We start from the raw sequence: 72089 nt of genomic DNA, 5'->3' as shown, positions 1-72089 counted from the left end.
AAATATTTAATGCTTCAGCCAAAATAGCATCAACTTTAGACTTCTTAGCCTCAAATGCAGTAGATGCGACATTGGAGATACTTAACAAAAACGCGGATCTTTCTCGTCGAAAAATACGACTTGAATGCCCGAGACGAAAAACAGGATGCAAAGCAAAAAAATTTGCGTTCTTGTATAATTCAATTGCACAAAGTTTCCTAAGAGTTGGAGGAGTTCTGGACATAAGATTAAATTTATATATTTATATGCATACACACAAATATATATATATATATATATATAATATATATATATATATATATATATATATATATATATATATATATATATATATATATATATATATATATATATACACACACACATATTTATTGATTACCATATATATAGCATTGCAGTGGCTAAATATAGGGTATTCAGGTTGTGGTGCTTTGACTATAAAACAAGAAGTTTTACGAACTTTAGGAATTGTTTTTATTATAAATCAAGAACTTCTTAAAGAAGTTCTTTTAATAAAGCAAATCTAACAAAAAAATATCTGTTCATCCACTGTGCTGCTCAGCTAGAAATCAACCAAAACTATAAAAAAAATATTACCTGACAGACGCCATGGAATTCGTTTTTTCGTCTATAAGTTTATCAGCATACAACCTTCCCAAACTATTACATGCTGCAGCATCTATAAAACCATCGGCTGCACCAGAGAATTTATGTAAAATATATTTTCCCTCAGAGTCTCGCTGGCAGAAATTGCTTAATTCGGCGGTGTTGCATAATTTAATCTGATCTATTAAGGAATGATTGTTTGCTTTTAACGCTTGATACAGCTCCATTTCTTTCATTATAAAAGTTTATTAACCGTATATATAGTAATATTAATGCTAAAATGCAGTTTTTTCAGTAGTGCAACTTAAATAATGTTATTAGCCAAACTATTTTCTCCAGTTTCTTATCATTCTAACGGTCTATTAGCCGACTATTTTCTAGAGTTTCTTATCATTCTAACGGTCTAAAAAATAAGTACTAAAATAATTGATGTAAACGTTAATTTATGTTTGAAAGTGACCGAAAATAGCTTTAATTTATCATTAAAATTTTATCATTATTAAAACTTAATTTTCTCCCTAAGTACAAAACCTTTCATTTTAATTTTCATGATATACAAAAATATTAGATAATTTTATCTTAATTTAATAAAATATTTGAAATATGTATTTATCATCTTGTAAGAAATGCATTTAAAAATGCAATTTTAACAAGTTTAAACTGATTTTTATAGAGCTAGAACTTTTTACCTTAGACTTCCTTCACTAAGCTAGTTCTTTTTTTAAAGAGAGTTTGTATCATTCTATAAGAGACTATAGAAGTTAGCTGTCCCAACTTGCCCCATTTTGAAATGTGGTTTTAAAAAACTCATTTTATAAAAGAAAAAAGCGTCGTAAAAGCTAATATGACGTAAATAAGCTTTAATTTTTATGTTTTGAGAGTTTTTCCTGAACGAAACTTTTTAATGTGAACAAGGCCTTCGAGAGCGCCAATGATGCCCGGGTCAAAAATGAAGAACGATGCTCTTATTTCAAACCGAGAAATTACAAAATTTAAAATTTTGAGAACAGTGAATAGTGTTGAAAATCTGGAGCATAATGCAAGTGTACATTTCTGCTCGAAGATTTGATTGAGTAGCTGCAATAGATTTTTGAGCTTAAAAATTGTTTTGCAGACATTGCTAAAAAGGCAAACTTTTTTCACATCTCTTGGATAAAACCTTGCAACTTCGCAAGTTTTATTTTGAACGGAAAAACCAGTATTATCCAACCAGATGAATAAAAACATATTTCTAACCATCCTGTTTGCCTCAAATATTGATTCAACCTGCTGGATCAGACTAAATACATAATAAATTAAAACTAAAAATATTCACTTTAAATTCTTTCATTTGGCTGTCGTGGAAATGGGCTGTTTTTGATGCCTCACCGTGAAAGCGCTTCAATTTTCGCTTTCTTTTAGTAGCGAGTTCATTTTCGAATCTTAGCAATTCAGTCCTACAGCTATAGTCTCTTGAAAAATTTGCAACCAAAAGCCCTTAATCCGATCCCGAATTCAAAACCAGAGATGGGTTTAAAGTTATAGATCTCATCGATCTCATGCTTCTGAGGCATGCACAATACCAATATATAAAAAAATATATCAACCAACTTATCAAAACTTTAACTATGAACTATAAAACAAAGTATAACTTATTATTTATCAATCAATTTATTTAACTAAATACTTATTTAATCAACATTAACAATAACCCTAACCGTAAACTATAAGCTTCACATCAGCAGTTCTTCAAGCACTTCAAAAATGCATCGATTGACATTTCCACTGACAATTTTAGCAAAAAATTATTTTTTTATCTATTGGATTTAAAGTTAGCGTTCCGTCTAATTTAAAACCGATGCAAAAACTTAAATACTTAATCAATGGCCGGGTCCTGGTAGAGGCAAGGCGGCTTAATTGCCTAAAAAAACCAATTCTATGATTATCTCGTTTGTTTTAACAGTCAAACACTACTGAAAAAGTAGTGTTTTTTTTATCGTAAAATCGTCAACAAATGTTTCGTTTGCTTCAAGTTTTTCAACAACTGCGTTGCTCACCCATGGAACGCACTACTTAATAAACTTCTCAGTGCTATCAGAGTCAGCTGCTTCAAAGCAAAATTTAATCAGCTACTATTACGGAATACGCTCGGTTCCGTCTAATTCACCTGCAACTAAATCCAATTTTTTTCGTAAAATGGTTTATAATTAATTAAAATAATAGATTTTAACAGTTAAATTTTTTTTTATGTGAGTTTTTAGACTGAATACTAAAGTTTCAACCTCAAATATAAAAATTAAGCAGATTGTCAGTCATTGAAATGCTTTCTATTTATTGTAAAAAAAGTAAAAAAACTAAGATGTTGCCAGGCGCCCCTTTAAGCGTGGCATCTGGGTCAATTTGCCTCATTTGCTCCTCCCTCTTTAAGGCCCTGGATGTAAATTTATATATATATATATATATATATATATATATATATATATATATATATATATATATATATATATATATATATATATATATATATATATATGTGTGTATATATATATATATATATATATATATATATATATATATATATATATATGTGTGTATATATATATTTATATATATATGAAAGCAAAAGTTAATATAATTTTTCTTTCACTTTAGTATAAAATAAATGTAAAGTTTACTAAATATTAACTTTATCTAGTTATTGAGGACAGAATTTAGATTGATAGAAATGAATTACCTCAAAATTTACTTTTTGATTACATTTCTCCCTCCCTGACCCTTTTTTAAAGATTTATTGTCTTCCTTCCTTTTTTACCTTTTTTATATCATTGAGCGAATTTTCAGCAATTATGAATAAATATTTTCAAAAAAGTTAATTTTGGCCTAATTTTAAGTTATTCCTGATCACTATGCGCCACCTCGCTTTTTCGCTTTATGCGCTAGTGATATTATTTAAACCCGGCAAGTGGATATTTGAATTAGAATTTGCTTTATAAGAATCGCATCATGTTTTGATTATACAAATTAAATTTAAAATGGTAAGGGTACCTATAAAAAAATTATAAAAACCTTTTTTTTAAACTCCTTATATCAATATGCGAAACATTTAAACGGTCACGCTCATTATTTCATTTGCATTAAAATAAGTGAGATTACTTTGTAATGCACCTGCTTCGCTAAAATAATTTGATTTGGGTGAGATCTTTCATCAGTAAAATAGTGATTTGTTTGAATAAAAATAAATGACGTTAATTCAAAATCATTAACGAGAACGGTATATATTTTAGTAATAAAAGATTTCTAAAATTCTAAAAATGTTAGAAACAAAAGAATTCTTGTTCTAAAAAATGTTATCAACTTATTGTAAACAACTTTTGTTTGCTAAACCGAAAGAACTTCTGTTCGAAGTTCTTCCATAAACAACTTCTTTCTTACTTCCGTTGTTCTCTCGCTACAATCTTCATTTATATATATACGATCTGTCCAGAGTTTCAACTTCGAGTAATTTTCCATTATTAAATGTTTTAAACATTTAATAATGGAAAATTACTCGAAGTTGAAACTCTGGACAGATCGTATATAGGGTAACGAGGGGCAAAATGAGACACTTAAGCTCTAATTTATCTAATACGTAATATCTAAAAGACCGTCTAAGAGCTTTTAAAAAAAAAACTTGATATTTTTCAAATCTTATACCATCCTACTTTAACCTTACAAAATTACAAAAAATGAGTTGCAAACTTGCAGTGGTTTGTTCACCAGAGATCATTTACTGACAACATCTATCCTGGCTTATTTTGTCCCGCTATAGATGTTTTAATAAGTAATTTAAATAAATAATGAACAACAAAACAGATTTTTAAGAGGTTTAGCAAGATAAATATTTTATCCTACAATACAGCTAATAATAATATATAATAAATAATCAAACAAATATAATACTTAATCAAACTGTCACTAGTTAACCATATAATCAAACACACTGTCACTAGTCATATAAATCACAATGCTTCACCAGTTTTTACACTTAAACTTTTAACTCTTTCTTTACCCTTTCCTAATGTCTATTTATTTTCTTTTTTTTTTTCTTGTAACTTTTTTGATTTTTCATAGGATTTAAATATTAATTTTGTATAATGTGATGTTGTTATTATCTGTGATTCTTCTCCTTTGCTTGGTAATAAAGTGATCTTTGAAATAGCTAAAACATTAGAAAAGCAGGGCATTACTATATTAAAATCAATATTTTCAGAACATCCTGACAACAATGGTAATAAGGTGCTTGAATTAACTTGTAAATCAATTTTATCAGGTTTATGTAAGTTGGCATTAGAGCTTTTGTCATTATTAAACTTAATGTCTGGAATTATATCCCGCCACAAAAGATAAATTCCAAATGTACAAAAGCCAGAATAGGCAACTTCGACAGAGGCAGCTTTATAATATGCTTTAGAGAATATACCTCTAAGTTGATCATTTGTTATTTTTGTCCAGGATGCTCATCTAACCATGATCCACATTATATATTATAAAAAGTTTTAAGCGGTTTAAAACAACAGTTGTCGTTACACCTCGTTCACCACTAGTTACAGAAGAAACGCAATGTTTTTCTTTTATTGTTATAACTTTAACAGATTTATGAACAGTTGTAATGCCTGATTCATCACAGTTAAAAATTTGATGAGGTTGAAACTTGTACTATTTTTATAACAACTTCAATATCATTGAAATATATGTTCACAGAACTGCTTTTTAAACCATAAACACAATTCAAAGACAACCCTTACGGCTTTCTGATTGAAAGGTCTGCATGTATTTTTAAAAACCCACTTTCAATCTTTTAAAATCTCTTCCTGCAACACCATTATATTTATTAAATGGATGAACTATTTTGTACTTTTCAACATACTGGCAACTCGTTGAATGTCAATTATCGACAATCCATTTCTTTTATGTAGTTAACTAATTGACTTTCAGTATTATCTGACAATAGTTAAATTTTAGTATCATCTGGCAATATTTAAAGGAACCAAGTGATTTTATGCATAATAATAGTCTAAACTCTTTAATTTTCTTTAAATCGTTCTGTGTAAAGCATCTTTATTTACGATAAATGTCAAAGCTGCTATTCTCAATGAGATTTCTTTTCATTTTAACATAACATGCTCAGCTCAGAAAAATTGCCACATTTAGTTTTTCTCATATAGTTTCTAAACATATTTAACTTTCTAAATAAACATGGTTGATATCGGCGAAACAAAAAAAACAAATCGTTTCGTTTTGCCCCGCAACATGTTGGCATCGAAATTGTGTAATTTTTTCATAGAAATAAAATATCAATATATGGAAATGAAAGAACAATGCCTAAATATGATAATAAAATACCAACTTTGAATATAAAATTTTTTTCCACTCCGTAAAATAAAAAAACACTGAGAAAAATTAAAACAACAACGCATGGAAATTCGTAACTGTCATATAGCCAAGAGATGAAATGGTTGTCATTCTCTTCATCTTCTTTATTTCTAAGTGACTCAAGATATTTTTTGTAACAATAAACAATTTAAGAACACAACTAAACTTTCAAAAATCATTAAAACAATAAATTGCGAGGTTAGGACCATTATAAATGCGATCTGTCTCATTTTGCCCCGCTGTCTTATTTTGCCCCGTCTTACCCTACATAAATATTATATAATTACACAGGTCAACAAAAAAATTTTTTTTCTGGTGCCGAGCAAACAATTTGTTTTGTGTATAGCATTTCTCATTTTGATTTCAAATATGCAACTCTTTTTTTACCATCAGGTCAAGTTGTAAAGATATTTAGGTTCGAATCTTAAGTATTTAGGGTAAAGTCACTAATATTGTCGAAAAAAAAGTTATTCAAAAGTATGTCAACCTGGGTCTCAAAAGGAGCGTATTTTCATAGAGATTTTAAAAATGTTATTCATTTGTAATAAAAATAAGTATTTTGTGTATTTTTTGTGAATAACATTCTCTTGACTTTTTTTTAAGAGTCTTTAGCATTTTTTCACATAATTTTTTTGTCAATAAATTTTAAAGAAAAATATTTATGTTTTCTAAAATTTTTATGAAAATACGCTTCTTTTGAGACCCAGGTTGACATACTTTTGAATAACTTTTTTTTCGACAATATTAGGGACTTTACCCTAAATACTTAAGATTTGAACCTAAATATCTTTACAACTTGACCTGATGGTAAAAAAAGAGTTACATATTTGAAATCAAAATGAGAAATGCTATACTAAAAACAAATTGCTTGCTCGGCACCAGAAAATTTTTTTTTTTTGTTGACCTGTGTTATTAATTATCACATAATTATCACATAATTATCACATAATTATCACATAATTATCACACTATTATCACACTATTATCACACTATTATCACACAATTATCACATAATTATCAATAATCATAAAAACATACATAATTATCAAGATAATATCTTGATATTTTAAGAATTTCACTACTATAGTTCTGTTTTTATTTTTCATCATGTTCTTTTTTTCCAATTTGATGTGCTCTTTCGATAACAATACTCTTTTTAATATCAAGTTTTGAATTTTAACCAATCTTGCATTTTTATCTCGCTCTCTTGCCAAGTTTCATAATCACTTTCTTCGATACCACTAAACCTTAAATTACTTCGCCGACTATGATCTTCTAGTTCTGCTAGTTTTTCTTTAATCGCGGTATTGCTCTGCTCAAGGTCAATGCTAGAACTATTTAAAGTTGATGCTGATATATTTTAAATTCAATTGCTACTGATAATATGCTTCCGTATTTTTCTTTTATGAACTCCATAGATTTCTGTAGTTCGCCAATTTTACTTTTTAAGTTTGCGTTTTTCATTTGTACACTAACAAGTTTTTTTTTTCTTGTTTTCCATTTTATTAAACTTATGAGTTTTGATAAACTATTAAAAGATAACTCAACAAAACATGCAATAATCCAGTTTGTGCATGAAATCTCAAAATCTTTTGAAAAGTCACAGTACTTATCAAAAGCTTTCGACACAGTAGATCATTATATTTTCTACACAAACTAAAATATGTGTAATAAGTTCTTGTAATAGTTTCATTGACGCATCTCATCATATGTATAAGTATCCTAATATCATTACTATCCTAACTACTCGATTTATTCAAGGTGTTGGAACGTTTGTCATATCTTTGATTATTTCCTGTTTTTCTAAATACTATGACTTTTATTTACTAGATCTTGTTGAGCAAACAGAAATCATAGTTCCTTTTAAACAACCAGTTTAATATGATTTTCTATTTTGAGTTATACTATTTGGTTTTTTAAATTATCTGTTTTCTTTCTAAGTTGTTTTTAAAGCTACAGAGAATTTTTGTTAACCTTCGTTGAATATGTTAGTTTTTTTTTATTATTGACAGTGATTGACAGTGACTCGTTTGGATTTATTCGTTTCTTTCGAATTTAATGATGTCTTAATGCCTAATGCAAGTGTTGTTTTGCCTGCTGATAGATTTTTGTAGGTTGTTTTATCGACTAAAAGTTGACGTCAGTTCAGCTAACGTTTCAATTACTTTTAAAAACTCGCTGATTATCCTTTGATTAATGCCGTTAGGTGAAATTGGTTTGCACCGTTAGGTTAGCTAGATTTCGGATATGACTTTTTTACTGTTTTTGCTAAAGGTATCTATGCTTTTGAAATGTTATTAAGTCCGTAAAAGTGAATTTACCAACTTAAAAACACGGACACAAATACATTTACCGTTATTGCAGTATCTACTAATATTTTTAACTTATTTGGTATAATGCACACAAAAAAATTAACCCTTTTCTCTCTTACTTTCTGTTTACTTATTAGTTGTGGTAAAAAAGTGGTTAAAAAAAAATTCATAAACCACGAGTTTTTCTTAATATTTCCATGATATTTAACAACTGAAAACATATGCGATTATACCTTTTTGATAACCCACTTAACTTGTTTGTTTTTGGTTTTAATTTGTAGTAATTCATGAGATCTTACAATAAAACTGTACAATGTTATTTTCTTCTTGCTGGACATACATCTGAGCGAGAATTGTTTCTTGCCCCCTCCTCAACAGTTAAAACTTTTTTTAAACTAGTAGTTCGAACAAAAATTTTTACCTATATTGGGTTCTCTTCTGTTGCATATATAGTTAGTGGCTTCTTCTTTACTGTTGTATTTTGTAACTTTTACGAGCTTCAAACAACTTTACGATGCTTCGGTTTTAGAAGCATTAGGTTTAAAACTTTTTGATTATTGTAGATAGTTCTGCTTGTTGCTTGATGGCTAACCCAGTTACATTTACTTGCTTGTTCCAAAAGTCGAATAAAAAAGTGATGAGTTAGTTCCTTATTTAACTGTTTTCATTTTGTCGGAATATGAATGTCTTGTAATTTGTGTTCGGTTGTGCCGATGCGTTTGTCGGAAAAGTCTATAAATTCTTAAAGTGTTTTTTGGATTGTTTGATTAAGTAGGTAATAGTCTTAAGTAGGTAAAAGTCCCTAATATTTCATAGGTTTCGTTATGTGTCAATAACATTTTTATATATATTTCAACTGCATTGATAACTTTTATTGATAATCTGTACCTATTTCAAATCTTATTGAAGAAGAAACTATGATATTGTTAAGCATAAATAAATACTCTGCCAATGAGAAATAAAAAATGCGCGCCAATGCCAACACGATCAATTAGTGTCTGAGGTTTCACTGGAATAAAAAAAACGATTTCCGAATTTAATGCAATAATAGATTGAATTTTTACTGAGCTTGAAAAGCCAGTTTATGGTTTATTTCATTCTCGCTTCGGATTTTTCCTCTGTCTTCCTGAAATAAATTATACATAAATGATGCGGACAAATTATTTTTAAAAGAATGTCTTCATTTCAAGACCTTCTTTCCAATCCAATTGACATTGGTTTTGATGTAACCACATAAAAAATTATCAGGATTGGCTTTTGGTTATTCGATTATAGAAGCTTGAATCTACACTTTGTAATGTCAATGTTATTCTAAGGATGTTTCTTTCTGCTGCTGTTAAAAACTGTACAGCAGAAAAGCTAATTTTAACTTTAAAAAAGTTAAAGAATTGCTACAGGTCTATTAGTGGTTGTCAACTCTTCAAGTTAAAAATGTTTATAGAAAATAATTTAATAGGTATTTTAATATTTTATAGAAGCTGTTTATAGTTATTTTAATATTTAATAAAAGTTAAGTTAAATTAAGTTAATAAAAGTTAATAAATAGAAAATAAATAAATAAATAGCCGTTCTTTAAGTTAGAAATGCAAAAGAAATCAAAGCAAACATGATCGATCATTTCATTTTTTTGAAAGCCACTACAAGATATCAAAATAGTTTATCTAATCAATACTACTACAATGTCATCAAGATAAAAATAATGAATCTCTTAGAATTTAAAATTCAACATATTTTCAGCAGAAAAAATTATGTTGATCAAATAACCTTATGAATTAAACGTGTTTAAGTACGGATATATATATATATATATATATATATATATATATATATATATATATATATATATATATATATATATATATATATATATATATATATATATATATATATATATATATATATATATATATATACAGTATTAGACAAAACATTTGCGACCAACATCGAACAATGCTAAAAAGTGTTCCTAATTTTACATGTCTTAAAAACGAAACGAACTATACTACCACAGCAAACAGTTCAGGAGTCTGGAGTCATAGCATGCCATGACATAAGCAATTAGCTGACAGGTGACAGCCCACAGGCAGAACTTCGTTGACCATTTAGCAGCGGACAAAACAAGTGCAACTTTTTTGGTTTGTTTCATTTTCTTAAGTCTAGTCTGTGTCAATGTCACGGAAGTTTTTTAATAATTAAAGGATGTATCCAGAAGTTTCCAGAAGCATGAAGAGGCTTCCAGAAGTTTCCAGAAGAAGCATCTAGAAGCATCCAGTAGCGTCCAGAAATATCCAGAAACATTCAAAAGCATCCAGACGCATCCAGAAGCTTCCAGAAACATCGAAAAGAAGCATCTAGAATCTTCCAGAACAGGTTCACACAGGTTCATTTTACTATATAAGAGACATGTAAATCGACATGTAATTCAGTCAGTATATGGAAGTCAATCAGTCAGTATTATCAAGACAGTTTATCGAAGTGAGTTTTATCAAAGTGTTTTATCGAAGAAAATTAATACAAGAAGTGAAATACAACAAGTGTTTCATTACATCAATACAGTCCACATCATGATCGTCAGATCCGTCAAGAAGGATCCCTGGATATCATCAGTCGAGATACAAAAGCAATTAGAGCTGCCTGTATCGGACCGAACAATCAGACGACGTGCTGTTGAAGCCGGATTGTTTTCTAGACGCCCTGAAAGAAACCGCAGACTTCACTAAAAAACCAGAAGAAAAGACTCCTGTTTGCTACATCTCATATTGACTGGAATGTGCAGAAATGGCAAACTGTCCTGTTCCGTGATGAATCGAAGTTTAACATCATCGGGAGCGGTGGCATTTGCCGTGTACGTCGGTCGGCCAGAAAACGCCTCGATTCGCGTTACTGCCATAAGACCGTGAAGCATGGTGGAGGCAATGTAATGGTCTGGGGGTGTTTTTCTGCTAACGGTCTAGGTCCAATACATCGAAACGATGGAATAATGGACAATTTCATTTATAAAAATTTCCTGAAAGATGTTATGTTACCTCACGCTGAATGGAATATGCCAATAAAATGGGTTTTTCAGCAAGAAAACTATCCGAAACACACTGCAAAAGTATTCAAGCAGTGGTTTCAAGACAACCACCTATCGGTGATGGATTGGCCGCCTCAATCTCCGGATCTCAACCCTATCGAGAACCAGTGGGAGATCGTCAACCGCAGAATTAATCGTGAAGGTGTTCGTAATAAGGATCAACTGTTTGAACAAATCCAAAAGGCCTGGGCAGCGGTTCCACAAAGTTTCATTGATCACCTGATCGAATCTATGCCTCGAAGATGCAAGGCTGTGATCGACAACAAAGGATTTGCCACGAAATATTGATAGTGAAATACAGCTTGGTCAACATTTTGTCGAGTTGCACTTGTTTTGTCCAGAAGGAAATCAACTTTTTTTAATACTTTTGATTAATTTATTAATTTTCGTGTACAAATAAGGAGCTTTGTGATGAATAAAACTTGAAGAACGTTGTCTCTAAACAGTTACATAGTTATTTCTCTAAATTGAAAAAATGCAGCACTTTTATATAAAGAAACTAAATTAGCATTATTTGGTTGCACTCGTTTTGTCCGATACTGTATATATTCATTATTGTTATTATTACTATTATTATTATTTGAAGCAGTATTATTTTTAATTAATTTTTTTTTCTTTTTCTTTTATAGATGAGGAAGGAGGGGGGGGGGGAGGGAACTTGGCGGAGGTACAACTATGATATCGGTGAGTGACTAGGATGACGCAAAGATGGACCTGCTTATTTCACCAAACCCTTTTTCTGAATCCTAAATCCGCATTAGATTTGGTAATAAAGTTGCAACGTCATATTTAAATAAACCAACATCTAAAAAACAAAGTTACTAACCCGTATTCTTTCAAAACGCATATCAAATAGATTAAACTTAAACATCAAAAGTTATAACCTATTAACTAAGCGAAATAATTTATCATGTATTTATAATGCAATTATTTATAACAATTTGTAATGTAACTATAAATGTGTAATGATAACAGTAGTTTTAATTTCAAATTTTTTAGATTATTTGACACATTAAAATTACGCATAAAACCTTTAATTCTAAATCTTTTCAGTATCATAAAAATCAGTCATCAAACAGTGTACACATAAATGCGTTTAAACGTAAAGTTCTTGATAAAAAATTTTACATTGCAAAAGATTTTATTAAGAGCACTTATTGAGCGCTGTTTGACTGTTTTTTAAGGGCGCGCAAAAATTTCATTTTTAATGATGGTCTATATTAAAACCGTAATAAAAATTTTTAATTTAGTTTTAAGTTAACTTATTTCTTTTTTTAAGAATAAAACAAGTGCACGATATAAACAGAGTAAAAACATTGATATTTAGTACCTAATTTTTCTTAAAATCACTCTCTGATACAAGTGCCAAATAAATATCTTTAAATAGCTATGTACACAAATGCTCAAAAAAATCTTGTGTATGTACTTAAGTACTCAGGGATTAGCCGCAATCCTTACTAGTTTGCTATTTGTTTTCTAACTTACACAAATTTTAGAATAAACTAATTACATTTGTTTTTAAATCAGTGATCTAGAAACCTTTTTAGCAGCTTCTATCGTTTAGGGTCAGAGAAAAACTAGCTATGTATATTTATTTACTAGGATTATTATTTATTTTCAAAATATTTCTAATTATAAAGTAAATTCTTATCAGATAATAATGTAGTAGTTACTATTTATGTTAAAATTTAATCATATTTTCAACCAAAATAAAAAAAAATTATAATAAACTAAGAACAAAAACTAATAAGTTTATATTATTCAAAGTTTGACGTCATTTTTAAGCTTTAATCAAATTTATAATCATATATAACAGACTTTATTCATGAAAAGCTGTTTTATAGTTTTCGAATAATTTAGTGCATTAATACCCATCTTACGCGATCTCTTCCATCGATTAGAAATTGTAAATAAGCTTTCAGTACTTTTAGTTTAAATGTCTTGTGCCCTCAAAATAAGATATATTTTTCGAAACCTCGACATTTAAAATATTGCGTGATATAGAGTCGTGCCACATAATACTTTTTAATACCATATCAATTTTTTTATTTTTATCTAGGATATATATATATATATATATATAATATATATATATATATATATATATATATATATATATATATATATATATATATATATATATATATATATATATATATATATATTGTTTGAAATTGTAATAATGAGTTGTTTGAAATTTTTTTAAATTGTGTTTACACAACGCATTAGTTTAGAAACAGACATAAGCTTTCCTTTCTTTAAAAACTATATGAATATATGCATTCACACTTATCTTAAGTTAGTTCGATATTTAAAATATTGGTAATAAGTTGTTTTAGAAATAGAAATAAAATGATAATAATAACAAAAATAATAATAATAATAATATATAACAATTTTAAAAATAGGTGAAAAAATCCAAAATGTGTTCTGAGAATTGGTTATCTTCGTCTTACGTAAGTGGTTCGCAAAGCTATCCAGTTTTTAACTGTATTGATGATATTTGGCAGAACGAATTAACGAACAGATGGTGGGTTCTTTCTGCTTCAGCAATTCCAACTTTCGCTTTGTTTATCCTAATATTTTCGTTTATTATCTATAGTCATTATAAAAACGAAAAACTAATTGCTAAATACCGTACTTTGAAGGGAACAGATGCAAGGGCTCCAAACCTAATAAGCATCCGTGAATACAACTGTATTGTTGAAATAATGAAAAAAAGCCAAAAAAGAAATAAAAAACTTACAGATATCAAAATAAATAGTTTGCAGTCGGAAACGGAACCGTTTTATCTGAAAACTAACCAAAATAAAGTGGAGCCCAAACTCTCAAGTAAGATGAAGTTTTTCGTTTGATTTTACATAATAATACAAACCCAAACCCGATAAAAACGAATTTGATAAACATAAACCTGAAACTAAGAGTTTTATCAACATGTTTAAATATTGAAATTTTGTGTAGTTACGTTCACCGGAGTTTTTTTTTTGTTCAACTTATTTGTATTGACATGCATGTGAATACAAATAATTTATTTGTATTGACATGTCTTCTCATGGTATTTAAGAAAAAGCAAAAGTTATTACCTGGTATTCAGCAAGATTCAAATTAAGTATCTAGTATAAGTATCTAGTATAAGTATCTAGTATACGTATCTACATGCATTTTATTACACCGCATTTCTAACTCTCTCCTCAAAAGCTTAAAAAAAAGAAAAAAAATAATCGTGTAAAAATAATATTGATGTTAATAATAAAAATAACAATAAAACAATTTCAATAATAATTTTGTTTTAAATTTAATTATTGTTCGAGTTGAATCTATTATATATTAAAAATAGGTTTCTTACGGTATGATTTCTTTAACTTATTATTTCATTGTTTTATAACAATAGATATAAAACATAAGCTGGTATTAAGGTTTTTAAATTTATTTCTATTGAGAAATTTGAAAATTGGTATTTTTAGTTTTTAATTATGTCTCAATCAATGATTTTTTCTCGATATTTGTCTCAACATTTGTCTCGATATTTGTACATATAGTTTAAAACAAAAGTTTATCAAACACCATTATGGTCTGTTACGGGTTTGGGTTAGGGGTTGCTGAGGTAATTTTGATTATATATTTTAAGAAAACTTAATAAACTGAAACCTGAGATTAATACAGCTTATATACTATAAACTTTGTCATAAATTGAAATTAAGCAGATTTATTGTTGATCTGATCCTAAAATAGCATGGCCAATTTTCACAGTACAAATAACCTTATTTTTAATGCAAAATAACCAAAAAATATCAAACACAATTGTTATTCTCAGGTCTTAATATGCACAATTGATTTTTCCATAGCCCGCTTACATTTAGAAAGTTTTATTTTTGTGCCTGTTGCTTTTGTATACAATTTTAAGGTAATTTATACTTTTTAAATAGAATTTAAAATTACATTTTTTTTCTTAAAATTTTAGCTTATTATATATTTAAATTTTTCTGTCCCAAATGTTTTTCATAGTTTTGAATAACTTTAATATTTTTTCAAAACCCAAAATACTCAAAAACGTGTTTACCAAAAATAATGTAAACAACAACGAAATAAAAAAAAAAAGTTAAGAAAACATAAACAATGATTTATTGTTACTAGATAAAATAAAAAAAATGTGACAAACCTAATGAAACTTTGCACAAATAGTTTCATTTATGATATCTAGTTGTCTATTTTATTTACTAAAATAAAGCTTTAGGTAAAAGTTAATTCTAAAACACATTTTTACTACCTCTTGTATCAATTTACTCTTAACTAGGCTGTGAGCAATCACTATTTAGTTAAGAGTTACTAGAAAACAAAGAATTTTGTTTGAGAGCAAGGAAACAGCCTACAGAAGACTTACAAATTTTTTGGTTGTATGAGTCAGGAAAACATGAAGATGGGTGAAAGTTCCGAAGCATTGATATGCGAGGAAAACAACAAGATATAAACAAGTTTTTAGAGCATTAAAAGATAGATACAGTAAAAGGTTGCAACTTTGCTGAAAGACAATCAAGCGAAAATAATTTTTGGTTGAACAAACTAAGGATGACAGCTCATTTTAGCAGCGACCATGATAGTATTTTTAGAAAAAAAAGATATGCAATTGGTCACAACTATGAGACAGTGGCTCAAGCTTTGCGGATAAAACAATTCCAACTATATTTACAATGCGTTTTTGAACTTTGCCTAGATAAAAAAAGATATCATTAGGGAAACCAGCTTAAGCATAACAAAAATATTCTATACAGGAACGAATAAGCGATTTATAGAGGTAGAGAATAGAATAAATAGGGGGTTCAACGCCACCTCAGGGCAAGTTTTATAACGTCAACAGGGAAGGAGGCGTGAACTTCCATTCAAACGCTATTCTGAGGTGCTCTGTAATAAGATTGTAAGGACCTAAGGCCCCAGTAATTAACCCAAAGTTGTAACTGGGAGCTTCCTATGTGGCCTCAGCAATGCACGCTAAAGATCGATGCGCAACATTGCACTCTTAATACTCTAATACTTTACAGCTGTTGATGGAATCATTCTTTCTGAAAGCTACCATAGAGTTCAAGAAACATTACTACCAACCGGTCTCAAAACCATTAAAATGAGTTTAAAAAGTGCACCCTCATACATATACATTATGGAGATAACAGAAAGAAATGTCTAACCACTATCACTGAGACACAAACAAAAACCTATATGTAGAATCAAAAACCGTTAGGTTAGGGGAAGGTTTTGTATGAAAAATTTACGAACAATCAGTTACACAATAAAAATACAACATCTACAACTTCATTTAATTTAGTATCTAGATCTGAGTAATTACCGTGAGAGTAAAAAATTTCAAAACTAAATCCTAAACCGATCTAAGTTGCGCATAAAACTACAATTTAAGACATTTCAGAAACAAAAAAAAAACGGTTGAAAATCTTTCTGAAGCTATTTTTAAGCTTATGCTCGAGTGATTGGCAGTTAAGCAAACGAGGTAAAAAAATAAATTAAAGATAAGGTAGTTTGCTTTTGAGTTTTCATAGCCAGGATGTTGCTTTCTTTAGTACCAAATCTGAAACTTTTAACAATACACAATTTATCAGCATCAACACACCAACCTACTCCAATTGCAGTTATTAGACCATTATGTGAAGAATTTCTACGTTTTGCCTCCTACTAACAAGAAATATTGGAACTACTGGAATACTTGTGATGAGTTACTCGACAGCATTTTATTTAATTTCATTTGCAACAATATTTGTGTTGAGAGTTGCAACGTTGAAACTTACAAAGTTGAAAATTTCTACACAACTAGATCAAAACATATACAACATTTTAAATTTAAATCCTTTAAAACTGATTTTCCTTACTATTAATATAATCCAAACTCTGAATCCTTTTTCGTTTAACCGTTGACTAAAAGACTAAATAAAATCTCATTGTTAATCTACAAATTGGTAAAAGTTTAGGTTCCAACAATGTTCCAAGATTTAATTTCAAACATTTCATGTTTCTTACGCTGTACCCAAATTTTCTCTGTACAGTTGAGTATATATATATTTTTTAATTTCTCGCATTTCCATTAAAAAATATTTTTTCAAAAAAATCTAAAACAACAAAACAAACTTTATAACTTAAAATGTCAGTTGTTCTTCAAACGCAGACATTTGTAAATTCAAACACAGACATAAATGTAAATAAAAAATACATCAAGTATGAAAATATATTTACTAGTTTTTTTTTTATTAATTTCTATTTTTAGTTTAAATTTTAAAATTAGCCCAAATGATTACATATAAACAAATGTCACACGACCTTAAAAATATGTCCCGCTTGTGCGCGATAGTTTTTACTCTAAACATCCTGTGGAGCTTTTATCTGCTCAAAGAAATGTTTGATGTAAGGAAAAATTTTAAAGGCTAAACCTGGTCTGCCATCCACTGAAGTAGATCTTATTTTTTAGTAATCTGTGATTTTCTCTAGCATATTCATCTCTTTGATATGGTCATTATTGAATGTTGAAAGCCGCTGTTATATTGTGCATTTAATAAGTCATCTTTCATTGCTCGGAAATGATGAGGTGCGGCTCTACTGATGAAAGGAGTTCTAAAATCATTGGATTGGATTGTTCGGAAAAACCTCATTTTCAATGTTTTGGTCTTTTTAACATTACTTTCTTAAGCTTTGAATAATCAAAAAGGTTTCACAACGAACCTAATTGCTTTTGAGTTAATGTTGCACCATGCGAAAAGGTGCTTGGATAAGGTAAAGTCTACTAGAACTTTAACTAACTTCATGTTAAAAATAAATAAACAAAGGACAGACCACCAAGTTTAAATGATGTTGTAATATTTTTATGGTCGATTATCCAAAACAAGAGTCACAATTTGTTTCTTAACACTACTCACTTTGGCACCTCTTTGCGTAAACAATTGCTTGTTTAATGAGGATTAGACCATTAACAGTGCTCATATCAATAAATCTAAGACAAATTTAAATAAGCCACCACCGCTATCAATTTAAATTTTAACCAAGTCATCAGAAAATGCTTTCCGTTAAAGATAGCTTTAGCTTAGAACGGTATTTTTGTTTCTACCATTATCAGTGACACTATCAAGTGTGTAATAAAAAGGTGTGTGTGTAAAGAAATTTAACATTTGTTTTCAAAGGTTGCTAAATTTGAAAGAAGATTTTACTCAACAATTTGATTTCGCTATTTGGCTGGACTTTAACTTGGTCTTCAGGAACCAGAACGTTAATAAGGTCAGTTGACATTTTTGGTTTATTAAAAAGCTTACGGATTTAAATTTCTTGCATCCAAATATTGCCTAAATTTATTTAAATTTAACAAAGTATAATTTTTTTGCAAAATATTACTAAAATTATAATCCTTTAAAAAACATAAATACACCTGGTCTTACTCTTAGAAGTCCTCGTCCAACCTTTTATTGTAAAATTTTGATGAGTCTTTCTGGTGTTGCATTCTATTTTTCAATTATAGTTGATGCTATTTGCTCAGCTTCAAAAACATTTTGTGTGGCAGCTTGATTGTTTGTTGATCTTATAAGGTTAATTGTTTACATAGTGACAAGCGCTTGACAACAAGGGTTAGGCAGATAGTGCAGCTCTATAGTGTTCCTTTTTGTAAACTTTTAGTGGTCTACAACGTGCTCTAATCTACAACGTGCTTTTAATTAGGTTTAAGTACTTTGTTTGACAAATCAAGCAGCTGCAAAATTGATTACGTATTTCAGGTCGAATTTTGATGATTGAAAGATGAAAATGAAGAGTTGTTGTGAAATCAATTTTTTCATGCTTTCTACAAATTTTATTGACATGTCTCACAACTGCCTTAGGGAAATCTTTATCACAAACATCAATATTTATCTGATAGATTGGAACAATTCTTTTTGCTTGAATTACTGTAAAGGTGAGTTTTTCTACGAGAATGGGAAAAGGATAGGAAAGGTAATTACGTCAGCATGCGTAGTTATCCTTCGTACAAATTAAAACTTACATTACGCATGCTTGTGTGATTATTTTTTCCTTTGCTTTCCCGTTCCCGTAGATAAACGGATAGGAGGAAATTCACGTAAAGATGTGTTGTGTATTTTTTCATACGAAGCATGCAGATAACTTTTCCGTAATTATAATAAAGCCTTTATTTAACATTTTGAATTAATAATACTGTGACTAACAAACTTTAAAAAATACTTTCGTAGAGGAAATATCATTAAGGAAAGCGAATACTGTTTTACGTAATAAGTATCTATAAAAATATATCAAAAGTAGACTTTGAATAAAACCTGACTGCTACAAAATTACTGTGAGTCAGCTATTTGAAATTTCTAGATATTAAATGAAAAACTTCATAAATAGTGTAAAAATGCGTAAAATAAATAAAAAAAGAAAAAATATTTTTTAGAAAAATATTAAAATAATTGTGTTAAAATTGCATTTATATAATTTTATTTAAGTTAAGTAAAATCCTTGTTTGCAATCTTGCGTTTTATTCTCGGAGCCAAATGTTGATGCTGTTTACCGAAAAAACTAATTATTTCGACAAAATCACTTAATATACAAATAATACATATTTTTTCACATGAAAAATGTTCGATTTGTATATGGCCTTGATTTTAAATACCAATTTAGTTGTATTAAATTGTCTAAGTTCAGGCACCTGCGATTGTATAAAAAACTGAGAGCAATAGCTTCCATAAAAAATGTTATTTTTTATTACAACTATCTATTACAACTCGAAATTAGGAAAAAATGTTTTTTTTGATACATTTACTATTTCAGCAATCGTATATTTTTCTTAATATTTTATAGAAATGCCATCGGATCCAGACAACGTTTCATTTTCAAAATTGCAAAGGGCATTTTTATTGTGACTTAAAACGTACGAGATTCACAACTCCCATTACATCTGGTTCAATATATAAAGAAAAAAAAGAAAAGTTATTTTGTTGATTTATATTTGTAATGGTTATTTTATATTATTATTATATATTATGCTCCTATGTTTAAATTTTGTATGAATTTTTCAGTTTTTAAATTTTTTTAAATAACGTCGTGATTTTTTTAAAAATTCTTGTATCTATTTTATATAAATTAAAACAAGTAGACCATAACTTGATAACAAGGATGTTCCCTTGAGACGTTGTTAAAATTTGTAACAAAATGAAGAGTTGCATTTGTAATAAAAAATGTTGTTATTCAAATATATTAATGATTTTTTAAAGACTCAACATATAAAGTGCAAATAATAAAACATGATTTACTTCAAAATTTGATTAGCTTCTTTTTCGTTGATAGATAAAGAAAATTATTGTATAGACCATCGCACGATATGAAACTAGTTATGGAATAGAAAATAATTAAAAACATGATAACGGTCTGTATAATTTAAACCAAAATATCAAAAAATAACTATTCATACACTACACATATAGCAACCACTTATTATACCAGCACTATACGGTATAGTTAGCAACCATAGAACTATACATATAGTTACCAGTTAATGGTAACTGGTAACAATTAAATGGTAACTATAGTTACCACGTGGCATTGAATGGTAACTATAGTTACTAGTTAAAACCACCCCAAATAAAGGCTACAAATGTATATATTTCGATTAATCGGTCAAAAGAAAATAGTTCTATTTAATAACACTCAATTAATCGATAAATTTCCGTTTTACAAATTTTTTAAATTTGGTAGCAATTTGAGATGACTTAAATAATGACAAGGAGAATAAAACTAAAGAAACTAATGTTAATGCAATATATTATTTTTTTTAAATGTTATTTGTAATGTAAAATGAAAGTACTCAAAAGCACTGAAAAAAGACCTGAAAAACTTATTTAAAAAGGCTTAAAATACTATCTTAAAGTTGAAATGATGACACTTTGTAGAACTTTTTTTTAAAAAAAATCTGATGAAAACCGAAAAATAAAGTTGATGAAAAATGAAAACTGAGAAATTAATCATAAATAGTAGCAATTTACTTTTTTTATTTTGTGAGAAATTTATCTTTAAAAATTAATTGAGAATTAAGCGTTTAATCTATTAGTTTATTGAAATTTAGTTAAGTAATTTAAAATAATTTAAAATAAAGATTATTCCTACCATCTGTTATAACTAATAGATTTTTTTGACTCGCTCATTACTATGCATATATAATACTAATAGATTTGTTTAACTATTCACATAAGCATATTAATCGGATATTTTGTTCTATCGATTGCACAGTGGGCCAGTAGGTGGACAAAATGGGAAAAATTTTAGTTGTTTAATCTTAAAAACTTATATAATTTTAGTATCTATATATATTAGGAAAAATTTATTGGTAATTTATTTTTATTAAATCCCTCAGTTACCAGGGCTCTGAGCATTTAAATATTGAAACTAAAAAAAATAAAAAAATATGTATAAATTAGTAATTTTGGTGACATCAACATTGTGTGATATTTTAATTACATCTACGTTTTTAAAACAAAAAATAGTACATGTTATTTTGGAGTATTTAGAGATAAGAAAAACAATTGTGTGAAATAAAATTTGTCATAGCATGTTATCTCAGTTATACTTTGAAAATCACAGATTAAAAAAAAAATCTTTAAGAAATGTATTTTTTACCGCACTATAACTAATAATTACCACAATTTGCCGTGTGCTGTTTTATATTTATTTGAACTATACGATGCTTCAATCGAGTTTCCATTGACTGCTTATCCCCTTAAATCCCCGTTCAGATTTTATTTATGTTTTAACTTGGTTGCTATGGTAATTAATTTTGCAGAGCAACAATCCATTTTTACATTAACGTTGTTTTTGCAGTATTTTATTTGCGCTAAGTACACAATATTGGGCGTATGTATAAAAATAAGATTCACAACTCTTATGAAGTTAATTTTTTTATTGCTATGGATGCCTTATTACCTTACTTTGCATAGCATAGCAACAACATATTTTCGGTAGTTGTTTGTAATTCAATTACTAATACTAACAGTAGTTTAATCACTTTTAATTTTAATTACTAACATTTGTAGTAAGTTAATTACTAACAAGAATTAGTACCCTACGCGGCATATATATTATAATATTAAACTTTTAAATACAAAATATTTATTATAAGAATTATTTAGATATGGTTTTATTAAACTTTGACATTCATAATTTTCTCCAAAAGAGCAATCTTAGTATTTTAAAACAAAATATTACTGAAGAAATTTATTCAGCCAAAAATTGCTGAATTTAAAGACGTTGATTTTAGGCATGCTGTTCAACGATTTGTTTACTTGTTTAAAAAAAAGTGGAAATCTGCAAACTATACTGTCAAAAATTTGGAAAAGAAGTTTATGAATTAACTTAATGAACACTTAGTTGTCAGTAAAAGACAATGAACCAACTGCAAGTAGACGTGGTTGAAAACCAGTTACATTTGATGATAGTTATACTAAAACTAAAAAATGGTGTACATCTGGTATACTTGAATCTCATTCATCCAATGAATTATTTTTTGCTTCTAGTAAAAAACTAAGAGATGAATCTATCGTTATTGCTGCCAAGGATGTTTTAAATATTTCAAATACAGAAAAAGCAAGTCATTATTTAGCAGATAAAGCACTGGCTTTAATAATTGACGACGGCCTGACAAAAGCTTCATATAAATTGATTAAAAATGGAGCCTTGGAGAAAGAATATAACATATACCCCGCTTACAATGAGGTCAGGGATGCTGAAAATATAACAGTTAGGCTTCAGCTCATTTAAAAGGTTTAATGATGCATACTTTGCAAAGAATCTGTGCACCTCAGGAACCTGCACTTAGAATCACTTCAGGAACCTGCACTAAGGCACTCAATATTGAACAACAAAGCAATAAAAGCAATGACTCTCACGTGTAAGGCTTTGATGATTCTACTGGCCAAAGCATTTATAAAAATATCAAAACCTTATATTCAGATTTTACATTATCTTGGAAATACTCTCTTCAGGATATGAAATAGACTGATTATTGTTTTGACACTGTTAGACTACATGTGTCCCTTTATCCATGGTATTACATGGCTCAATGAGTTCATTAAGCATTGATACATGGGCATCACATAATTAAAAGCCGTACATTATCCATCGAATTTATGTCAGAGAAAGCTTAAGAGGCTAGAAATAAACACTTCAAATCTTATCGCGAAAATTTCAGCCGAAAAACAGACAATAGAGTAACAAATACTGATCAAATCCGTAGACTCCAAGTTTCCAATGATTCTGTTATTTCATCACTGCATTAATCAACATCATGCCTAACAAATCATAAAACATTTCCTTCAGATGTTTTACAATTATTTAAACAATCTTCAAACGATATTATTTTTTTATATTTTTTGGTAAAAATTTATGTTTTCTTCCACAACTTTTTGTTTTTATTGTTGCTAAGCCATTATTTACCTAAATACTTAATTGTTATTCAATTCAGGTGGGTCAAAAATCCGATAAAATTTATTCAAAAATCAATTTACCCCTTTGTAACTAAGGAAAGTATCTGGTAACTAAGCAATATAAGTATCCATAGCAACTAAATGATAAAAATTTATGACTTTTATAAGAAATGTGATCTAATATTGGAACTCATACCAAATTTAGTAAATATAGCACTCGTAAAATATCTGCAAATATCAAAAATAGGCTGTTGCTAAGCACAATAAATCCATAGCAACGAAATAAAAATTACCTTCATAAAAAGCGCAGACTTGATATTAGTACTCATACTAATTTTAGTGAATGTAGCCCTATTGTTAAATTAGTTATGATTTTTGTCCAGTAAAAGTGAATTCTGGCCCACTGTGAATTGGCGGAAAAATATATACTCATTTAACCGTCTGAAAAAAAAAATACAATAGTAATAATTAACAATGATCGTAAATAAGAAGCACTTAAATAATGACCATGCAGAGTGATCATATTTTCAAGAGGCGAATTAAGTACACAAAAATAGGCTTGATTAAAAAGGTTGAAATTCGACTTCTAAATTAGTTGCTCTGAGATGTCCGAGCGCCTCTAAACGAGATTAAAAAAGGCCAAAAATCGTTTCTCTTTGAAACCTCATATAGAAATAAAAAAGAAGACATTTTTTTGAGATAAACAGAAACAATGAAGATTAGACTATTATTAGCGCCTTAAGCTAAAATTAAATTACTTTCAGAAATGTGTATGCCGGATTCAAAATTTTTGCGAATAAACAATTTTTAGGGATCACTACCGATGACCCATCTAGGTATTTGGACACCCGAACTTTTATTCTTTAAGAACACAGAGGTATTAAAAGTAGCAAAAATCCCCACATTACGCAGACCACTTGATACTATGAGCACTTTAAATTAGCGTCAAAAAATAACATTATTTAATTAAAAAAAAACCGACCTGACAATTACAACTAGTTTGTGGAATATAATGATCTGTTATTAACAAAACATATCATTAAAATATCAAATTTTAAGCCACATTTTTTTTGAAACAATACTTCTTTGCTTAATATACAACTTAATGTCCAAATGTAAAAGTAATTTGTTTAACAAACTTGAATGTTTTTTTGGTTTATCAAAAAGAAATTTCTCGATTTTTGTTTTTTGGAAATTTATGCTCTTGGCGTAATATAGAAAAAACACCCAAATTGCACAGCAAACATTGTTGTAGTGGATTTACTTAGTTGACTATGTGTAGGATCCACTATACGTGACCAGACAATAACTTTCCAACATGCATTATATATAGTGGCTAATCATCGGGAGGCCACTTTTGGGCATATATATACATATATATATATATATATATATATATATATATATATATATATATATATATATATATATATATATATATATATATATATATATATATATATATATATATATACTATATTATATTAGAATAATAACAAAGTACAATTAAATTTGTAACATTACTCGGAGTTTCTCGCTTTATGCGATCATCAGACGCTACAAACAACCATAACAACAAACTATTATTATTATCTAATGTTTTCGACACAATTGTTCCAACGGTTAACTGCCGGCAACCTTCACAATGTCCTTTGTAAGGTATGTGTGTTAGTAAAAATATAATTTACGTCTGCAATGTAAAAACATCACCGCAGGATAGTAGTTTAAATTATATTAGTTTAACGGAGCACACTTTTATAGATCGCTGCTACAAACATAAAAACTCCTTTCAATACGAAAGTAAAGCTGATGCCTTTCTAAATATATCTGGGAAATGAAAAAAAAAAGGGAATTTCAAATCCTATTCTTACGTGGAAGATTACTAATAGGGCGGAACCTTTTAAACCTGGAAGAAAGTCATGTAACCTTTGTTTAACGGGAAAATATCATATATCAAAAATATCATTACCTCATCTTTGGAATTATTAAGTAAAGACAGTGGCTACGACACCGGCTGCTGGATTTCCAACGCTAGCTGCTAGAGTACCGGCTTGTCCGGGTTTAAGTTAAGTACGTAACTATTTTTTATTTTTCCAGACATCCGCAATTAAAAATTGTTAGTGCTATAAATATTTTTAATAATATTCCTTATTTGTATTAAGAATGGAGGTTGGTAGTGTATTTAATAGTTTCAAGGAGCTTAAGCAGTGAATTAAAGAGTATGAACGGTCGTGCTTTATATTATTATATGTTCGAGACTGTCGAACCATTGATTTAGCAATCAAAAAAGGATTAAAGCGCTATATCAATAAAGAATTAAAATGTCATTATCTACCTTATTGTTATTATCATGGTGGGTGCCGGTTTAAATCAAGATCAAAGGGTATTCGTCCAAATCAAAGGTAAGTCTGAAAAAAAATATTTTATATAAATTTGTGTAAATATAAATAATAAAAAAAGTTTGCAATTAAAGTCTCGAAAATTTTTTAGTTTATTTTTTCTTTAGTCTTTTTTTGTTAACGATAATTTAACTTTTTTGCCCCATAAAATCTGATTTAGTTTTACAACGGATTTTAACTTTATTTTTATCATTGATTGATAGCACATATAACATTAAATGTTCGTTTGAAAATCAAATAATTATTTGGTATTGTAATTATTTCAGAATATATCTGAAGAAACTAATCGGTTACATCCCTCTCTGCTTAAGACAAATTTTTTTAAATGCGTAAATAAAAATAGTTTAAAAACTATTTGAAATTTTTCTATGCCATTTTTTTTATGACAAAAATTTTTTTTTTACCCAAAAAAAATCTTTATAATTAAAAATGATGAAGTGCGTAGTAACAAAAATGTAACATAAAATAAAGGCAATGAATTAAAACATTTTAAAAATGTTAATGTTTAATGATTTGAGGGAATATTTAATTCATATGCTTAATATAAAACTAATAAATATTTTTCAAAATTACTCATTTGGTTTATTATTACCAAATTTATATTGATTTCCTTTTTAGTATTAATCAAGTAGCTCATAATTTAAACTTAAATAATTTAGATTTTAATAATATAAAAATTTCTTGGAAAATGTTTTCAAACGATATATCATTTTTTCTTAATATTGGTTTATATTTTATTTTAGTATAGTTTTTATTTTATTAGTTTATCTTCAAGTAATAATTTTTAAATTGTTTAATTTGCATTGTTTTTAATTATTTAAGAAATTATAGAAAGGCTTCCAAAAAATAAGAAATTAGATAATGAGCAAAATAATAATGTGAGGCAAATGTTGAAATTACATGGCCATAAATGGCTTATTCATGAGCATATTCAAAATGAAACAGGGGATGATTATTAAGTAGCCGTATTCTAGCTGATTTTTATGAAGCTATTCAGATTTAGAAATATATAATTATATTTTAACTTGAAAATAATACAATAATCTTTTTTTTCTCAATGTTTTATATTTATAGTTTTGCACTTGTGTGATGCCAAACGCGAACCTGTTACTGAACAGAACTGAGAACTTTCATTGATACAATTATTAGTTCTAAAAAAAACTGTAGTTCATTATTAAACACCAAAGGTGTTTGCAAATTATAACTAGTGAGCATGACTAATAAGTTTTCTAATCACTGCTTACTTAAGAAGTTCTCAATTGAATCAGAATTTCTTAACAGGGCAGACTCAATTGTTCTTTTAGACACTATTTTAGGCATAAGATAATTTTTTAATACTATATAATATAATAACCATATAGTTCATGATTTTTTTTAATTCTTATTAAATTTGTAATTTTTCTCATTACATTTGTTATATTGTTAAAATTTCTAATATTACCATTTCATCATTAAACATTTAGGGAAGAAGATTACATTAAAAGATATCCATAATTTAGCATCTAAGGAGAAGGGTTCAACAGATATAGAATCTTTACTGGAAGTCTTTCAAAGTTGTGATGGTTTAATTTGTACTTGTTTGCTTATTTTTATTTACTTTTTTAACAGGTTTGACTTGACTTGTCTGTTAAAATGTATTAACCTCTTTTTATATTGCAGAAAATAACACTTACTAATGCTAACACTAATTTAAATACTATTTTTAATAAAAGTTTGTTCATATAAATTATAATTTATATTACCCATGTTTAATTATATTCCTTAGCAGAACTAAAAAAATCTTTTTTTATTCATTATTATTCATAGTTTAAACTTAATATATTATTTGTATTTTAATTTATATTGCTTTTTCCAAGTGTATGTTTTTTTTTGTAATAGGTGCAGATGTAAATATAAAGTGTGACAATAGTGGTACTATCCAGACAATATTGTTCTAGGATGCAAAAATGAAGAGATTTTTTCATTGTATCCTGAATTAATTTTGGTGGATGCAACCTATAAGTTAACTAATTTACGCATGCCATTATACAATGTCCTGGCAATTGCTCCAAATGGAGAAAGTAAAAATGTTGCTTTTTGTAACAGCATCAGAGGATGCGTTAACACTCACAAATTTTCTAGAGACATTTCAATCAAAAAATGTAAAATGGACTTAAAATGTCACCGTTTTCGCTGATAAGGACATGACTGAGCGTGACTCTCTGCGAACAACTTTTCCGAATGCAGTATTGCTTTTATGCTTATTTCATGTTTTGCGTGCTATAAGTAGAGAAATGTTAAAAATGAGCATTTCAGAGAGTCAGAGGTTATATGCATAAAGAGCACTTCAAAAAACGGCATATGCATCTTCTGAAATAGCATTTGAGGAGCTAAGACATGACTTTAATGATAAGTAAATAAATAAGAATAAACTTTAATACCAAGTAGTGCGTTTCGTTACTTTTACCATTGTACTTTTTTTAAATCCATGGGCTTACCCTGCAAACACATGTTTGTTGCAAGGCGAATAAAGCCATTGCTAATATTTTCATTTGATGGCATTTCTATAAGGTACCTCAAGTCTCATGCTACTGAAAATCATCGCCTTTTCCAGCACCATAGTGACAACCACAATCATTTAGAAATAGGTGTAAATAAAGAAAGACCTTTAACACAAACTGAAAAATTTAAAAAAGGAAATTGTCTATCTCAGCGATTAGCACAGCTTGTTTCTGAAGGTGGACATTGAGTTTAAAAGGTGAATAAATATTCTTCAAAATTTAATTAAAATTTGGGAAGATCATAAACATGCAGAGGTTACTGTTTTGGAGTCATCAATTGATTTAATAACTAATACTACCTCAAAATGTGCCATGAGTTCTAAAATCAATCTTAACAATGATGTATTGTGCGATATAACAATGATGTATTTTGTGATTTAACAAAAAAAAGCATTTATTCCACCAACAAGTAACATTGACTTCGTTTTAACATGTAATGAAATATTTAATCAGAAAAATATGCACGCATTAGAGTAATTAGAGTCAATCAAAACTAGATATAGAACAAGATAATTTCAATAAAAGTGCAGAAATTGTTGCAGAATTGTCTAGTCAGTATCATAATAAAATTATTCATTTTTCTAATCAAACTTCTATTCCAATAGTTATTGAAAATCCTATAGAAGAGAGTGAAGATAGGGTAGGAAATTTTTTTTTTTTTATTTTGATTGTTTTTTTCTTTTTCAACAGATTTAGTTTCACTATTTATTGTATTGTTGATTGATGCATTATTGTTGATTACACACTTTTACCATTGTTTATTGTTTTTAAAATATAAGCTATTTTTTTGAAACTTTAAAAAATTCCAAAACTTGTGGTAATTTTTTGAAACAATAAATTTTAAATTACCAAATTAAAGTTTGATAAGGATAGTTAAATAAAATAAAATAAAATAAAACATTTAAAGCCTGATATTTAAAGCATAATTAAATCTTTTAGGCATGTGGAAGTTTACAAAGTTATTTTAATGTTCATTCAAACAATATAAAAGATGATTTACAATTAAACCCTGACAATTTTCCTTCTTCATTTCTCAATGATGCTGTAACAATAGATGTTTTAAAACTATATTTAACTGATGTTGCTTGGAATAGGCTAAACGAAACAATTTACCAACGAAATGAATTTTCCTTGTGGTGTTGTCCTATTTGCAATTTAACTACAGCGTCTAGAAAAAATATTTGAATGCGAAAGCTGTTTAGAGCGGTTTTATTTCGAATGTGTTAGCATTTTGAAGAAGCCAAAGAAAGAATGGTTTTGTGACAAATGTCACAATATAATAAATGAAAGTAACAAAAAAATATATATACACAAAAATACTTAAGTTAATAAAGTTTTTTAAAAAAAAGAAAAAAATAAGATCTGAATATATAACTTAAAAAAATGAAAACTTTTAAAAATCAACATAAAAACAAGAAGAAAAAAAAAATGAAAAAATGAAAATGAAAAATACCAAAAAAATAAAACAAATTCTGTTAAGGAGTTTAATTTTAAAAAAAACTTTTTAATTATGTATTCATGTTCATTACTTTCACCACACGCAGAGTTATTTATATTATAAACTTAAAAATTAAACTTTATCAATTTTTTTGCATTCCTAAATTCAGTTATTGTGTATTCACAATAAGAAATTTAATACTTTTTCTTCTGTCATTCAATGTTGGTACATTAAATTTGAGTGCACACCTTTAATAATATCTCTTGCTTTGATGACGTTTTCCAATGTTTCCTGCACAATAATTGAATTTAAAAAAATTGCATTTGTTTTATTTATACAATTTTTTCCAATTATTGGACATTATGGTAACTTTTCAGATATTTTTAAGTATTTTGAAAGAAACAACACCTATATGTTGCATAAAATGTCAACCAAATTTTTCTTTCTGAATTATCATTTTAAAATAAAATATTTTGTTACATTTATTCATTGTTTTTTTGTTTTTTTTGATAGCCTTGCTTTTTCCTTCATACTTACTTTTGTAATCGTTCAAGAACAAAAGCAAAACCTATCTCTTCTCTTTATTTCTAGCAGCATGTTGCCTTTATGAGCTTAACAGTTTTTTCATAGTTCACCTTTTTGTTTTAGATGCCTAAATACTCTAAAAAATCTTAACGGTCTTATGACAGAGCAACGCGGACGAACAATAATAATCAATAATCAATAATTTATTTCTGAATTAAGATTTTAGATTCAAGGATGTTTACAAATAGTAAATTTACTAATATAATGTAAACACCTACTAATGTTAATAGTATCTAATTAAAATAAATATAATGCTAATTTTTACAATATAAAATAAAAATAATAAACTTTATAACATAATAATAATAATAATTAAAAGTAGTTAATAATAGTAATGTAAATATTTACAAAAATAACAATAAGTAATAGTAATGACAACAAAATATATAATATAAATTTTTTAAAAAAAGACAACAAAAATTGATTAAAAAAAATTATAAACATTAACTATATTTTTTTAATTAAAAGTAGAATAAACTGGTTTCAAAGGTTGAGAATGAATTAAGAGCTTTTAGTTCATAAGGAAGGCTGTTCGAAGTTTTAATGCTTTGTTATTTTATAGATTTATGCTCCCATACTTGGAATGCATATCTAAGATGTAAGCCAAAAATAGCATGGTATATGTTCAAGAGTATCTCAAGATTAACATAATGGCGAACTTTGGCCAACATGCCATTAGATCTACTTAGTTTCATTGCAAAGTCTTTACAATGGTATAAAAAGGAAAGATTTAAATCAATTTTTCAACCAAGATATTGAATTAAAAGGTTCAAATTTTTTGCCACTTAATTTAAAGTTTATATGTTTATAGATTTTTGTTTTATTTGATTTAAAGATAATGGGTTCAGTTTTAATAGAGTTTAGAAAAAGTTTGTTGGAGCGAAGCCACTGAACTAGATTGGCAAGATCATGCTTAATGTGTTTGTTAATTTTTTTAAGGGATTTATTAATTAGCATTAAATTTGTATCATCAGCAAAGTGGTAAATAGTAGCAAACTTAATGGATGTATGAAGATCATTAATATAAAGAAGGAAAACCAGTGGTCCCAATACTGAACCCTGTGGAACACCATTAAAACATTTTACAAGGGTAGGTTTTGAGTCATTAATCAAAACAAATTGTGTTCTATTGTTTAAATGTGTAGTGAACCATTTAAGGGGTACGCCTCTGATTCCATAATATTCTAATTTAAAAAAAAATTGAATGATCTACTGTATCTAACGCTTTCTGTAAATCGACAAATACACCACATGCAAAATATTTATTATCGAGCGTGAGTTGTGGAATGATTGGCACAAAATACAAACTGATGAGTGTAAAAGCATTTAAATTTTTTAACAAAAGCGTAGAACCTGTTTTGAATTGCTTCTCAAAGAGTTTACCTATATTAGAAAGCAAGGAGATGGGTCGGTAATTGGTGAAATCTAGTAGAGAGCCTTTTTTAAATATTGGAATAACTTTGGCAACTTTAAAAATATCTGGGAAAATACCACTTTTAAATGAGCTATTTATAACATTACAGAAAGGTTTTGATAAAATGTGAGTGACTAGTTTAAGGAGGAATGTAGGTAGGCTATTAGAACTAAGATTTTTTTCAGTGTTGAGCGTGTTTATAATGAGATCAGATATTTCATTTTTAGTTACAGGATTAATAAAAAACAATTTAGCATTTGGAATGTTAAGAAAGTCACTAAATACGCGTTTAGGGGGTATGACTTTGCTAAGTAGTTTGCTATGTGTAGTGCTAAAAAAATTGTTAAATATATTAGATACGGCAGGGTGATCAGTGATAAGATTTTTGTTCAATTTAAGTTTAAAAAATGTACTGTTGTAGAAGGTCTAATACTAATGATTTCTTTTATTTCCTTCCAGGTGTTTTTAATATTGTTCAGTTTATTATTAAAATACATAATAAAGCATGTTTTATTGCTTAATTTTAATAAATTGGAAATTTTGTTTCTATAAAATTTAAATTTTAAAAATAAATAATTTTTCTTATAAATATTTTTTGATTTTATAAACTTTTATAAAGTTTGTTTTTAACTGAGATAGATTTAAGTATTTCATACGTAATCCAAGGTTTTGATTTTAGTTTAATTTGTTGGTTGGTAAGTATTTTGCAAGGAGCATGTCGGTTTAAGATTTCTTCAAATGTTTTTAAAATAAAAATCATGGGTTTATTAACATCATCATCTTTTTAATGGAGAATTCCCAGTTGATATTAGAAATTTCTTCAATGAATATACTTTTATTAAATTTTTTGAAGCATCGTCTGTAAGTTTTAACTTTTTTGGATGTGGTTGGGTATGCTAGGAATGCAAATAAATTGTGCCATGTGGTCTGAAATTGAAATTGTAAAATTACTTGAGTATTGCTCAGTTGAATGAAAGTTCGTGAATATGAACGTTTTTATCAATGAGCGGTTTTGATGTAGTCGTTATGCGTGATGGTAAAATTATAGAAGGGCTTAGTAAGAATATGTAGAAACAGGGTTAGATTCATTGTGACTTAATAGATCCATATTAAAATCACCCAATAGAAAGATTTTTTTTTTCGTTACTTAACTTTTCAAGTAGAGGAGTTAAGTGGGAAGAAGTAAGCTCGTTTTGATTTATTGAGGGATGACGATAAATGCAGCCAATTTTTATGTTTGATTCACAAGGTTTTCCAATTTCAACAAAAATAGACTCTAAATATTTAGATGAGTAAATCATAAGATCATTGCGAACTACGTAGTTTAAATTTGAGCGTAAGTATAAACGTGCTCCACCTTTTTTTTTAGGACAATGCTCAATATTAAACCCGTTTATATATATATATATATATATATATATCAGTTATATTTGTATCTTTTATATACAAATTAGATTCTGTAATACCTATTGCTAAGGAAAATTTATTAAGAGAGCTGATAAGACTACAGAGTTCGTCAATGTGGAATGGTAGAGAAGCGATGTTAGATGAATATATAGTTTTGAATTGGGAAGCATAGTTTTATTGAGATCGAAAACAATGATAGAAAAATGATTCACATTAAAGTTAATTAAAAGCTAACTAATGCATTATTCATTAATGCAACCGAATACTGTAATTACTTCTTGTTTAAAGCTCGCGTTTATCGCTACGGCTTTTTGTTTTACAAGCGTGCAATTTTGTAATTTCTTTTTTTTTAATATATATTTACCTCTTGAGTGAGAACGTTTTTTTAATATTGTTTCTGTAATTAACTACTTAAGAATAAAAAAAGTAGTTAAACATGGAGCCCACGGAGAATTATTTGATTTAAAGATTGTTACAGTGGTGATTATGCTGAAAGTTTATTAATTTGAATGCTAAAGATATTTTCAGTTACTTGCAGCTAAGTTGTTATTATGTTTTTTCTGTGATATTTTGATATTATAGGCGTTTTTCTATTGAAGTGATTATTGTGCTAAAGACAAGTATTACAATTACTTTTATTTTAAACTTGCTCTATGATGTCTAATCTCACTATAAAACGACGAGTTCGTACTATTACATAAATTCAATTAGTAAAATATTTGATGAATCAAATGAACTTAAAAGAGCTGATAATGTAGAACTTTTAAATGAACTTATTACCTTACGAGACACTGCATTAGAAAAGTTTGACAAAATTAAAACACTCGATGATGAGATTTCTGTTCTAATTGAAGATAATAATGAGTTACAACTCGATGATGACACTGCTACTCAACTTACGCTGAACTTTAAACGTGAGATTTTGAAAGTTAATACTTTCTTAAAAAAATTTGATTCAATAATTAACGATTCCAGTCCTGTTGCTACATTTAAAACTAACAAGGTGGTTAAACTCCCTGCATTAAAGCTTGAACCATTTGATGGTAAAACAGAAAGATAGCATTCCTTTTTTGAAAGCTTTGACTGTGCTATAAACAAAAATGATAAATTGTCCAATAATCAAAAAATGACTTATTTACAAAACTTAGTCCGAGGTTAAGCATTATCTGCTATTACAGGCTTATCACTTTCCAATAATAATTATATAATTGCATTAGACATTGTGAAAGATCGTTTTTCAAATAAACAAATATTGATAACTTCTCATATAAAATTTTTTTTATCTCTAGAGCGTGTAGTTAACATAAACAATGTCGGCCTTTAAGAAGAATTTCAGATGTAATTGAAATCCAGGTTCGCAGTATAGAAAAACTTGGAATTAGTTCTTCAATGAATGGTCCTTTATTAATCCCAGTGTTACTTGAGAAAATATCTGAAGACCTTAATCTTATTATTAGCCGTAAGCTAGATGAAAATGAAACTTGGGAAATAAGAAATGTGCTCGATGTGCTGAAATCTAAATTGAGAGCACGTGAACAAAGTAACAACTCTTCTGAACCCTCTACTTTACCGTTCACAATCAGCACATTTCATTCTATGGGAGCATCAAATAAAAAGCGACCTACCTATTTTAAACGAAATAGTTATCATAATGACAATTTACCCTTTACAAAGAATAATTCTACTGCTGTTCAACTTTCATGCATATTCTGCAATAGTAATTACAAACCTCATCAATGTCAAGTTAACGGGTGATGCGGAAGTTATCGGACAAAATAAAAACGTCAATAACTTATTTATAAATAAAAAAACAAACTACTATTATATTATTTTTAAATATAGCATTTATCTTTTAATAAAAATATAATATTTTTTATATGAAAAAACACCACCATCTGCAATTAATCTCAATTTTGCTCTGACGCCTTTCATATGCGACTGTAAAAAGTTTAAATCAATTTCTTGTAGTTTTAGTTTAATGCGATCAATCAAAACTTGCTCTGTTGAATCTTGCCAATCTCCCTCGTAAACCTTCTGTGCCAAATGTCCCCAAAAATTTTCAATTGGTTGTGCTTGAGGCACATTTTGGGGGATTGGATTCTTTATAAACGTAATAGACATATTTGTCCATCCAATTTAGAGAATCTTTAGAATAATGAGAACTTGCTAAATCTGGCCAAAATAAATATTTAAAGTCTCCATGATACTTGTGAATAAATGGAAGTTTTTCTAAACATTCATTAATATAGATTGATGAATTGATCGCTACAGCCTTGGAAGTGCGAAACAATGGCTCGGACATACCACGGTCAGATATGGCTATCCACATTAATAACTTTTTTGGAAATTTCTTTTTTCCTATCAAACGAACACTTTCTGGGCATGTCTTTTTGTTGTTTGTGTAGTATCCAGAATTTCCAGGCATGTCGTCCCCTGCAAAACAAAAGTATTTTTCGTCATCAATGACTAGAAGCGATTTTGTGTTTTAGAGTTGGTTAACTAGTTTCCTGCTTCTTTTCTTTGCCTTTATTTGTTGTTCTATAGTGTATTTTGGAGTCTTTTCACGTTTTTTATATTTAATATTCATTTTTTTTAACTGACGACCAATTGTTGATTGATTTACACCGAATCTAATACCTATTTTTCTCTGACTAACCCCTTTTCGATTGTTGACAAGTCTTGTTAATTCGGCTTTCTTTTCTCTAGTCCAGGATGTCGGACGACCAGGGTGCTTTCTATCAGAAAACGATTAAACAGTTTCAAGTCTTTTTAGGTTATCATATATTATACTTCGAGCAAATCCTTCAAAATGATTTACGATTTTTTTTTTTAATATTAGGTTTTTTTACAAAAAACATTTTTAGTCGCTTTCGAAAAGATTCTCGTTCAGATGCATTTAACCTCATTTTAAATAATTGTGTTTCAAATAATAAAGTTTACATTTTATAGAACGTTTATGCCTACGCATAAAACCACAAAAACTAATTATTATGCTCAAATAATGAAATTAGGATTTGTCCGATAACTTCCGCATCACCCGTTATTACAAACGTTACAGCTGGAAAGAAGGTTTTGAGCGAGAAGAAGCGATGCTTTTGTGGTCTTTGTGAAGGTCACTTTAGTCATCAATGCCCTTCACCCTTTAAATATTTTAAATGTGATCATCTTCACCATGTCTCAATTTGTGATAATGACAAGCGGAGGTTTATACAAAATCTGATAATGAAAAATAAAATGGAAATTTAACCTCAGTTGACAGTGCTTCTCTTCTTCCAACTGAAGCTAGTTTATTGCAAACTGCATTAGTAACTGTTAAAAATGAAGACTATTCACGTTATGCAACCTTTCGACTTTTGTTTGATAATTGTTCGCAACTCAGTTATATTTCTACTTCAGCCTGTGCCAAACTTAAATTAAAAACGGTGTGCAAAAAAGAAATTCGCATCAAAACCTTTAGACATGGTAGTATTTCAGAGGTCTTAGAGAGAGTTAAGTTGTGTGTTAAAAGTATTTATAGTTATTACATTGTCATAGAATGCTTTGTTAAAGACATTTACTCTCCTTTAACTGGAGAGCACATTGGTATTGCTTCTAGTAACAATAGTAATTTGAGAGGTCTAAGGTTAGCTGATGATAATAAATTAAATGAGACTTTATCTGTTGATATGTTGATTAAAGCTAATTTTTATTAGAAATTTATAGAAAATCAGGTCATTAGAGGAATTAGTGGTCCAGTAGCTATTAAATCAAAAGTGGGGTACAATATGAGCGGACCTATGATTGTTGAAATAAATAAGGTAGATAATTAAATTGTTTTATCAACAAACGTTTTGAAAATTGAATCTGAATTCATTAATAGCCAATAAGCAATTAAAAATGAGTTTAATTTGCTTTGGGATGATACAAAGACTGCAAGTGATGAAATTCTATGTGATCAGTTTCGAAGCAATATAAAGTTTGATTGCCAAAGGTAGGAAGTTGAGTTGCCATTTAAGTTAGATCATCCGGTCTGAGGTGATCATTATAATTTAAGAAAAAGTAGGTTTCTGGCATTGTTAAAAAAAGTTTATGAAAGATTCAGCACTTCTAACTCATGCAGAACATTATCTAGATAAAGACCCTGAGTTTGTCAAAACATTGATTCAATTACATCATGTAGATGATTTAAATACAAGTAGCGATTCTGTTTCTGAAAGGCTTATTTTTTATCAAAAATCCAAATTATGTTTAAAAGAAAGTGGTTTTAATCTTAGGAAGTTTGAGTCAAATTCACAAGATTTATGCGATATGATTCAAGAGGACAACTTTGCTTCGTGCAACATTTTAAAAGTTTTAGGTTTGAAATGGGATAAATCAGAAGATTGTTTTTTTTTTCGTTTCAAGAACTTCTTTCTACTGTTAATAATAAACCAACAAAAAGAGACCTTCTTAAATTTATTGCAAGTTTCTTTAACCCATTAGGACTTTTAAATCCTGTTATTGTGAGATGTAAAAAGTTGTTTCAATCTATTTGTAAACTGAAACTTGGTTGGAATGCTATAATAGATGGTGATATTCTGAATGAGTGGGATCAAATTGTTCGTGATTTAATTTCTGTGCCCTTTGTGTGTGTGCCAAGGTGGCATGTGAAATTGTTTGATAAACCAGATCATATCAAATTTAAATTATATGGCTTGAGTGGTGCAAGTTTAAAAGTGTATGGTTGTTGAATTTATTTGAGATGTTGCACTGATAATAATTACAGCACTTTTCTAGTCACTTCTAAATCTAGAGTTTCTCCTTTAAAGAAATGTACAATTCCAAGGCTGGAATTAAAAGTCATATTATTATTAGCTAATTTAATGTCAGTTGTTTCCAAAGAATTATCTTGTGTATACAATATTACTCAAATAAAATTATTTTCTGATTCCATAATCTGCCTGAACTGGGTTAAAATGAAAATATAATCTATGAGTTTTTTATTCAAAAGCGCTTAGAAAAAATTTGTTTGTAATACAAGGTTAAGTTTTGGCATTATATTGATAGTGAAGGAAACACAGCAGATATAATATCGCGTGGTAGTAAATTTAGTGATTTACAAAATAATGAAATTTGGTTCCAAGGTGCTAAGTTTTTGTATGATAATTCTGTTTCCTGGCCACACTTTGGTTTCAAAAAACAGGGATTATCTTTCCATGCTGAAGTTGCAACATTGATGACATCAGTTGATTCTCCTTTAAATTTAGAGTTTATGCATATTGAGAGATATTAAAAGTTAAAACCATCTCCTGAAAGTCACTTCATTTGTTTTACGTTTTATTCGTATAGTTAAAAAAGAATTAAGTGTGGGAGATTTTTTTTCTACTCCTGATGCTATTGAACTACACTTTGCTGAAACTCTTTGAATTACAAATATTCAAAGGAACATAAATTTACTAAAATCATACAATCAACCTAAGAAAGATTTAGGTTTTTTCATTGAAGGTGCTGTTGTTCGTTGAGTAAGTCGACTTGGTAATGCCCCAATTCCATACAATTCATGGCATCCTATATTTTTACTTAAAAAAAATTTGTTTACTAAATCATTAATTTTAAATTATCACTCATTAGCTAAACATAATGGAGTAAAGGAAACATTAACTCAATTGCGTTCAAAATTTTGGATTCCGAAAATTTATTATGGAGATGAAATGTTTAAAGCTTGGATATTTATAGCAACTTGTTCTAGTACACGTTTTCTTCATTTAGATTTTGTTCCTGATTGTTCTGCACAGTCATGTCTTTGTTGTCTACGTCATTTTATTGGACTTTATGGTTCACCCTTTGAGATAGTCAATGATAATGATATCATTGACTATCTCAAAAAAATTTTCTGCAGATGAAACCCAAGCCTTTGTATCTTCAAAGCGTATCCGTTGGCGTTTCAACGTGGCTGCAGCGCCGTGGTGGGGTGGGTTCTTTGAGAGAATGGTTAGGACAATAAAACGAACTCTGAAATAGGTACTTACTATATCAAGATTAAATTATGAAGGAATGCTTGCAATTCTTTCTTAAATAGTAACTGTAACTAACAACAGGCCCATTACCTTAGTTTATGAAACACCTGGTAACGAGTCTTTAACACCTAATCATCTTATGTTTGGACGTAAACTTAACTAGAATCATTGGATTCAAATATTCTTGTTGATAAAGAACACAACTTAGGTAAACAATATTATCATAGTAAAACTATCCTGTAGCCCTTTTGGCAGAGATGGAGAAATGAATATTGAATAGAACTAAGAGAATTTCATAAATGTCGTAAGTCGCAAAGCTCCGGTCATATCATTAAAATTGGTGATATCGTTATAATAGATGATCTGAAAACGTTGAGCTGCAAATGGAAGTTAGGTATCGTACAGGAATTAATATTATCAAATGAGAATTAGATTCGTGGATCATCAGTTAGATGTATTTCTGGTAACAAACCTCAAATTATAAAAAGGCCAACCAATAAGTTATATTTATTGGAAGAGCATGGACCTATTCAAATTCCTGATATTAATAACATTTAAAAAATAACCTTTATTGATGAAAAGAACATACCCTTAGTGAATAAGGACACTTAAGTGGGGACCAATGTTGCATTATTTCTTAATGCAACCAAATACTGTAATTACTTCTTGTTTAAAGCTCGTGTTAATCGCTACGGCTTTTTGTTTTTAAAGCGTGCGATTTTGTAATTTCTTTTTTTTTATATATTTACTTCTTGAGTGAGAACGTTGTCGTATTATATTGTTTCTGTAATTAACTACTTAAGAATAAAAAAAGTAGTTAAACACTAACATACTATACCAGATGTTTCAACTTAATTATACACTAACAGTTATAAATTTAAACAATCAAAATAAATTAAAATTTGACAAACCACGAGCTAATATTAAAAGTAACTATGACAACAAAAAGTATCGAATATAAAAACAACAACTAATAATACTATAATAATATCTATACTACAATAATAATATAAACTTATAATAATATAACTACTGTTAACTGTTACCAATAATAACATTATTAACAAAGATACTAAAGCAATAATAAATAAAAATAAGTCAATAATAAGTTTATAAAAATATAATATTAAAAATAAATGTAATATTAAATAACTAGGTATCAAACGAGGACTAAAAATAAATACAATTAGCTATAAATAAATAATATAATGTGAGAAAACAAATAATAATATAATGACTGAAAAATAACTAATAAATAATAATCATGATTACAAGTTATATCATAAAAAAAAAGGAAAATTATTTAAAACAAAAAAAGTAAAAACAATCTTCAAACTCTACTTTTGCTTTTTCTACTTTCTTTTTTATTTGATTATTTCATCCTTATCTTTTCTTTCTTTTTATTTGTTTACTTTACTTTACTTTCGTTCCTTTTTTTTTTTTCTCTCTTTTTTTTTTTTAATTTTAACTCTTCCTTCCAATCTTTCTTGGAAATCATTTATCAAATCTGTTGCAAAATTAGCATCTGCAAAGATTGCATCTCTTTATCGAGCTTGACACTTTCTTACTTCGGATTCTATTCTCTATCTTTATAAATCTCAAATCCGGTTTTGTATGGAATACTGTCAGAATGTTGCCATACCTGGGGCGGATCTTCTAATGATACCCTTTCTCTTTTAGACTTTTATACCCTTTTTCTTTCCCTTTTGAATGATGTTTTGTGTGCGTGTTTACTTCAAGTTAATTTGTATGATCGTTGAAGAGTTATATGTGCTTATAAAATAATAACAAATATTTTTATAAATATTTTGGTTTTTTCAATATTTTTTATATTTATTTTCAATTTTCTCTTTTGCCGTTATAAAAACGCATCCGCCATTTGCGAAGACCTTGCGCCAAAAAAGGACATTTAACAGTTATTTAAAAGTTAACATCTCCTTCTTTACTGATGTAAAACTTGCCTAAAGCTGGCTTTACAACGCGAATCTCTTGCTCCTGATAGAAGCATGCTACACCTAATTCCCTACGTTGCATTTTATTCAAAGCAACCATTGACAACAGCAAGATGAAAAAGAACACCTTGAAATTATAGGTAGAAATCCTTGAGATTTTAGTATTTAGAGGCGGAAAGAAGGGATTCATCCATTGACAGCTACTTTTACTCTAGGCTATTATAAGAAACAAGAGTCACAAATTTGTTGAGACCAATTGAGCTAGACTTGGTGGCTTTGATCTACTGCAATCTAAAGAATTGATGACCTCAATGTTTGCTCTCATTTAGGCTGATGGATATTCGCCCATAGGTTTTAAACAACTTCATTTTTTCCTCCCCATTTTTCATCAGTCAAAGCTAGCACAATGAGGAAGGTTTTAGAAACTGTGTGTCAATTGGTATATTTAAATATTAAACATATAGATTCTGCTAAAATCTAATTTTGTTTCTTTTATCTATTCATTTGCTTAAAAGCTCTCATATCCTGGATGAAACAAAAAATTGTTAAGTTCTTTGTTTAGAAACAATTTAATTTAACAGTTATATTTTAGCCGCTTTATTAATTATCAAAATCATTTTTTTCATGCATTTCACATTTTTTAGGTTGAGACTTGCCTGACATGAAGCATGGAGGCTAGTTCAGCTTTAAGAAACCAGTAGTTAGCCACACTAGTACAGTAATTTCATGATTTGTTTTGTAAGATTGGCTATTGCACCATTGAATGTTGATATTTTAGTAGTAGATACCAAAAACTAAATTTATTTTATATACTCATTAATTAAAATGCTAAGTATTTGTTAATGCGCAACAAAATCCTTCCTTTTGCGATAAAGCTACAGTTCCATGCCTTTTTCCATGAAGTTTGCATGGTGGACTGGTATGGAGTACAAAACTTGTACTTGTTCTCAAAAAGCACACAAATTACTTTCACAAACGCAAACAAGGTTTTTGTAAGAAGGTTGTACTGATCTTATCACCAGAAACTTTTACAAGCGTGTGTTTATAAACTACATCAGTACATAATCTACAAAAATAAACGTAATTTACAATAAAAGTTCTAAACAAAGTATAAATTTATAACTAAAAATACCAACTACAGTGCGTTTCATAATTATAGCCGCATCCCCCATTTCTCTTAGTCCATGTTTTCCACAACGAATAAACAAATAGTATTAATGCTACTTCTTATGGATAAGTAAGAGTAGAAAAAGTACATGTGTTATAATCATTTTTGCTATGGCCTAAAATCGATTTTACGTGCGTTTCATAATTATAACCGCAGTACGACCTATAACCATGAAGAAGGAAAACTAAGGCGCAGGTTTTTTTTCTAATAACCGATATAGCCACCACTGTTCTTAATAACCTCAAAAATGCGATTTGGCATGCTTCTGATCAGATTCTCAAGCAACTGGAATTCAATTTCATCCCAAGTTTTCAGAATCGCCATTTTTAGTTCGGGCACGGTCTGAAACTGACGATTATTCGCATACACACGTCGTACAAGCACTCCCCATAAATTCTCAATAGGACTTAAGTCGGGTGAACACGCGGGCCACTGTAAAAGTGGAACATTTTTCTCAATCAACCACGCTGTAGTGCTTTTGTTGGTATGAACACTTGCATTGTCTTGTTGAAAAGTCAAACGACGGCGTGGAAAACGTCGGATGAAAGGTAGAAGATTGTTTTGAAGTACCAGTTGGTATTCTTCACTGTTCATTTTTGTCGAAGGAAACGCCAGTTGCAGTTTAGAGTGAACACAGAAAGCCCCCCATACCATTAGACAAGCACCACCAAAATTCCGTTTCGAGAAGAAATGTGGCTCTTTACGGAGGTCTCTCCAGTAGTGAGTTGTTCCATCTGGTCCATCTAGAATTAACTTTTTTTCATTAATAAAGATGACCTGATGTAGAAAAAATAAAATAAAAACACTTTAATTCTTTAAATACAATTATTACTACCGAATTTAAAAATTCACTACCTTGGTCCAGTCAAGAGACATATTGTTCCGACCAAAATCCAATCTCGCCTCTTTATGGCGTGGCAGCAGACGTGGCACAGGTAGCATTTTTTCTCGAACAATGTGTGGAGCATGTTGTATGGTCCTCCAAATTGTACATTTTGACACATTCAGGTCTAATTCTCGTTTAACCTCGAGACAACTCTTGTTAGAATTCGAAACAGCTTGAATAATTTTGCGCTGGGTACGGTCACTGAGTCTTTTTGGACGTCCAGTATGCTCCTTTTGGCAGTAAGTAGCTGGACTAGCCAAGTAATTTCGTACTACGCGATCTGAACGTCCAATTAGTCGAGCAATTTCACGTTTGGATTCTCCCTTTTTATGTAGAATTTGTATTTGGGCTTTTTCAGCTTCAGTTAATGTTTTCCCGCGAGGCATATTGCTACAATGAGCAAATAAATAAATGAATTAGGTAAGGAATAGTAATATATAATAAAAAAGTCATTACAGCATTAATAACACACATATTTAAAGTTAACTTACATTTTAAATAAAAGTAATCACAAGTGCGGTTATAATTATGAAATGCCCGAAAATTGATTTTGCGCTATTGCGTCCACTAACTAAAACAAAAATAATTATTGCACCTACATTTTAATTTCTTTTACCTACATATTTAAAATAATATGAGTAATATTTATTTAATTATTGTATTATATATAGATCTCAAAAAATTATGTGTGCGGCTATAATTATGAAACGCACTGTATATAATTCATTAAAATAACTAAACATTTCAGTTTATATTTGAAAATGGTAAAAGTAAAAGGCATATCGAAATTGGACAAAACAAGTGTAAGGTAAACGTACTTCCTTGTAACCTCACCCAAAAATGAAGGTAAATCAAAAAATATATAGGTGTAATTAAAAATAGATTTCTATGTATATTCTTCGAGTAAAAAAGAGAAAAGTATTACTCTTTATTTCACAAAAAATATATACACCTATGTATATTTAATATGTACAATGTACTATAAATATGTAGCAATTACTATAGAATCAAGCAATCAGCAACTTCTATAGAATTTGATGATTGCTAAAAAACAGGAAAAGTTCTTATCAAGAACAAATTGTTGTATATTGCATAACACATAGGTACCAACAAATTCAGATATCAAGAGACAGGTTTTACTTTTATTCTTGAACAACTACCAAAGTAAGTAAAGCACTCCATGACGTAATCAAAAAGCATCATAAATATTCTGGTTGAAAAAACGACTACGGCTAATTGATTGATAGAAATAAAAACTTTATTATTAAACATAATGAAGAGTTTATGAGTTTTTCTAATTCTCATCGTAAAATATAATGTGAGGCAAATTGTACAATATTCGATCCATTTTGTACCGTACATCAGCAAAATGGGAGCTTTGAGAACCTTTTATTTTAGTTGACATATAAACGTACCGAGTTGCCAAACAAAACTCAACAATTTTTAATATTTTTTTTAACACTAATGTTTGATTCGCAACAGTAAACATTGAATAGAAAAATCTCTAATGTATTCCGATTCCCTAGAGTCAGGGTAATTCCATGTCAAAACAACAAGTCGAAATAACCCACCATCTCAGAAATACTTGATTTTTAGCACAAATGCAGTTAATAGTGTCGTTAGGAATAATCAAAAATAATTTGGAGCCAATTTCATTATTTTAAGAGTTATGGGTCTTTAAAATTTGAGATTTTTTACATTTTTTTATTCTCTGCGCTCTTAGCAACGTCTATAGCAACACTAAAATGTTAAATTATACACAGTTGCATTAACCATAGGTTTACAAAATTTAATAGGTATAGAAACTTTTGAAGAAAGAAATCAAAAATCATGACTTAAAGTTATTAGATCTTATATTTGATAAAAAACTTTGAAATGTAAACCGGGTTTTTAACAATAATTTTTCAGTAAACATGTCTAGTTTAAGATTAATTGAAGAAAAGGTATTGATCTATTCATTTTAAATCTTTACAATAATACTTTATATATAAATACCTGTAAGAGGCAAAAACTATTTCACTGTTTTTTTACGCACATATCTGTTTTATTATTGTTTTATTTTTGCAATTTTATTTTTGCATTTTTATTTACCGTTTTGGTTATAATCTCCATATAAAGATTATAACTAAAATAATTTCTCACAAAAAAAAATAATTTCACACATAAGTATTATTAATACTCAAACGTTAAAACCAATTGCTCCATTTATTTGATTAAACAAGAAACCAGCAGTTCATTATTATTTTAAACTAAATAAGTGTAGTCATAGCTATGATTACACTTATTTAGTTTAAAATAAAATGAGCTGCTGGTTTCTTCTTTGATTAATTAAATGGAGCAATTGGTTGTAACATTTGAGTATTAGTAATACTCATGTGAGAAATTATTATTTATTTAATGACGGTTTTAGAAAAATGAAATGTTGAAATTAAATATATTTAATTGAAAAAAGAAAAATGAAATGTTGAAATTAAATATATTTAATTTCAACATTTCATTTTTCTAAAACCGTCATTAAATAATTAATAATTTCTCACATGAGTATTATTAATACTCAAATATTACAACCAATTGAGGATTGTGATGTTTTAGCCATTATAATAATATATTAATATAATGGCTGGAACATCACAATCCTCAGTTGGATTGGTTTTAAAATCAAATTTTCACAAGTTAACATTTACAAACTCTTTGATATAAAATTTTTTCAAGATTTAGCTCCATCATCAAAAGTTCTATCTTGAAAAGTTCCCTGAGTTTTAGAATAAGTGCTGTGATCAGCTGTTAGTTCACAAAAGACCGTGCAAAAGTTAGGAAACCTTGTCATAAATTTTTTTATAAATGTTACTTTGTCATAGTTTTATGTTCTTTATGTTTAGTAATACTAGGCACATTTTATTTGATTATAGCTTTAAACAACAGGTTCCATATTGTACCTGTTCAAAAAATTTGTACAAATTGCTTAGTCAAATTAAAAGCTTCCACTGAAATTAATACTGATAACATTGATATTGCTGATGATTACACAAATGAAAGTATAAATAAAAAAAACGTATTTAACGTTCAACGAGAAGCTGATATAAATAAAAACAGACAAGAACTTTCTGATTGTCTCAGTATAATTGGCATGTCACCAGTCAAGCTTCACGGAAAACCATTTGCGAATCATATGAGAATTGGGAAAAAAAAATTAAAACTATTACAACAGTTTTCAAAGAAAAGTTATCAAGTTCTTTAAAAATTCCATTAGCAGAAGTTGAAGTTTTCAATAATGAATATATTCTTGATTTAAAAAAAAAAGTTGTTCAGTTCAAAAAATTGTTAGTTTTGATAAAAGATAAACTTGAAAAATGCTGTTAATATAGGGAAAAAATTCAAGACTTTGTACCCACAAGAATGGTCAATTGAAGCAGCAAGTGAGTATTTTGGTGTTTTAAAGTATCTAATAATAAAATCTAGATCTTTAGCAAAGAAGGAAGGAGTTTTTGCAGTTCCACAAACTAAGCGAGGTAAAATGCTGCCTAATCAAATAAATACTTTGGTGAAAATTGTTTATGAAGATGGTGAAAACTCTCTCCAGATGCCTGGTCAAAAAGATTTTGTAAGTGTTAGTTGGAAAGTCCAAATGCAAAAGTGACTACTTTTATCAAGCTTAAAAGAGTTATTTGTCTCATTTAAAGTTCTATATCCACAAGTAAAGTTAGGTTTTTCCAAGTTTTATGTTTTAAGACCTAAATGGTGTGATTTGCCAAACTCATCAGGATACTATTCTGTGTGCGTTTGTATCTACCATCAAAACATGAAGTTAATTCTCCTACCCATTAAAATTGATTACCATGAACTATATAAATTTATTGTTTGTGATATGCAAAACAAAGAATGCATGTTAAATCGATGAATACAATGTCCAAAAAATACATCTAAATTAGAAGAAAACCTATTTGAACTAATTGGGCAGTTTGAGGAAGAAGACACTATCGAATTTAACCAATAGGTTACTACTGATAGATCAGATTTAGTTATACAACTTGTAAGCATACCAGATTATGTAGATATAGTGATGGAAAAACCAGCGCCGTACTATCGCAAGTGCAACAAGTGCAATCGCACTGGGCCCCCTATTAAATAAATTAGAAAAACTTCTCCAATACCAAAAATTACTACGAATTAAAAGAAAAAAAAAATTTTTTTAGTTTCTGCACAAGGCCCCCAAAAGTTACGGCACGGCGCTGGGAAAAACTAGTCAAGCTAACAGCCCATTCATATATTTCTGAATGTTAATCTAAATATTTAAAAAATCTTAAAGAAGAACCGCCATCAAATAGTGCAATAATTCCAGGAGATTTTGCAGAAAACTATAGTTTTGTTGTGCAGGATGAAGTACACGGTTTCCATTATAATAATCTTCTGTGCACACTTCATCCAGTAGTTGTGTACTATAAAGAAAATCAAGTCTTACATTCCACTTCATATTGCATTATATCAGATGATAACAACCATGATACCAATGGTTTACAAGGTATAAAAATTATTTATAAATAATCTGAAGCAAAAGATACCCAGCATTGCGAATGTGATCTACTTTTCTGATGGCTGTTCATCTCAATATAAAAACTGCAAAAACCTTTTAAACCTATATCAGTATAAATCAGACTTTGGAATAGATGCAAAATGGGTTTTCTTTTCAACCAGCTATTGAAAGCAACCTTGTAATGGTATAGGAGGAACAGTTAAACGACTTGTAGCTAATGCTAGTTTGCAGAGAATTTCTACAAATCAAATATTGAACTCACATGATATGTTTACATATTGCACTAACAACATCAAAGGTATAAACTTTATTTTTATTTCAAGTGAAAGTTTGGTTGAAACAAGATTATTACAATCTGAACGATTTAAAAATGTAAAAACAATACCAGGAACAAGAGACTTTCATGAATTTATACCTGTATTTCAAAATGAAGTTAAGATGAGATACTGCAGTGATAACACTATGCCAAGTTTGACGTACATGTTTAAAAGTTGTGAGATGCAAGGCGATGTGCAAAGTTGATGTGAAATTTAAATTTATGTACCAACATGGCCCTTGAATCTTGAAAGACATTTGCTTGCTTCTTTTTATCAATTATTACTCAGAATCGACAGTTTGTGTATGTCTATGATATGTATATGACAATATATTTCATTTGGTAAAAAAAAAAATATCAAATTTTGTTTTGTTATACAGTTCAAAGAAAAACAAAAAAATATAGTTCAATAATTTGTATAAAAATTTGTCAATTCATAAAAACACGGAATTCAAAGAGTTAATGCGTTATGATATTTAAAATTGACTTTATTTATGTACATGCATGCCATAAATATTGCAGTTTTACACCTAAGTGAAAATACCTTTTATTTTTTTGACTAGCTCTGAGTGAATATACCTGTCTTTAATATTTTAATTGAGTTCATTAAATATGCATATTGTAGTTTTACACATAAGTAAGAACTCTTACTTTCTGTTTGTGCCTAAACATAAATACCAATCAAACTTCTGTCCAATCTCAATATAATTTCAATCAAATGTAAAAATTAAATTTTTTAGATTAGTAAGTCAAAAAAACGGCTCAGTTTTTTTTTTTTTTTTTTAGATATTTATATATACTTTAAGAATATGAAGTTTGGAAATATTTAGATCATAACCTTTTCTGTAATTCTTCTTAAAGTAAGCATGTTTACTTTTAAATTTTATTAAAAACGCCGATTTACTCTTATTGATTTATTAATAAATATAAAAAATCATTATTTCTTAGTATAATTTTATGGTTTAACATCTGATAATATGTGGAAAATTTCAAATTATGAAATAATATAGTTAAGGGAACAACGTATTTATCGATATTTACATGTTACTAAGGACGTTGCTATGGGAGCGTGATAAGTAAAAATGTTACTTAGTTTTTGAATTTCAAACAAGCATAACTTCTAAAATATTCTGATTTGTTTAAAACAACTTTGGGAAACTCTTTTTAGCGTAGTTAAGTATCTTTGTTGCAAAAATTAAGTTGTTTAGAGAAAGTGAGTTATTTTTTTGAATTTTTGTTGTTTTTTTTGACATGGAATTACCCGTAAATGTTTTATTTATGTATATACTATGACTTATATATATATACTATAATTTATATATATACTATAATTATATATACTTATAATTATATATAACTTATATATAACTAATATATATATATAACTAATAATTATATATAATTTATATAACATATAATTAATTTATATAATTTGTAATTAATTTATATAACTTATAAATAATTATATATAACTTATAAGTATATATAACTTATATATATACTATAATTATATATATACTATAACTTATATATACTAGCAGTAGGCAACCCGTAATACGGGTTTTTAGTAAATAAATTATTAATAACTATGAAATATAAATTTATTAATACTTTTTTAGTTGTGCTTACTTTTATTTATCTTGTCTTCTTAGTTAAACAAAACTGTAAGCTTCATTAAAGATACAGTTAACCATTTATTTCGCAGCGTTCGAACATTAAATGCGCATATCACAAAATCGTTTTGTTAAAATATGACTTGAATTACATACATAGATCATCCAAGTCTTAGTAATTAAAAAAAAAAAAAAATGTCGATTTACTTTATATTAACATATATTTATTTCAGCATTCATCCAATCCAAATTTATACTAATGCAGAAAATATTTAGCGAAAAATGTCCGAAATATATTTTGCCTTGCGTTTGTCTTTACTTTGCGTCAAAATTATTAGTTTTATTCAAAACGTTTTATTAATTTTTGCATAAGTCAGGTTGATAAAAAAAAGCAATTGCTTTTACTCGACATTTTTGAAGTAGTTGTTGCGCTTTACGTTAATACAAATTTGAGCAAAATCGATAAATATTTTCACATAAAGGTGAGCAATTTAGTCTAAAAGCGTTGAATAAAAGCAATTGCTTTTTTTAATAATGAGCTGAAAAGGCTATAAAAGAGATGTTAAAACCATATATAGAACAGTTGTGTTCACTTTAATAATAAATTTTTTTACATACATACACAAAAAGTAAATTTATTTACATGATAAATAGTTAAATATGTAACTAAAATATTTAAAAAAACCTATATAAAACATATTTTTCTTAAAAAACAATTAACGTTGAAGGCACTTTTCCAAATGAGTTATAATAGCCGCTATCTCCAGGACCGAAGAGTCAAGCATTGCCTATTGTAAAGAAAACCATATTAAAATAATTAAAAATATTTATTATTGATAGGGACGACGATTAAACATTAAAAAAGCTACGTGATTCCATGCTAGTAGGAAGTTATAGAAAAATAAGTAAAAAGGAAAAAGGAAAAAAAAAAAAAAGAAAAAAAAGAAATTTAAAAAAGAACAAAATAGAAAGATTTTTAAAAACTAATTAATTTTATGAGCACTTTGGCTATGGTGTTCATTTTTGAAACCAATATCTTTATCTTTAATGAAAAGCCAACTCGTTTAATTAATCTCATTTAAAGAGCAAAAATATTAATAACACTAAAGATAAAAAAAAAAGAGATATAAACAATTATACTATAGTAATATCAAATGCTATATTGGCTTTTAGTGAATAATTAAAAGCAGTTAGAGAAACTACCTGTAATCATTTTTAACAATAGACAAGCAATCTAGAAAAGTATTTACTTCATTGTGATTAACCTGTTCATTTATCAAAACATTCGCACAATCATGCGCTTTGTATATGTATTTGTACAAATATTTAACAGCCTTTACAGACATGCAAGCTTCAACATTAATGTGGGCTTGATATTTCTTAGATAACCAAGGATTGCAAGGTACCACCCAACCGTTATCTACATTGTTGCCTTTAATATTGATAACCAACCCATCATCACGACGTCTATATTGTGGATAACCATTGTGAACGGCTACTGTGTTGGCATTAAATTCTTTAGAATAATATTTGCTGCACACTCCTCTTTTATGCAGGATACTGCATAAAGGCCCATGTGGGATACTGAATTAGGATTCAGTATCCCACATGGGCCGTGAATCATGCAAGTTTTAATAATATCATAAAGTTCACGATTAACAATTGGATCTGGAATTTCTGCACATATTAAATTATTGATATCCTGTGCTGTTTCAAGTTTATCATCATTGGCTAAATTAAATAAAATGAGGTCATGCGGCAAACCACGCTTTTAAAACTCATAACCTGAACATGCGTTACAACTTTGCCTAATACACCATGTCTGAATATATCATTGAGGAGGTTATTTAACTTGAGTTTAAATATTCGAGTGACCAAATCAGGTCTATTCTTTGCAGTCTGACCTGGATATAAATTTTCTGTTATTTCACGCCATTTTGGGTTTCAAGTAAAAGTAATAAAAAGATCTGGTTTACCATACTTTTTAATAATTGCCATAGCATCTTCAAAATTTTCTTTTAAAGCTCTAGGACTTCCTACATAAGATGATGGCAAAATAACTACTCGCCCTGGTCTAACATTACGTTCGTTCGCAATTTTGTTAACATATTCATGTAAGGCATCATACTGCTCGCTTCTCAGTTTATTTTGATTATTTCTGATAAAAGCAAAACGCTGGCCTTCAATTTTTACATATGCATCTACAGCATACTGCTGAAATTTGTTTCTTGCTAAAAAATAATGAACAGAAAAATTGCCGAACAGAAAGTCTATAATTGTAGAACTGAGATAATGTAACATGATTTCTAACCAGTGTGGCACGCTCAGAGTTATGCACTAACTGATTATGCCAACCAGCATCACCTCTCGGGAAAAAGAGAGGATAAATCTTAGGATCTAAGTTGGCTGACATACTTGATACAATTTTTAAAGGATGACCTCTTGGGTAAATAACAACCTCCCTGGAAGTTGGGGGAGCACCATCTTCGCCAACAAATACAACTGCAACTTCATCGATGCCTATTACCCCCTCCAAGTAAAGACATTTTTACAACAGAAGATTCGCGACCTTCTATAGCTGCTTGACGAATTTCTTCATCTGCTACTTCAGCCATATTTTTAAATGCAAGAGCAAATGGACTTTGTTCATTAATTATAGTTTGCAATTGAAACATTAAATCAAGTAAACAAAGATCATTATCACATTGTTGCATTCTAAAATTTACTGCTGCAAGTGGATCATATGTATATAGTTGAGAATATATTGGTGGAATATCTTGATCTGGCCTAACATTACCTACACGATGATAAAATCTGGGCACATATTTTAAAACATGGAGGCCCATGATTTATTGGTTGAACTACAGTTGCTTTAAAAGAAGCGAAAGAAAGACAGGCATTATAATTTCGAATATGTTTAAAAAAATTAACATTAGCATTACGATCTACATAACTCCCTGTAAATAAATCCTGTAAAACTTGTGTAAATGGTGAAAGTGGAGGCAAAGCTTCCTTACCATTATGGCAACATAGAAAATGTGTTTCATCTGAATATTTCTTAGCACCACAGTGCTGAAAAATTTGATTCATTTCTCCTAAATAATTATAATCTGGAATAGCATTATTTCTTGCTATAGAATACATTCATTCTTGTCCAACAGATCTTCTTACATTTTGGCGACGATTAACTTCGCTTCGATATAGCCTATTTCTTTCATTTTGGCGACAATTAACATTATCTCGATCAAGCCTATTTCTTTCATTTTGGCCACGATTAACTTCATCTTGATTAAGCCTATTTCTTTCATTTTGTAAATGATTAATTTCATCTCGCCTAAGTCTATTTCTTTCATTTCGTCTACGATTATTTACTACTCTAAAGTTAACAATAAACTAAAAAAATCTTATTCGAAAAATTATAAAATGAAGAAACCAAATAAATGCAAAATAAAATTAATTTGCCATCATCAAAAGTAATACACCTGTATTACTTTTTCTTAAGTTTATTTAACTAAAGTTAAGAAAAATCTGAAACCATATTAGCAAAGACTTATAAAAAAAGTTAAAATTTATTTTATAACTAATTTTAACTAATAAAAATTTTTTAGAAACAAACAAAGATCCTTTTTTATTAGAAACAGTAAAGTGTTTCTAATAAAATATATATATATATATATATATACATACATACATACATATATCCTTGGAGTCGCGGACAGCGTCATAGCTCATGTGTTGGGAGAAAACATTGAACAAAACGCATAATAAAACTTATAAATGCGTTATGTACAAAACAGGTTATTAACGCGGGTTTGTAAATCCCCCCCCCCCCAAAAAAAAAAAAAACAACAACACAAAAACTATGACACTGCTGCAACTCCAAGGATATATATATATATTTGTATATATATATATATATATATATATATATATATATATATATATATATATATATATATATATATATATATATATATATATATATATATATATATATATATATATATATATATATATATATTGAACTATTTATAACTTATATATATACTATAATTTAATAATTTTATAAATGTTTTACTTATATATATACTATAACTTGTTTAAAAAAAGCTATTAAAGTAAAACATGCGTTTATCAATGATAAATAAGTAAAAATTGACTTTTTTCACAAATTTAAAAAGAAAACTTACAATCCATAAATCCTTAATCAATTAATCCTCCTCTCCCCTAATGGGGCAACTGACTAAATGCGAGTTTCATAGTGCTTACTAGCATAAATGCTAACTGGCGTAATTGTGAACTGGAATATTGCAAAAACTGGCATAAGTGCAACCAAGTTCGGACTGACGAGGGATGTTGGGGGTATTTTCCCCCGGACCTCTGCTATGTCAAAAGGTCCCGGGCCTTTCTATAAATTAAGATGTACAAATTAATCACACAAAAATTTTACTAGATGAATACTTTTATGAAGTTTTTAAGAAAAATTGCTATTTTTTGATATTCGGATGACAAAGTTGATAAGGTTAAAACTCGTTCTCGAAAATCAAAATTCTCAGCCATATCTGATGGTATGCAAAAATTCCTAAAAACTTTATTTCCGATGGAGATAAATCAAAGATTTTACAGGTGTCGTGAGATGAACCAAATTTAAATTTGCTTTTTATTAGATTGTTTAAAGGAACAGACTAAAGGGAAAGATCTTGATCCTCGAATAAATATTGGAAAATGTAATCTCCACATCATTTATTGCAGTTTTAAAGCTGCGGCAAAAGCATGTGGGTTGGAGTAAATAATTTATTAAAAGCAATGTGGCAATTTCTGCATGACTTTCCTAGTAGAAGAGCAACCTACAAAAAAATCACAAGAAAACTTGGTTATCGAGTGCAGCTTTGCTGGCATCATCAGACGGTAAGCAGCCGACTTTTAAAGAACGAGCTTTCCCCCTCCCCTCTCTCATTATCTTATTTCTAGAGTTGCTCCTGACTAAAGGATGTTTTGAATAAGAGTGACGAACTTTATTTATGTATGTATACTTCAAAAAAACATAACTCATAAAAACACTAAAAAACAAATGAAATCGATATTGATTTTGCTGCTCAGCTAAAAATTGACCAAAATAATTTAAGTTACACTGACCAACAAGTAGTTTGCTGGTCTATTAATTGCACCTTCTTAAAAATCTCCATCAAGTTTGTCATTATACACAATGCAGCATCAATTGGCCCAATTTTTACTTCAAATCCTTATAATATAAATATTTGTATCAATAATTTTTCAATTCTATTGCCAAGTTTAGTAAAAATTTGTCGTTTGTCTCAAATGTCTGATCAGCCAGCAAATAATCAATAATCTAAAAGTTTTTAGAAAGAGTTGACTCAAATCGGAAATTATTTCAAGACATTAATATTAAAAGTAATATTTTTGATAGTTTCTTCTCTGACTTAATTAGGGTGAACAAAGTTTGTCAAAATGTTTGGAATATTTCTAAAATAGTTTTCAATCTTTCATTAAGTGTAGCTTCAGTATTATTAATTTTTTTTTCCACATAAATTAGTTACTATGAGTTTAATTATGAGTTTATTTAAATTTCTTTTTATTTTTTTATTTGAATTATTGAAACTATCAAAGTCCCCAGACAAAGAAAGTTTAGTAAATGACAAGTTTTTTATCTTTTTTTTTAGTTTTCATTTATTTAGTTATGTAGCTGACTTTTTGTGTTATTTTAGGAAAAAATTAAGTCCTGCAATGCCCTAGTCATTTATAAGTCATTTATATATGTATATATATAATATATATATATATATATATATATATATATATATATATATATATATATATATATATATATATATATATATATATATATTAGTAGAAAATCACTTAACAAAAATTTATTCCATTTAACACTGTGTTTCATCAACAAAGATTCATCAGAAATGCTTTGTTGATGAAACACAGTGTTAAATGAAAAAAATTTTTGTTAAGTGATTTTCTACTAATATATAATTGCTTTGTTCTTTTAAGAACATTGAGCACTCTATTGTGTAGAATAACTTTTAAAGTTGTTTAAATATATATATATATATATATATATATACATATATATATATATATATATATATATATATATATATATATATATATATATATATATATATATATATATATATATATATATATATATGTATATATGTATATATATATATATATATATATATATATATATATATATATATATATATATATATATATATATATATATATATATTTGTAAGTTCTGGAATAGTCTTATAAAGAGTGAAGTAAATGTCATTAAAATCTAAATTGTCCTGAAAAATCCTGAATTTTTAAGTTTTTAATCTAGTAAGAGCAAAGGCTAACTAAAAAATAGGAATATCAGTTCGACCTTGTTGGATCCAACCGATAAAATCACAATGGTATTAATGTGGAAAACTCAGATGGGTCTGGTACCCATCTGAGTTTTCCACATATAGATACTATTGTGATTTTGTCAGTGGGATCCAACTGGGTCCAACTGATATTTCTATTTTTTTAATTAGCCTTAGCTCTCTATTGTCTAGTAGGGTCCCAGATGTAATGGTTAACTAGGAAGTTTTTGCAGAACAAAAATTACCTTCTATTTGTTTTTGGCAAAAGGAATAAAAAAAACTCACTTTAATCCAGAGTTGTTAATACCGCACGGCTAGCTTTTTGCTGAAAGGCCACTTTTTCGGGAGGTGGAAGCTGTTGGCGGCGGCCTCCCAATCAATTTTTAGCGGTAAAATGTTCTTTCTTCCGCCTCCAGTAGCCTTTCTATTGGCGGCCGCAGCCAGAGTTATTTTTCGGAGGTAAAATGTTTTTGAGGCCGACGCCATTAGGGAGGTGGAAGCCATTGGTGGCCGTCTTCAGAAAAAATAGTAGAGGCAGAATCATTTGGAGGCCGCCTCCAATGGCTTCTGCCTCCCAACTGGCTGCAACCGCTAAATTGGAGGCGGAAACATTTGCCTTTAGCCGGCGGATGTAATGAAAAATAATTGCTCATTTGCTTTACAGCAATTAAATATTAACTAGAAACAAATTTTAATTGACATCAAGTTTAATTTTATATGATTATTTACAATAGTTTTGAGTATTTAAAAAAATTCCAATTTTTTTTTTAAACTTATAAATTAAGTAGAACAAATTAGTAGTTTTATTATTTAAAACAAAAGTTAGAAGTTGGAAAACTTACTTCCTTGCCATTGGCGAATAAATCCTTTTAACAAAAAAAAATATATATATATATTAAGTAAACTAAGTAATTAAAAAGTCGAATTGCTAAAATTTCTATGTATTTTATCATTTGCTATAACGCTAAATACTATTTTTAAAAATTGGATATTAAAAAAGTTATTGAAAAAATATCTGCTGATGTTTATTAAAAATTTGCGACCACGCTGTATAACGCTTATAGTTTTGCCAAACTACAACAACAACAAAAAAAATTTATAAACTTTAAATATATATACTTTTATAAATATTTTTTATTTTTTACTCAATAATTTTAAAACGTTTAAAAATATAGACTACTTTTACACCTTTTAAAGTTTTTAGCGATTAAAAGTTTAAAACGTTTAAAAGTTAAAAATTTATTTGATAGTCCTTGAAAAACAACCGCTCTGACAAAATTATTATTCTTTTTTTCAAAATTTTTTTTAAATTGTCAATAATTAAAACAAAACAAAACTTTGAAGTCAAATATTTAACATTTGTTCTCACAATTAATATTTTAATTGCTCGTTAACTTAAAGACAGACGTTCAACTATTTTTCATTACATCCGCCGGCTGGAGGCAAATATTTTCGCCTCCAATTTGGTGGCCGCAGCCAGCAGGGAGGCATTAGCTATTGGAGGCGGCCTCCAAATAGTTTTGCGTCCAAAAATTTTTCTGAAGACGGCTTCCATTGGCTTCCGCCTCTCTATTAGCGTCGGCCTCCAAAACATTTTGCATCCAAAAAAAAACTCTGACTGCAACCGCAAATAGAAAAGCGAAACCCACTGGAGGCGGAATAAAGGAAATTTTACCGCTAAAAATTAATTGGGAGGTGTCCGCCGTCTGCTACGGAAGAAAAATGAAGGCGAGAATTTTTACGCCGTTTATCAACACTGCTTTAATCCCAAAGAAAAAATAAAAATAAAATTTTTTTACATCGTGTTATTGGTTTTAGGCACACTATTGCTCTGATTGGCGTGTTTTAAAAACAAATTATTTGGTATTATATTGATTTTTATTTTTTTTAAATTGTATAATTTTTTGAAACGTTTTCATTCCTTTTTATTATAACTTTTTTGAAAGAGTATGCTATGAAATTATTAATTTTAAACTCATTATCATTATTAATATTATCAGTCTTTATATTAAATTTTGAATATTCAATTTATTTATTAAAAATGTTTTCATAACTTCAGGGCTGCCAAGAGCTTTTATGACACCAGGAGCATAGCAACAATAAGGTGCCCCTATGAGCTTGCATATTTTAAATTTAAAGCATGTACAACAATACAAGTTAATAACTTTTTGTTTACTTCTAATACCGTTACTTTACATTTATATTTTTTTGAAACGCATCTGGATTGAAAAACACTTTTGCAACATTCACTGGTTATGGTTAACATTCATACTTAATGAAATTAATATTGAAAACACTCTTTTCTTGCTTTTTTACTAGCACTGTTATTATTATGTCATCTTGCACCAGAGTTGTATCCAATTCTCTTTAAGTATATTTGATTGAGAAAGCTTAAAGTATTTTCCGAACCTGTAAAATATAAAATTCCACAACTTGTAGAATATAAAATTCAACCTATAAGTTGAATTTCATATTATAAAGCTACAGCCTTTCGTATTAAACTCATCATATAATTAAAAAACTTGGCTGCAGCAATTTAAATCGTCAGCAAGCGAAAGCCTGGTGTTGCTTTCTTTCATCAATATTAAACTTTTTATAAGAAAGTTTTATTTTTCAAATTTTATAAATAAATAAAGATATTTTTTTTCAGTTGAAGTTCAGCTAGATAAAAGATCATGCTTTACAAGCTTTTGGACACCTCGAAGAACACAATTAGTACATACAGAAACACTGTAGTTGTATTTGAGCCGAGTAGTTGTAACTAAATGTAATTGTAACTATATTTTTGTGACTAAAATGTTTAGTTAACGACATTGCGCGTTGTTGGACATGTTTGATTTGAGCAATTTTTGAGAAGGGTTGACCCGGGTTGCACGCAAAACACTTGATACAGTACTTATTCTACAACTGGATAGCTCCGACACCAAAATGACTTTTTGAGACAACCAACCAATTGATTGCTGACAGAAGCAGCTGCTTCTAGTTGTACTTTGACTTTTAGGTTGTTGGATATTAATACTCCAAGATCTTGCGCAATGCATACTGGAGCTAGATTGCGTCTATTACCATCAATTTCAGCTTTGGAATTATTAATTTTTGCCTTTGCGACAACCAACTCATATTACTTTACACTTCTTTACGTAAAAATTCACACGGCAATTGTGCAACCAATTTACAGCGCTGTCGATGTCCGCTTGCAGCTTTTCATAATCAGAGAAAAATCGATTGACATCGATAACTCAAGTGATGTAAGAACTAATTCTTAAGGGAAGCCACGTGTCACCCATTCCCACATGGACGTTTATTATTATAACTCATTGTTGTCTATTAGTTAGGGATACCGGTAATATAATCTAATAGCTGGCCTCAAATTCCATACTTGCTTTGGCAAAGTCGATAAAAATTATGTATACCAGACGTCCATGGTAAACTGCTTCCTTTAAAATATTACGAGATTCAATCAGGTTTGTAATGCAACCTTAATGATGCATTAATCCATGTTGAGACTTTGATATTAGATTATACATAGTATTTCATAATCCTATCAATGATAGTTATCTACACCACTTTGCACGGTATAGGTTGGAGACACCAGTTCGTAGTTATGAGTCTTGATTTTGCTTCCCTTTTTGAGGGTATGCGTGAAATTTGATTTGCACACTAGGATTTTAACACTCCCTAAAAAGTCGTTAAACTTTATCAAATAAAGTTTATTAATTTTGTTTTTTTTTATTTTGCTTTTTAAAATTGTGATTAAATTTGTCTTTCAGAGCAATCGTTAAAGTGTTTATAAGATTTTTTTCTAAAATACCCTGACAAGTCTTTTTTTTAACAATAATATGTTTTGTTTACATAAGATTAAGTGTCCACTTAAATGTCATCAGTATAAAAAATAAGCCAAGTTTTTTTTTGTTTGGTTCCTACCAAACACTAAAAAAAGAGATAAATTATTTAATAACTATAATTCTTTAGTAATATAAATAAAGCAAAGTTAGTTTTTATGTGCATCCCTAAGTAAATTTATTTTATACCTCAGCAATAAAAAATTGTTTTTTAATTTTTAAGTAATTAAAATCACATTAGGTTTTTTCGTCTTATCTCTTTTAGCGTCCCCAATTATTATGGAGCCCGGCTCACGCATGCCCCTTTTGTCCCTCCCTCTGGGCGGCCCTGCATAACTTTGGAATAAAAAAGTTAGTTGAGGCAATACGTTAGTCAGTTTGTGAAGTAGCAACTTGAAAAAGAATCGTTGAAAGAAAAAACGTAAGTAAAATTTTGTTTTATTTAGCATTTGTCAAACCCAGATATTATGAATAAAAATGATGGGGATAAAGTAAAAAAAGTTAAGATGTTCCTAATATTAGTTATTCTTAAAAACTTAAAAGTTATACAAATAGCTAGATATTTTATATATGTAAGTATAAGATAAAATATTTATAACAATAAACATAAGAATTAAAACTTTATTAAATATTAGAATTACTGGAAACCTTTTTGACAACCTTAAAATGATATTATATTCACATTACTCAAAAAATTGGAATAACATTAAAATGAGGTTGGGTAAACAAATACGAAAATTTACAGTTTACCATTGTGTGCAATAAATGGTTTACCAAAGTTTAAATAACTTGAAAGTCAGAGCGTCTTGGGTTTCAATATGAGGTTATGCTGATGTCAATTAACGATAATTCTAATTGAAATCACCAATCGTTTCGATGATGGCTCAACGTAGCATTTTATGTTTTTAAATTCATTTTAGGTCATTAAATGTTTGTGTTTAAACCGTTATTTAATTAAAGTAGTTAGCTATCATGTTTCCAGTTTTGCACATACTGTAAATTATATAATATCAATACTATATAATATATAAAATTGTAGCTGTTAAAACCTAAAAAGAAAATATACATGATAATACCTGTTTTACTTATAAATAAGCTGCTTAATGGAGTAATACGCACCAAAACACCCTATTATAGTGCCAGTAGTCAATATTGTTATTCCTTTTATTTTATTAAATATTGTTAATTCGTTCCATTTTAACTTCATGTAGAAATAACACGGAAAGACAAATATAAGACAAGTTCCGATCAGACACCCTTTAATTGCAAGTATTATTCCAAAATAAGGTACCAATAATCCAATTGAAACGCTAGATGAAACAAGAAACAAACGTGTAAAAGCTAACCAAAGGTAAAACAGTTTATTGTCGTTGCTTATTTTAGTATTTTCTACAAAACTATCTACGTAATCACAAACGGAAAACATACACAAAGGATAGTTGAACAAAGCGTATAGTGATAATGAAACACCGCAAAGAAAGCTTGCGTTTCGATTAACTTTACCCACGTCTATAGTTAAAATGCTATCTGTGTCAGATCCAAATGTTATAGCACCAGTCATTCCAACAAAAACTTTAATAATACTTGAAACTCCATACAAAATATATAGCAGCCGTGGAAACTTTTTTTTATCTCGCATACTACCCTCAACTTGTGGAATTACTATATGAGAAGCGCACGAAAACACGACAATACTGATAGCTAAAGGAAAATTGTTTAGAGTTATAAACGGTAGTTGACGAAAATGCGGAATCCATTTGTTGCTCTGCTGAATACAGACAAATATAAGAGTAATTGTTCCAATAATGATGGCAAATGCTGATGTCATGCTGAAGTATGCAAGTATGGTTAGTTTTGAAACAAAAAGAGTCGGATAGATCAAAACGGAAAAAATGCATGTCAGTATAATAAAAGATACATTTGTATAGGGTTTTAACAAAACAAATGCACTTTTTTCTAATAATAGCATACTTGTCACACTTTCGGTAAACATATGAAAAACAAGTATTCCAGTTAATATTTTTGCGCCATTCTCGCCCCACACCGCTTTCATGACATCGGCATAGGACTTACGAACACGTTTTTTTGCACCACACTGTGGTGTGAATTCATAAAAGCAATCAATTAACATTATTGCAGTAATATTTGCCAAGTAACTTATTAAAATAATAGCTGCTAAAACTGCGTATCCTCCGATTGCAACTGCATACGGCATAGTAAACACAGAACTTCCTTGAAGTGTTGGAAGAATGTTCCAGGCAGTGATAAAGACTGATACATTATTATTATACGAGCAATACTTTTCTTGACATGAACTTTCTTGATAAATTGTAGTTCTCTCTTTATTTTGGACTTCGTTTTCTTCATTTTCTGAAATGCTAGAGCAACTACCAAGAGCAATCTGGGCTCTAGGAGTTATAGAGATTGTTGGGAGAAACACAGATATATTTCTTTCTGCATCAGTAATTAAGGGAATACTAGAGTAAGATGTAGTTGTATTTTGTATTTTAAATGCACCTAAAAAAAATACTACTTAAAGTATTTACTTATACCCCGTTCATACGGCCAATAAAACATGTTTTATTTTAAAAGCGTATTAAAATGTTATTGTAAAAGCTGTATGAAACAACCATAAAAAAATTCTGCAAATTTTTATGTCAATATAAAAAACTTGTGTAAATATATAACAATTTCACCATGTTGCTTTTTACTGTTTTATACAGTTAATAACATTAAAAACAAAAAAACACGTTTAAAATAAATTTTTTTTATCATCAGTATGATCGGGGTGTAATTTTATTAACAAACTAAGATTTAAAAACACCATGAAATAAATAAATCTAATTAAAAAGTTTTTCTGTATTTTTTGTTGTTCACTTATGAAAGGCGACGACACGACGGGACCAGGGATACGTGCCCTCCCCCTCCCCCTCACACACTTTTTTTAAAGGACCTTTTCTTTTTTTTTTATTAAAGAAAATTTTAAATATAGAAGACTTTTTTTAAAAAATTGACGATTGTACCCCTCCACATCGAAACCCGTCTCGTCGGTCCTGTTTATTTAAATAAAAAAACTCGGCATGTTTAAAATGACATGCAAAAATTTGCTGTGATATTTCAAATATCAAATAAAAATTAAAAAAAGGCAAAAAAAATTAAATAACAATAGAATTAATAAAATAAATTTAAAAATGCCTGTATATGATGGAATGGTTGTTTGAGACGCATCAGATGAATAACTTATGTCAGGAAGTTCATTTGAGCTTATGGTGAAAATTGGTTGAAGTCTTTCAAGTGGTATTTCTTCATATAAAGCAGATTTCTTGAGTTCTTCCGGTATAACTGTTTGGCTTTTTGGAGGGGATATTGTACGAAATCGGTGGGCCATTCTCTTATATTGAATAGCTAATTATAAATATAAAATAACTTAATAAGAAATATATAAAGTATAGCTAACCTTAGAGCTTATGAGTCTTACTTCTTCTTCTTATTAATATTTTTTCTTCTGTATTTTTTTACATTTTTCTTTTAGGTGCCCCATGAAGACCTAACGTTCTTGGGGAAACTAGTAAAAACACTTATCTAATTATCTTTATCTCTACTTTTATTTATTATTATTCTATTTTATAAGATCAATTATTTTAATTTTATTTTAATATCTATTATATACTTTATCTATTAACTTATCTAAACACTTAACTTTTTACTTATTTTTTATTACTCCGTTCTTTAAGCACTTTGAGCACTCTATTTGAAGAGTACACGTAATATATATATTTATATATACATATATATATATATATATATATATATATATATATATATATATATATATATATATATATATATATATATATATATATATATATATATATATATATATATATATATATATATATATATAGTTGATAAATGGTAATCTTTAATACAGTTAAGGAAGAGTGGGGCACCATCATACATTGGACGCCATAAAAAGTTGTAATTGTGGAGCCTTTTTACGCGTAGTGACAACCACTTTAATATGGTGAAAAAGTTACTACTAGAGCTATACTTTGACAAAGTTATTTTATTTAATATTGCTATGCCCTTGAGCAATTGAATTTTGTGTTTTTTTAATAACAAAGTAATTTATTAGGTTTTAAAGTTGCTAATTTTTAAGGTATGTTATTAAATGTGTCTATCAGTAAAAATAATTATTTTGTAAACTACAATCCACAAGCTCTTTTAAACAAAACTATTAAAAAACAAGTTGATACTAAAATTAAGCGACTGTTTTCTATAAACACTTATGGAGTGACATAATGCAGCATTTGTAAAGGGCCCTAAAACTGTAGAGTACCCCATTATCATAAACATTTCTAAAGTTCATTTCTATTAATATTTACAGTTAATTTTTGAGAGGTTTTGTAAATGTGATACTAAGAGATTCAATGTCCACTCAAAACCATTATTTATTGACGCTTAAGAATGACATTTAAAATGATATAATATCTGAATTTCTGAAACGTTATTTGGACCATTGGATGCATTATTTGGGGTATAATTATTAACTTGTTTGGCTTTCAAGTAAAAATCTGCATTTTCTCTAGGTTTTATACCTTGTATTTATTTTTTTAATGATGCTTATAATTTTTGTCAAGGTATTTTATATGTGGAGTACCTTGATACAAATTTCTAATTTTACTTTAAATAGTCTCACAAGTTTAAACTGTTCTATTTTGGTTATTAATAAATTTTATTTTTTAGGTATATACTTGTCCTTCAAATTAAACCAATTGCCTAAAAAAAAAGGCGTATTAAAAAAATGATTACGAAACAAAAACCAAAAGTGCATTATGGTACCTTACTCCCCCTTCAGTTAATAAATCGTAATCTTTAATTTTTACAAAAATTTTATTTATTTTGTGAATAGAAGTATTTTTATGTTGTCAAACATTTTTATACTGTTTTATACAATTTTTATGTTTAAATTTTTTTTGTAGCGTTGAATTTTGAATTGACATGAAATATTAGTAATAAAATAATAAAGTTTTAACGGTAGATTATATAAAAGATAAAAATAATATATAAATAGGATATAAAGATTATTTTGAAAATTGATGCTAAAGTATTTGAGATGGCAAGAAAACGAGTAAACTTAAAAAAATATAAAAATAAGAATTTTTTTTTTTCTTATTTAAAAAATTTCACAAAGAGACCCGAAAAGTTACATACGAGATCCTTATAAAAGGTTCCTAAACCTAAAAAAAAACAAAGTTGAAAATGACTTAGACTTAGCATATATGTATATATGTATATATATATATATATATATATATATATATATATATATATATATATATATATATATATATATATATATATATATATATATATATATACTTTTATATTTAAAGTTTTTAAATTGTAATATTAACTGACTGCTTCTATGTTAACGGGGCTATGTTAAATAAGTCAACCGCTTGAAAGCCGACATTTTAGAAATAAAAAAGTTTGTACAGACTAATAAAGATATCGCTCGTGAAAAATTTGAATTATTTAAATCGAATAGAAAGTAAATAAACATGAAGTTAAAAATAATATATATAATAAATAATATATGTGAGTTATTAAAAGTATAAATAAACTAAAAAAAATTAAAGACAGAAAAAAATTGACGTCTTAAAAGTAAGAGAGAATTGAAATTGAAGCAATAGTAAAGCAAAAGTACTAAAGTTGTTTAAAGAACGGTAAGAACTTATACATCTACTGAATGTGTTGATATAAATAAAGTAATAGGTCAAACAAAATTTGAAACAAATAGTAGAGATGTGGCTGCTTTTCTAGAAATTGGTGGGGGATATGAATCGTTAGTAAATGTTGCCATATATGTATAAATATATTTTCAATTCAACGCAAAACTTATAATTCCATTTCTGAATCTTTACATACAGCTTATAAAAAGCTCGAGAACAAAGTATACAAAAAGCTAATCATCAGATAAAAGAAAGATTAATTTGTGAGCATACTAACCCATTTCCATTTTGTTGTGTTTCAGTTGATGGTACACGGCAGAAACGTGGATTTAATTCAATGAATGAAATTGTCACAGTAATAAACTCAGGAAAATTTATTAACATTCATGTCTTATCAAAGCATTGCAAAAAATGTGCTACTTATAATGCATCGAAAAAATATATAAACTTTGATTATGAAGAAAAAAAAACCAAGATCATTTATTAGGTGGAAAATGATACGAAATATATTATACGAAATCTTCTTGCTCGATTGAATTAGTGCGGTTGAAATAAATCAACGTTCTGTTGAAAAGCATGGTTTAATTTATAATCAATACCTTGGAGATGGTGATAGTTCATCATATAAAGAAGTTGTTGAAAGTAATCCATATGAGAAATTTCGTGATATTATACCTTAAAAGTTAGAGTGTGTGGATCATCTCAAGAAGCACCTCTGGACAAGACTTAGAAATCTTATCAAACAATATAAAGGAACATTGCCGCCCTTATCAGGAAAGGAAAGTTAACAGAAAAAATATTAATTCAATGCAGAATTATAATGGAATGGCCATACATAGCAATAAAAATGCAATCTACAGTATGAAGTAGTCAATTTTGGCAATATTATGGCATTGCACTGGGTTTGACGATGATAAGTACCGCTACCAGTTTTGTCCAACAGGTAATGCATTATAGTGCAAATACAAGAAATTAGAACCTAGTGTGCCATATACACCAAATATAAATTTCCCCAAATGGATCATTTTAATTCTTTGCCCTGTCTTTATAGAATTGTCTTCTGATGAGTTGTGGAAAAAATGTTACACGATCAAACTCAAAATTCAAAAGAGGCGCACAATAGTATAATTTGAAATATATGTCGAAAACATATTTTTGTCAGTAGAACCATACTAGAGTTGGGTGTTTATTCAGCAGTACTGGAGTTTAATGAAGGGTCTTTTGGAATAGAGTCAGTCTTTAACCAACAGGGAAATTTATGTAGTCGACCTTTTTTTAAAGTTTCATGTGCAGAGATAGTTACAGAGTTAAATGTTTAGACAAAAAATTGACTGATGATGCAAAACATTGCATAAAAACCATAAGAGCTATAAAAAAAGGACTTATTGACATTGAAGAACAACCTGATGTTTCAATAAGCTATTCTGCAGAAGCTATTTAACAATAATTTATTTTTAAAATGGTTTTTATGACGCTTTGATTTTTTCTACTTTTTTCTTCACTTTAAACATTATAACTCAGTCAAAAATTTATCAATTTACTTAAAAATTTCAGGAAAAGTTCCAAATAATATTCTCTAAAGATGAGCGAAGCAGTTTCTTATTTATTTGAGTATTTATGTGACTGTTTAATAAAATCTAAAAGAAATCGAAAAAATACAACCTTTTAAGAAACTGTTTACAAAAATAAAACAAAAATGAGATTTAGCTTTGTTAGTTTCATTTTTTTTTCTCGCTCATTCTCTAGTTCAGTGAGTATAGAGAACATTTGTATAGTATATAGAGTATAGAGAACATTTAAATTTGATTCGAAATGAAGTTTTTCTTGAGTTATAAGGTTTGAAGTTTGCTATGATTTTTCATCAAAATTTACTTATTTTTGCTGATAATGGATAAGAACAAAATCTATCAAAACTTTGCTGATAATGGATAAGAACAAAATCTAACAAAATTTTTTAATTTTTTCGATTTTTTTTATTAGTTGATGAAAGTAATAGTTTTCTTTATTAATAAAATTAATAAAGTTAATTTTTTCATAAAAAAAACTTTTTCGTGATGAACCATCTTAAAGGTCTAAAAATTGATATTATCATGCATATTGAACGGACGCATAGAACTGGAACCAAAGACGTTGAAAAAGTCGGAACTATATTTTTAAAATAAATCAATTATAAAGATAACATGAGTATTAAGTTAAAAGAAAAAATACTGTCAGCAACGAGGGTTGTTGCGGGAAAACATTAGCATAGAATTTTTCTTACGTTTGAGAATGTATTTGTTCGCATATCAATCCCATAATGACTTGTATTATTAGAAAACTTTATTGTTTTGGTCCGCTAAATTTACTAAAAACATTGCTAGCAATGCTTTTTATATTTTATTTACACTCTTCTCTAGAATTAACTTTATCTGAACAATTCACAAAGCAACGAGAATAATGCAAAGCTCAACATTATTGGATAATATAATAACTATCAATTTTTAAAATAGCCGTTTCAAAACGGGTATAATAAGAACCGATTTAACTGATCATTTTCCAATATTCCTAATTTACTGATAGCTTAACTCTTAATAATACTTCCCTAAAAAATTGATGCGACAAGTCAAAGAAAATTGCTAATGTCAAATTTTATTAAACAATTACGTTGGTTGGAATCTTGTATTACAATAACATAAGGTAAATAATATTTACGACTTATGCTTGAACTTATTTTGTTAAATTTATAATATAAAGTTTAAAAAAAAATTTTAAATGCTTATTCACTTCTAAGCCAATAAATGATTAAAAAAATCTACTCATATCACGGGGGTAAAAAATTATATGAAAAATATTTATCATATAAAACCAATAAGAACGTAATTAATTATATAAATCCCAGCTGGCACTTGGTCCTTAAAAGACGCTTTATGAACGTTCAAAAGACGTCTTTTAAGACCAAATGCCAGCTGGGACTATACAAATTTATTTAAAAAGTCTAAAAAACAATCAAAAGAAATTTTTGTGCAAACTTGCTTCAAAAAAATAACAGTAACACTAAAAAAACCTGGAGTATTAATAAGGAACTAATTAGGAAGAAAAAAAATTGCTATAAATACAACTTGCCACAAAAAGTTTTATAGATGAAAAACTCATTAATAACAAAGAAATTATTATTGAAAAACTTAACAGGTTTTTCCTTGTCCAAACTAAGCAGCAAAGGTTCCATTTGGTTTTAAAAGTTTCTTACAACAATTGATTTAACTATGAACAAAACTTATTTAATCTAGGTTCGTCCATAAATGAATTACGTAAAGCTTGTAATAGTCTAAAAATAAAGTATAAATCAGTTTAATGCTTATCATATTAAATCTGTTTGTGATCTTGTCGAACCTTGATTATTTCATTATTTTAATCTTTCACTTAAATCAGCTTTTATCCTGGATGAACTAAACATTTGCTAAAATTACACCTATTTTTAAATCAGGTGACAAGACTAATATTTAAAATACAGACTTATTTCAGTCTTGCCCTGCTTTTCAAAACTAATTCAACGATTATGTATAATAGACTTTATAAACATCTAACTGAAAACAAAATGTTAAACTGTAACTAATTTTTAAAAAGAACCATTTTATAGATTACGCTATAATGGAATTGGTTAAACATATATCAAATGCATTTAATAGTGCTGTTATACCATATGGATTATACATATCCATATATACATTTATCCATAGCTTTTGATACAGTAAACCATAGAATACTTTTAAAAAAACAACAATACAATAGAAATAAAAATAAAAACTTGGTTTAAAGAATACTTGAATAGTATTCTTTAAACCAAGGTACTTAAACGTTTTATTTTAAGACCATTATTATTTTTACTTTATATAAATGACTTATATTTTGCATCAAAAATATCAAATAACATCTTATTTTCAGATGGCTATAATCATTATCATTCTCACAAATATATTAAACCTTTTTTAAAATATATAACGAGTAATTAGATAAAATAAACAAGTGGTTTATAACAAACCGACTTTTATTGAATGTAGAGAAAGTTTGATATTTCTGGTATTGTGGTTTATCCTCCTCCGGCTAGTTGCCATACAGAGGCCACATTACCAAGGCCCACAAAGACGATTTCGGCTCACTAAAGAGCATCAAAACCCGCTTTGCTGACCAAGAGTAAGCGATTTTGAGAAAAGCGAAGGATTTAGAATGAAAGTCAGAAAAAGTTGAGTTAAAAAGATAACATAGAGAAAGCGGACAGATAATGCACGAAATGTTAGAATGTGCAATTTATACTTTAATTAGTTCACCTAATAAATGCATGAGTATAAACTTAGTATTCAGTGTTGATAACGTATTTTTATATTCATAATATAATTAATATTCGGGGTATTGTGGTTTATCCTCCTCCAGCTAATTGCCATATAGAGGACACATACCCGAGCCAGTGAAAACAAGTTCAGCTCAATAAAGAGCATCATCACCTACTTCGCTGACCAGGAGTAAGTGAGTTTTGGAAGAACGAAGAATGTTAAAGTGAAAGTCAGAAGAAGCCGAGTTAGAAAGATAGCATAGAGAAATCGGACAGGTATTGCACAAGATGTTAGAGTGTGCAACTCAAACTATACACGTAATTGGCTTAAGCTAATTTAAATGCATAATATAATTAATATTCCTTATATTAATAATGCTTACTGCCGATCATAATTGAACATAGAGCTTTAAATATTTGTAAGCTTAATATTCACTTGTGGTTTTTTAAAAAACATTTTTTAACATTTCTTTATAAAATATATTTTTGATTTTAAAATTTTTACAAACTTTAACTCTTTTTGAATACTTGGTAGATTTACTAGGTAGGTAGATTTTACTAGGATTTGAATACTAGGAAGATAAACTTCAAAAATTATTTTAAACCTGAAAAATATTTAAAGGAGTCCCTTAAAGGATTTTTTATTTAAAAAATTTTTAAATCAAGTGTTATTTTATAATATAGAATAAACCTTGGGGTGTAACAGGAGAAATTATCAAATCAAGTAATTTTTACCCCATCCTAGTATTCACCAAGCAATGTGTGAATGTTTAAAGAAAAGGTTGAATTTTCTTTAAACATAATTAGTATCACTATTTATTTATTTGATGTTATCACTATTTATTCAATCAATTTATGCATTTTTGTTTTTATTTTAGTTTGAATTTTAATTCTAAACTTATTTAATAAAAGTATTTTTTGCTGAAGTAATTTACAAAAGTTTTGTGTGTGTTTTGCTTTTTGTTGAAGCTTTGTGTTTTACTTTTGTGCTAAAGTTTTGTATTTTGCTTTTTGTGTTGAAGTTTTGTGTTTTGTTTTTTGCTTTGCTGTTTTATTTATTATCTATTAAAGTTTTAAAACGTCTAAAAAACCTCAAGTGCAACGGGGTACGGCGATAAAATAGTTTGACTTTATTTTGCTCCCTCCAGGTTTTGCAATATTGTCATTGTTACAACTGTGTTACATCAATGTTACCAAATATTTTTAAAAACACTCTTACTTTAAAATATTTCAGTGTTGAACTTAAGTTGAAATTCTTCATTCAAAAGGTCAATAAAACTTCAATCTTAGAAATAAGATTGTATGTCAGTGCTTAACTCTCTCTCTCATCGCAAGTATTCTCCTCCTTCATCCCCCTCCTCCCACATATAGAAAAAAGAATCTCAGAACAATTTACATCAAACTATAACTAGTTTCCAACGTAAATGCCATCCCCTGCTCTTTGCTATATCATCTTTATTTAAAAATTATAAAATCTTATCAAAAATGCCATCTAATTCGTCATTACAAACGCTATCTTATTCGTCATCACAAGCGCCATCTGATTCGTCACAAATTATCAGAAATATATATGCTTCTTTATTATTTTCATTCAATTATTTATTTTAGTCAGCACCATATGTAATAAGTTTGAAAAAAAAACAGCATATTTACATTATAAATATTGTTTATATAAATTAGTGTTTTTTCGTGCGAAAACAGTGACATACCATGTGTAGAAAGGTTGAGAAAGCGGAAATTTAAATCTTTAAAAAATGA

General features: G+C 28.3%; 1 protein-coding gene and 1 long non-coding RNA gene across 2 annotated transcripts; one reads left to right on the top strand and one right to left on the bottom strand.

Annotated features, from left to right (window-relative positions):
• The first annotated feature begins 13654 nt into the window (after positions 1-13654).
• LOC124815575 (uncharacterized) lies at positions 13655-20460 on the top strand. The gene is made up of 3 exons (XR_010642928.1): positions 13655-13684; positions 13795-14218; positions 20222-20460. It is a non-coding gene; the product is annotated as an uncharacterized LOC124815575 (long non-coding RNA).
• Positions 20461-53203: 32743 nt separating this feature from the next.
• LOC105843308 (uncharacterized) lies at positions 53204-63678 on the bottom strand. The gene is made up of 3 exons (XM_065815985.1): positions 63486-63678; positions 61418-62807; positions 53204-53435 (listed from the first exon to the last, which is right to left on the bottom strand). Exons 1-3 carry the CDS (start codon positions 63676-63678, stop codon positions 53204-53206), a joined length of 1815 nt encoding a protein of 604 aa, XP_065672057.1.
• Between the last annotated feature and the right edge of the window lie 8411 nt (positions 63679-72089).

This window comes from Hydra vulgaris, chromosome 13, assembly GCF_038396675.1.
Source record: "Hydra vulgaris chromosome 13, alternate assembly HydraT2T_AEP".
Taxonomy (NCBI): Eukaryota; Metazoa; Cnidaria; class Hydrozoa; order Anthoathecata; family Hydridae; genus Hydra; species Hydra vulgaris.
This window is presented reverse-complemented; position numbering and strand designations above follow the sequence as displayed.

Excerpts from the sequence above, each read along its gene's own strand:
- LOC105843308 (XM_065815985.1), bottom strand. The coding sequence starts at position 63,678 with ATGGCCCACCGATTTCGTACAATATCCCCTCCAAAAAGCCAAACAGTT. Across the intron at positions 62,808-63,485 it reads AACCATTCCATCATATACAG|GTGCATTTAAAATACAAAAT; the intron begins GCATTTTTAAAT and ends TATTTTTTTTAG. Across the intron at positions 53,436-61,417 it reads ACTACTGGCACTATAATAGG|AGTAGTAAATAATCGTAGAC; the intron begins GTGTTTTGGTGC and ends TGTTAACTTTAG.